The sequence below is a fragment of the Miscanthus floridulus genome, chromosome 19, assembly GCF_019320115.1.
Source record: "Miscanthus floridulus cultivar M001 chromosome 19, ASM1932011v1, whole genome shotgun sequence".
Lineage (NCBI taxonomy): Eukaryota > Viridiplantae > Streptophyta > Magnoliopsida > Poales > Poaceae > Miscanthus > Miscanthus floridulus.
In genome coordinates this window covers 16,857,082-16,928,033 of record NC_089598.1, presented here as the reverse complement: position 1 = coordinate 16,928,033, position 70,952 = coordinate 16,857,082, and the positions used below count along the sequence as shown (strand labels likewise).

Sequence of the window (70,952 nt, the reverse complement as noted above, 5' to 3'; positions counted from 1 at the left end):
GCGAGGAACCTGGCGAGAGCCGTGGGTTGAGTAAGAGGGTGAAAGGCCAGTACACGATGTTAGCGCGGAGCATGCAGGCGAGCATGACCCATTTTGTTAAGTAGGTCGTGCGTGTGCTCCTGTTTAGTTTTTCTGGTCTTCATGGTGTCTCGTCTTGCTCGTGTGCATGCATGAGCCTCAAGTGTCGTTGTCACCCTAGCCTCTGCTCCCCATAGCTCCACTGTGCCCCTATGGCCAGTCTTTGCCCACGTCGCATCTCTCTAGGGGCCTCGTTGCACGCCACCGCCCTACACGCAACCCACCGCCACCGCTCCATGCTATGCCCCTAGTGCCACCGCTTGTCACTAGCTGTGTGCCATCACAGCTGCCCCACATCCATCTCAGTGCACTGTCTATCCATCCACCGAGGCACCGCCTCTTTGTCCTGCATGCTTGCGACGTAGCCGCCTATCCTACTCCTCACTCTATATGCCGCATAACCACCTACCAATTCAGCCTAGCCGAAGGCCTATTGGTTAGGCCCATGGAGGCATGGACAAAGGTGAGCGCCTTGAATGTGGTGGTGTGTGTGGTGGTGGGGGAGAGAGGGAGGGGCAAGAGGCTAGCGATGGTATCATACCTGGTGGCATCGATGGTAGAGATGGTATTGTACCTGGTGGCATCGATGTTAGCGATGGTATCATATCTGGTGGCATCGATGTTGATGGCAAATAGGATGGGGATGATGATGTGGGAGTGGAGGGGTGGGGAACAGAGGCACAACACTGTATCTGTCCCCAGTTGGCCACCAGCTGACCTGCCCTATTGGCTAGGAGGCCAAGCTAGCCACACGGAGGACAACAATGACCAATGTGGGGTGAGGGGGTGAGGGAGGCATGGAGGCCTAGCGAATGTGGTGGCAATGGGGCTGAGCGCAAAGACATAGTGGAAGGTAGCATATATAGGAGGAGACGACGACACTATGGAGCTTGGAGAGGAAGGGGAGGGGGATGAATGAGGAGGTCGAAGAGGCATCGATGAAGAGGTCTTGGAGGCGATTAACAACGAGGGCCTAGAGGACGTTGAGTGTGAGGAGCTCTTCGCCCTAGGAGGTCTCGAAGGAGGCGACGATAGTAACAATGTAGCAGAACTGGAGCATGCTAAAGCAGCCCATCGTGTGGAAGACAGAGAAACACATAAGGATTCCTTCAAGACCCACACCGCGCATATACCTGTACCCTGCCCGCGCCTGTACCTCAACCCAACCTGCCCGCATCTATACCCTGACCCTGACACGCCTGTGCCTGCATGTGTGCCTTATCAGCCATCGCTCCTCTCTCATGCCTCCACTGCTACTCCGTCCCCCCCCCTCTCTCTACGGTGCGAGCGAGCATCTCGGCACAACGGCGCAGCGGCCTCGGGGTGAGTGGACCACGACGAGGAGGCCCGAGCGGCCCTCGACACGGCGACGCAACGGCGCTGGCGGCCCCGGTCATGGGCGGACCAGCGCGGCAGGGCTAGCACGAGTGGCTCCTCGACGGATCTGGCTCCCTCTCCTAGTCGTGCGGGCGCTACCTCCTTGACGTGTCGTGCAGCCACCATTGGGCCGCTGCCTCCGGTGAACTCCACACGCCAATGAGCCTCCATTCTCCCAAGTAGCATGGAGATGTTGTGTTGCGCTGAAAGCGCGTGTTGCAATGTATGTTTTATGTGTTTCAGATGTTTCAGAGGTACGTTGCAAGTACTTCATATGGTGTTGCAAAAGTAGATCAGGATGTTGCACATGTTGCATATGTTGCAAGTGTTTCACATGATGCAAGAGTTTGTTCAAAATATTTTATTTGTTTCAGACGTATGTTTATAAGCATTTTGATCTAGATGTTGCATATGTTTCACACATATGTTGCAAGGGTATGTTCTAAATGTTTCGGTCTTATTTTGCAGCAAGTGTTTTTATGTTGCAAGTTGTAAGTGTTTATCTGGAATTGCATAAGTTGCAATAACTATACACGTATATTGCAAGTGTATGTTTCAAATATTTCAGCTGTTCTCATAAGTATGCTGCAAGTGTTTTATCTGGATGTTGTATATGTTACAGTGGCTATACACATGTTGCAAACGTATGTTTACAAATATTTTATCTGTTTCAGACGTATGTTGCAGCAAATACTTCATGTCGCAAGTGTTTTCATTAGGCAACAAGTGCAAGCAGAGGCGGTCCCCGTGTGCATGCCCAGCACATGGCGTGCATGCACGCGGAGCATGCAGACGCAGGTAGCAGCAGCATGCGCAGCAGGCAAGGTGACATATGAAGGCACGTAGCAGCAGTAGGCACATGCGGGCGCGTGCAGCAGGCGGGGCAGGCAGCGCTGCATGCACATTAGGCAGACAGGCGCGTGCATCCGGACGGGGCTAGCCTCCAGACGCCTTGACGCTAGCCACACTATTTTATTTATTATTGCAAACAAAAAAAAATAAAGTAAACCTGTTGTAAGTAGCAGGAAACTGAGGTAGCATTTGCCCTGTTTGGTTGGCTGAAAAAACGGCTAATACTAATTTATTGTGAGAAAAAATACTGTTATTTTGCTAAAACGGTACGGCTGATTAGTTCAAGCAAATAGGACCATTGGTTCTAGGTTTTTTTTGTTCAAAGAGGAAGTGCATTTTACTGCAACCTCAAGCTACCGTATAAATAATGTCGTGTTATGTAGTTGCGGTGAAACTCTCAACTTTGAATATCAGGTCTTAATAAGTATTACTACGTACTTGCTGTAAACTCGTGGTCCGTGGTAACAGTTGATGTTGATTAGAGATATTTAACTATTATTTTTAAAATATATATATAGATTGATACCATAAGATTTATATTTTTAAATTTACTATAATAAATACTTTTATACCATATAGTTCACATTTGAAGCTGTCTTGTTTTTTGAAATTGATTGATGGTCAAAGTTAAGAATGCTGGACTTAGGAAAAAATCTAATACAACAAGTAGAAAAATGGAGAGAGCATATAGTTATAGACTTATAGTCCTGCTGTCCAATAATATGAATATTGGAAATATCTTGCTCTAAAATAATGAAACATTGAAATGCTACAGTAACCTGAATCATTGTCACAAGACATATAACATTTAGTATGGATATTGACTGGGGTTACAAAGAGCAAAGTGGGGTTTTTTCCTTAACGAACATTTTTTTGGGCAGACGAGCAAAGCGTTTATTTTACATCAAATCTGAAATACATAGTATATTTATGAGTAAATTGCACTCTGGGTACTTAAACTATTGGGGTATTACCATCTAGGTACTCGAACTGAAAAAACTATCACCTGGGTACTTAAACTATGGAGGCATTATCATCTGGGTACTCGAACTAAAAAACCTTCCACTTGGGTACTTAAACTATTGGGCCATATCATCTGGGTACCGTCGCCGCCGCTGCAGAGTGAACAGGAGTACGGGAAAATGAATTTTGAATCTTTTTCTTTTTCTGAAAATGGATGAATAGTGCTGGAATTTGTTATTTTTGTAAAAAAATAATTAGAGCTCCAAACATTCTAAAAATTTTTGTGTAGCCTCTATATGATGTACTCTACCTAGAAAAAATATGAAACTTGAAAAATGAATAGTTTTTGTATGTTTAAAAATTACATCTTTTAATTAATAAATAAACTTCCATAAATTTTATAATTAAAATAAATAAATGTCAAAAAGAGGCGGCCTAACTGTGTGCGAGCGAGCAGGCGAGCAGGCGAGCACAGGTAGGCCGCCTCTTTTTGGACATTTATTTATTTTAATTATAAAATTTATGGAAGTTCATTTATTAATTAAAAGAGATAATTTTTAAACATACAAAAACTATTTATTTTCCAAGTTTCATATTTTTCCTATGTAGAGTACATCATATAGAGGCTACACAAAAAATTTTAGAATGTTTGGAGCTCTAATTATTTTTTTACAAAAATAACAAATTCTAGCACTATTCATCCATTTTCAGAAAAAGAAAAAAATTCAAAATTCATTTTCCCGCGCTCCTGTTCACTCTGCAGCGGCGGCGACGGTACCCAGATGATATGGCACAATAGTTTAAGTACCCAAGTGGGAGGTTTTTTAGTTCGAGTACCCAGATGGTAATGCCCCATAGTTTAAGTACCCAGGTGATAGTTTTTTCAGTTCGAGTACCTAGATGGTAATGCCCTAATAGTTTAAGTACCTAGAGTGCAATTTACTCTTTATTTATGGACAAACATGTCCAAAAAGTACATTTTATGTTTTTATACGGAGGGAGTAAACAGGAGTTGTACCCTTACAGAGCAACTCCAAGAGTAAACCGTAATGTGAGACAAACAATTCTTTGTTACGTAGTCGGGAATGAGAGACATCAAACCTCGTTTATATCTTCACACACTCGATGAATCTAGTTCCTTTACAAAAATGTTCATAGAACCCAGCCAGGTACTCCTTGGCCTTCACTGTCCTGTACCGTGCCGGTTGCTTCTCATTTAACAGAGCAGCTGCCGGCTCAATCTCTTTATCAGGATCCAGGCCATGGAACATGGCCAATGAGATCCTCTCTTTCTCTGTGTTGGTGACCGCCCTGTGCACTGGGCTCTTGAAGATCCCATTGCTCATTATCTGTGTCCACGAAGGTCAGATCAGAGAATCAACAACCCGAATATGCATCATGACAGATATCATAGTGTAGATAATTTGGAACTGTCAGTACCTCCACGTAGTCTCCTATGTTAATCAGCAACCTGTAAGGACTAGTTGGAACGTTGTGCCACACACCATCCCTAAGAACTTGCAGTCCACCAACATCTTTGTCCATGAGAAGAATCGTAAGAACACCAGTGTCTGAGTGAGGCTTGACACCAAAGACAAGATCCGGTCTCGGACACGGTGGGTAGTAGTTAAATCTGGCGAAACTGGGAGCCTTGTTGCTAAATTGTGCCACAAAGTAATCTTCGTTAAGTCCTAAAGTCTTGGCTGTTGTCCGAAGGATACAATCTTTGATTCTCTTGCAGTTCAATGTGTACTCATGTAAAAGAGCCCTGTAAATAGCGGTAAATTAGTTGACCAAATTATTTCGTGTTACTAATGCCATGGTTTTTTTTACTTGAGCAACATTGTCCATGCTATTATAAGAAAGCAAATGCTACCTATTCTTGCAAAATTGACAACACACCTGAAAGTTTTGGGATGTTCAGGCCAATGGACGAGATTCCTCTCATCTTCCGGTTCTACCCTGAGATGCAGCCGATCCAACCAGTCAAGGCTTTGATCCTTGGATCTCACTGGGTCATTTCCATATCCTTCCACCTGGAAATGCTTGCCGTCTATCAAGTTGCTGCACTTTTGCTTCTCTTCAAGCGGCAGATGGAAAAACTCTCTTGACGCATCGATTAAATCATCCATCAAATTGGTTTCTATGCCATGGTTAGCAACCTGGAATTACATCCACTTGGTTGTTACATCTCACAAAGCAGCAGATATTTGATGAAGAAAAGTAACACTAGCAAGCAAGAAGGGCAAGAACAGGAGCTGAGATGCTCACTCACCAGGAAGAGCCCCCAGCTCTGCAGGGCTTGCCGGAGCTTGCCGCTCTCATCATCGGCATCAGCAGCCGACAGCCGGCTGAGGTCGATTACAGGGATGGGCTCCGGCGTCTCGGCACCAACATCTACGCTGACAGGATGATACTGCTCCGGCTGCACGTACCTGCTTGGTGGTTGCTGCACCTTGGCCGCTAGTTCTTGCACTAACATAGGAATCCTCCATGATTCATCTGCCATATAAGTGCTCTCTTGGAATTATTTTTTCCCCAGAGTTTATTGCTGGATTTCACTGGCTAGCAAGAGGCTTCGGGTCGTCGCTCGGCAAACTGGACCCCTAAAACACAATTATTAGTTTAGAGTTGTTGTGTTAACAAAATACATTAAATCCATATGGTCACTGTCAAAGAATAGGGCGACAACCACATATAGTCATCCCTGTCATTATCAAATTCATAAAATAGGACAAATAAAATATTTACTACTAACTAATCTGATTCATAACTTAAGAAATTTCTCTAGTCAACAAGAGGGTTCATCAAATGAGGATAGCTATCAGCCTGATATAGAGGTACGTACTTAAATATTTCTCCTTTGCAGAAAGGTACTCACACACACAAAAAAAAAAACATTAGTGATGTTGATGTCCTCAAGACCTCAACAACACCTTATCTGAATCTCTGACGCACACAACAAGCGGTAGGCCTAACCGAAATCAACCACAAGCGGAGACAATTTGTGCCGTTCTGGGAGATGGTGGAGGCAGGAAGGCAGCGTAGACAGGTAGCCGGTCGCCGGTCGCCGGTCTTGGCGGCGGAAGGCGATGCCCGAAGAGAACAGGTATGAGCACGCGACGGCCTGCCTCTTATCGCGGTGATTATTTAGGTATTAATAAGATGGCTTTAAACAAAAATATTATAAACTAAAAGATTAAAGACCACTTCGGTATCTACAAGTTTACAAATGTTATCCCTATATGAGGTTATATAAAAAAGTTATGATTTTTCTAAAATATGTTGCGCTAGCAAATGATAAATCGAGACAATTTTTATTCACGCCCTTACAAAGCATATCTACAAAAAAACTATAACTTTTCATATAGTCACATACTCCCTCTGTACAGAAATGATAATCATTATAGAAAAAAAATCAAACTTTATAAATTTTGACCAAAAGTTAGTCAAATTATATGAAACTTTATAGCACAAAAGGGTTAAAGTCTACTTTGTATGATTTTTCCTCTAGTCAAATATGATATCATGTCTGGATGGAGGGAGTATAAAGATAAAATTTATATAAGAATTGTATTTATCGTTGAGATCTAAACCCTTTTAGTTCACAACATTTTTGTTTGAACCATCTTGGTACCAAAACAATCAATATAATGTTTAGATCTAAAAATACAAATCTGAACATTATATCAATTATGTAGGTATCAAAAGAATTTTAAATTAATAAGCCATGAACTAAAAAATTATGGGTCTCCTCGTAATAAAATCTACAATTTTTATATAAATTTTATCTTCATTCGAGCTATACTTTGGTGTTAAAGCATTGAGTTGAACTCTTTCTTTGATGTTAAGGGAGTAGATGAATAGCGATCGACTATTCAGAAAGGGTAGAAGAGTGGGACCCATTCTAGGATATATAATGCATTACAGACGTTTGATCATTACCATTCAATCCGTTTATTCTATTCTACATTCCACTTTTAGACAGAGAAACGAACTAAGACCTTGTTTGGATGCGCGTGTATTTATCTCAATTCACATGCGTTGAAGTGGATTGAAGTGGAATTAAACTAAGTTCTATTTCAATCCACTCTAACATATATGGATTGAAGTAGATACACATGCATCCAAAATAGGCCTAAAGGAGAATATTTAATAATACAACGAAACATTTATACAAAATACCACGTACGTATATGTATAAACACACGTCGTAGATCAGTAACAGATGCACACAGCTGTTCCATAGAACCGTCTCCATAGATTTTTTTCTTATAAGAATTATTGCTGAAAAGCAGCTCTTATATTATCCTTGGGTCTCTGTACCTCCTGTCACAGTTTAAACATTTTTTTAAACAAAGATGCAATAACTTAGATCTTCAGAGTCTCGACAATTCTCATTCCCTTGGCGAAATGTTCTTGGAGCGCAGCCACGAAGTCCTTGACCTTAATTCGTCGGTACCTCGCCGAACGACGATTCTTGTCCACTAATCCAGCCGCCCGCTCAAGCATTTTCTCACCATCAACGGCATAGAAGACGGCTAATGACATCCTCTCTTTCTCTGCGTTGGTCACGACCCTGTGCACCGGGCTCTCAAAGATCCTGTTGTTCAATATCTGCGTCAAAATTTCACATAGAAATTCAGAGACATACATCACTATTTTCGGAATTGATTCGCAGACGCCTTACTTCCATGGCATCTCCCAAGTTGAACAGCAAGGAGTGTTGGACGGATGGGACAACTGGGAAAAGTTTTTTTTCCCTTACCTCTATATGCATGCACTATTGGATGTACATAGGGATATCTCTCCTACTGCACACATGTATCCTCGTATGTATCCAACGGTGCATGCACAAGGGGGCATATGCCCTTACGCACAAACTTTCTGTAACTACCTGGGCCGTTCCAATTTTAGCCCTTGACCAACGACCCTCTGAAAATGTTCTAATTTAATTTCTCAAGGACCTCAAGTGATGTTCCATTGGAGCATGGCCTTATCTATCAGAGCTAGTGCTTCAATTCGTGGCTCAATCTAGCTACGTTTGTCAAGTCAACTCGTGGTCAATGTCCATCAACCGGGAACTTATATCAAGGAGTCCACTCTCGAAGGATGTAATCAAGATTCCTTATCCTTCTCTAGGCAATGTTGTGTCCCTTGGATCACAAGATTGGCCCCAATGCCAATTTGCCCAATCTTTAACTCAGTCTCTCCAAGACAGTAGATTGACGGAGGATCCAACCACTCCAGCAAACCATCTGACCAAAATTCAGAGACAACAGATTAATAAGTGGAGAGTGAGCTGTTTTCCACTCAAGTGCTGTGGCCCACATGTCAGCACGAGATAGAGATGTTTATCACCAGCTGAGCCTCAACTCCACTCCTCTCCCCTCTCATTTCACTCACTCCCTCTCTCTCTCTAGAATGAAGAATAAGAGAAAATAAAAGACGAACTAGAGTGAGAAAGTGGAAAAAGAGAAGAAGAGAAGAGAGATCGAGCATGGAAAGGGCAGCAAGATCAGCCCTAGATCAAGGACTTGGGCTTCACCAAATCCTCATCTCATGGTGTCGGTGTTTTGTAGACCGACTAGTGAATTTATACGAATGTCGCGCTGCTCTAGGAAGACGATAGTAGCATCCAAAAGACACGAGGAGTTATACTGGTTCAGGCCGGAGCCCTACGTCTAGTCTCATAGATGATCGAGTGCGTGTTCCTTGCTTGAATGCTCTGAAGTTCTTACAATAGGGGGTGCAGGAATGGTGGAAGAGGTAGGGGAGCTAGAGCTAGAAGATGGGCTACCCGAATGAGAGGTTCGGGAGTCCTGTGTCCATGGAAGGGTGCCATGGCTGCCCTTATATAGAGTCCAGGGCCAGATCACATACAAAGAAGAAGGTTCTCCCGACCGACAGGTCATGAGCCTGAGGGAGGGAACCTAGCTAACTTGGCTTGCAAGTAACGTCGTCTTGTGGTGTACGTCCGGCATGGTTGTTGTCATGGTCTTGTGCCCACGTCACAGCATGGTGTGGCGTGGTGCTACAGTGCCGGTCATGGCAGCACTATGGGCACGGTGGTGTTTTGCCAGCCGTCATGCGTGACGTGGTCTCGTTGTGGCCTTCGTCATCGCCTCCTGATCTCCCGGGGGTGTCATACAGGAGTTGGTAGCCGTCCCCAGGTCGTTGGTTGTCTTGTTGCTTGTGGAGCCGGTGGCCAGGATCTCGAGCTCCCGTGTCGTGGCCTTCGTTGGCTTAGATGGTCTCCAAAGTCAAGGCCATCATTGTGGCCCCCATCCTGTAGTGGGTGGAGTCGTACATCAGTCTTGTTGGGCCATATTTGGACGGTGGGTCGCCATACTGGCTGCCACCGCTCGATGGTGTTGTTTTGTCTATGCTGCGTGGTGTAGGGATGATGTTTGACCGGGCTGAGGGGGCTGCTGTAACAGAACCGACCAATTATACGAAATTAAGTAAGAAAATCATCCGCCAGAGCAGACGATTTAGCAAACTTAAGCCCGTATAACCCGGTAGTCCGTGAAATCACGAAGAATTTCAAACCAACTTCCATTCCAGCCAAGATCGTAATAAGTTTAGCGGTCACCATCACATATTACATAAAAGTTTGTAATCTCAGATACATCAGAGTTAAAACATAGTTATTACAAAACCAGTTCGAATAAAAGTAGCGGAAGTCATTTGTTCAAACCACACACCCACTCACGCGGAGTTCAAATATAGTGCCAGCGAATGATCATCTCCAATAAAAGCATCAGACGAGACGTAAGGAATGACCATGCCCATGGTCCTAAGCATCACCCATTGCAGGATAAAGTCAGTTGATACAGTAGCCGTAATACATCTGCCCATCTACAATAAGTGGGAATAAAACCCTGAGTACGAGAAGGTACTCAGCTAGACTTTCCCGACATAACCGAAAATAAGTGACACCAAGGATTATGAAGAGCTTTATAGTAGGGTAGCTGACTCATTTGCAAAAAGAAGCATTTTTAGCATTTCATGACCCTTTTTAAAGCATTATTGTCAAGTTAATTGTTATTAACCTGTCGACTAGATTTGCACCTATACTAGAGCAAACATGTGATTAAGCAGATAATAATAACCAATGATCATTAAACAACTTCCATACTGTCATATTCACTATAACTGTCCAAGTGTTCCATAAAATTTACTACGATGAAGTAACTCAAGTCAAGTGCTCACTGTCCAGGAGCGATGGCGATTCGAATCGATTCCTAACCAGCTGGTGATTTATTCCTTACACAAACCTCACTCACCCGCTAAAGTGAGATATTGATCACCGAGTCAACTATCCAGGAATCTCGAGTTTGCCAGAAACCACATGTACCCGGGGGCCGACCGACTGCACTTTGGTCTTATCATCTCGCCCCCATGTCCTACCACACCTGCTCCGGCACAGTGCGTTGCGGGCAATCTACTCGGCCCGAATAATCTCCCAGCTTCGTGGTCGGAAGGTACTTTATCCGGCCAGCTAAATGTAAGGCATGCGTTCAACATGACTCGAGGCCCAACAACGGTCGGTCCTTAATCGACACAGACGGAAAGCACTACAGTCTAAAACTCTGCAAGTCTCCGTCTGGTCTCAACTTCATTTAACACTTAGTTATACCATGACTTCATAGTCATCCAAGTAGATTCAGGTAACCACCTATAGCTCGTAGGTGACAGGAAATCACCCGACTTCTACCGGTCTAAGCCAGCTAAGCATTGACTCGACTGCGGATACCAGGGTAACAAGGATATAGTATAACAAAGGTAGACAAGGTATAATGCGGCAATGGTTGCAAACAACTCCTGAACGTAATGCATCAATTAAAGTAAAGCATTGAATTAATAATCGCAAACCGGGAGAAAATGCTCCGGGGCTTGCCTCTCTCGAAGGAGCTCGGGCGGTGATCGGGGCACTCCGGAAGTTCCTCAACGTCCTCCTCGTCGGCTTCGGGCACTTCCTGTGGCTGCACCTCGAGCTGCTCCTCGGACTTCTCGGGTATGACGACTGGGTTCTTGGTTTGCGATCCTATATGATGCAATGTGCGTAAGTGCTTATGCAATCGGTGCATCGAATGAGATGAATACAATGGATATGTTTGAATGCAAGGTAGTCAACATCATCCAAGAAAATATACTACAAGCACATGTCATCTACTGCATTCTCTTCTACTACTAATATGTTAAGTCAACACATCTTATTAAATGCTTCAAAGATACACCAAAGCTTTACTAATTTCTTAATCCCACAAAAAGCAACACTTAATTAAACCCTAATTAATATCGGTTTGAATAGCAACCCCTATTTTTCTTGCTTAGAAAAATGTTAAAAATTTACTACAGCATAGTACTACCCTAAGTAGTCTATTATCAGATTTTCATGGTATTTGAATGAGTGGATTAGCCTACACAAAAATAACAAGCTATGGCATGATTATGAACATAAAAATACTTTGAACTGTGAAAAGTGTCAAACAATAGAGTTAGTATTTTTCCTAGGTTCTTCATAGCATACAATGACTGTATAAAAATTATCACATGCATGTTTTATACAAAGTTTGCTCCCTAGCTAAAATAACAAAAATCAGCCATTAAAGGTACTTGAACTACACCTAAAAATGTTCCCACAGCACATGCATGAAACATATTTTTCCTAGGAAGTACATTACATAAGAAGATTAACAAACTTGGAATCATATTTTTCTGAAGCCTATAGATTTTTCTACATATTTTTCAAGTTATCAGCAATATACATGATTAAATAAAATTCTACAGAAAAGTATCTCAAAAATGACATGCAATAATTTTCCTAAGTAGATCTGATGATAAGGAACCTAGAAAAATTTATTTCAACAGTTTTGGAGCAAATTTGAGTACCCAAATATTTTCCAAACCATTTCTATTTTCAAATAATAAAGAAAAATTGAAAACAATTCATCCTATCGCTACTGGGCCAGCCCGCGAGAATCAATCGGCCCACTGCCACATTTGGCCTGCGCGGCCCGAGCGAAGGGAAGGGTGAGGCGGCCCGGCAGGGCGTCGGCCCATGGCCTCATTAGCCCAGCTTCGGCTGAGGCGGAGGCCACGCCGGCGCTGTGACGCCACGGCGGCGCGGCTCGGCTACAAGGCCGGCGGCCATTTCCGGCCATGACAGGGCGAGCTAGCGGGCGCATGCGGTTCGTGAGAAGATGGCGAAGGTGGGAAGGTAGCTAGGCAGGGTGGAGAAGAGGAGGAAGGTGCCTTCCATGGCGGCCGAGCACGGCGGCGCCATGGCCGACGGTGGCGAGGCGCGAGACGGCGCTACCTGGGCTCAGCAGTCGGCACAGGCATGAGCACGATGTGCCGGAGAGCGAGGCAGAACTGCGAGCGCACGATCGCTGGCTGAGGTGGAGGAGACGCGGTGGATTTTGCCGGCGGGTGCGGTGGCGCGGCGAAGGGGAGAGTGAGAGCGCTCGGTGCTTGCGGAGAGGAGAGGCAGCGCGGGATAGAGCAAGTGAGCGCACCGGCTCCAGCAGAAGTAGGCGTGCGTGTGGGCGCGGGTGCAGGCCAGCTGCGACACGCGGCGGCATCGATGGCGCATGGCCGCCAGGCGGCGGGCGAGCTCTGCCGTGGTCGGGACACGACGCGGCGCGTCAGCGGGCGGGCGAGCGTGGAGGCAGGCCAGGCGCGGCGCTGGGCTGGGCTAGGCTGGCGAGGCACGCGGCGCTGGCGCGGGAGGCTTACGGCTACAGGCCAGGCCGGCTTTGGCTGTGGGCCGGAAACGAGACGGCGGCCCACGAATAAGAAAAGCCCTTTTTCCATTTATATTTTCAAGAAAATTTTAAATGCCAGCTTTCAAATATCATTTTGAGCAAGAAAATGGCATCTTTTGAAAATGTACCAAAAATGAAAGTTGATTAGAATTTAATTCTCTACAACTTTGCTTTTATGACCAAAGCCAAATTCTTTCTAGATTTTGAATTATAAAATCAAAGTCGATGTTTAACTCAAAACCCTAATTTTTGGGAAATTATTTTTGAAGCAAAATTTTGAATTAATTTGAATACAAACCTTTCTCCAAAAATTGAACTAAACATTTCTAGATGATTTACCATGATACCCAAACATGTTTTACTAGCCTAGCAACATAATCAGGGAAAAATAACTCTTAAACAGGTGTATGTAACATTCAGGTTTCACACATGTTTCAAATGTTTCGAAGCAGTGTTTCAATTGTTATTTACATGATTAGGCATGTATGATTAGGATGCTTGATGATGCATGATATGTATGATTTGCAGTGCCTAAATACAGGCATAACATCGGGGTGTTACAGCCCTCCCTCCTTATAAAAATCTCGTCCTGAGATTTGGGTTACGAACCATTTGTTATAAAAATCTTCATAAGCTTTTTGTAGATACTCTCCCGTTTCCCAAGTTGCATCTCCCTCATCATGATGATCCCACTGTATCTTGTATGTTTTCACCACACTATTCCAAGTAGCACGTTCCTTAGTGTCTAACACCCAGACTGGTTGCTCACAATACACCAAATCTGATTTGAGTTGGATACCTCGAGGTTCTATTCTTTCCTCCGGAACACGCAAACATTTCTTGAGATGTGATACATGGAAAACTAGGAAAATGGTACTCATTGTCTCAGGTAACTCTAACTTGTAGGCTACCGGACCTCTTCGTTCCAGAATCTTGTATGGTCCTACGAATCTCACGGCAAGCTTTCTTCGGACTCCAAACCTTTTTCTTCTTCATTAGCGTGACTTTCAGATAAACATAGTCACCAACTTCAAACACAAGGGGTCTCCTTCTTCTGTCTGCATAACTTTTCTGACGTGATTGGGCCGCTTCCATATTATGCTGAATAATATGAACTTTCTTCTTGGCTTCTTCTACAAAGTTAATGCCATAATACCTTCTATCACCAGGCTCGACCCAATTCAATGGTGTTCTACATTTTCTGCCATACAAAGCTTCGAATGGGGCCATCTTGATGCTTTCTTGATAACTATTATTATAAGAAAACTCAGCTAATGGTAACCATGACTCCCATGATCCCTTAGAAGACAATACATAGGCTCTTAACATATCCTCCAAAACAGCATTCACTTGTTCAGTCTGACCATCTGTCTGAGGATGATAAGCGGTACTGCGAATTAAACTAGTTCCTAAGCCTTTGTGTAAATGTTCCCAAAAGTGAGCCGTGAACTGTGAGCCTCTATCAGATACTATGGTCTTAGGTATACCATGCAACCTCACAATTTCTGCGATATACTTCTCGGCATATTGAGGTGGTCGATATTCTGTTTTGACAGGCAAGAAATGAGCGGTCTTGGTAAGACAGTCCACAATTACCCAAATTGAATCATGTCCTTTTTGAGTAGTGGGCAAACCCGTGATAAAATCCATACTTATATCGTCCCACTTCCAACTAGGGACTGATAAGGGTTGCAACATACCGGCAGGTTTCATATGAATAGCTTTCACTCGACAACATGTGTCACATCTGGCAACGTATGCTGTAATTTCTTTCTTCATTTTGGTCCACCAATAACGAGATCTTAGTTCTTGATACATCTTACTACTTTCGGGATGGATAGATAGCTTAGAAAGGTGAGCTTCATCCATGAGTTTATTCCTAAGCTCTCAATCCTTGGGAACCACAAGACGGTCGTCAAACCACAACATGCCCTGTTCATTTACTTTAAAGTGTTGAGACGACTTTTCTTTTATTTTCTCTTTGATGTGGAATATTCCCTTGTCGGTTTTCTGGCCTTCAATTATCTTACTCTCCAAAGAGCAACTAATCTGAATACTATGTAACACAGCAGGATGCATTAGATCGAACCCATCTTCAAGTAATGGCTGCACATTCAAGTAATGTGACTTTCTGCTCAAAGCATCTGCCACTACATTGGCTTTTCCAGGATGATATTGCACATTCAAGTTGTAATCCTTGATCAATTCCAACCATCTGCGCTGTCTCATGTTCAGCTCTGGTTGTGTAAAGATGTACTTAAGACTCTTGTGATCCGTGAAAATATTGCACACATTACCAAGTAGATAATGTCTCCAAATTTTTAGGGCGTGCACAACTACAGCAAGTTCAAGATCATGTGTCGGATAGTTGACCTCGTGCTTCCTCAATTGACGTGAGGCATAGGCAATGACTCTCCTTTCTTGCATAAGAACACAGCCTAATCTAGTTTTTGATGCGTCGCAAAACACATCAAATGGTTTCTCGATATCTGGTTGTGCTAGAACAGGAGCAGTGGTCAATAGTTTCCGCAAAGTGTGGAAAGCTGCTTCACACTCCTCTGTCCACACAAACTTGTGATCCTTCTATAGGAGACTTGTCATCGGTTTGGCAATCTTCAAAAAGTCTGGTATAAAGCGACGGTAATAACCTGCTAGTCCTAAGAAACTTCTAATCTCAGGAACTGTGGTCGGTGCTTTCCAATTCATAACTTCTTGCACCTTACTTGGATCGACTGAAACTCCATTCTCTGATAGAATGTGACCAAGGAAAGGAACTTCCTTCAACCAGAATTCACATTTGCTAAACTTAGCATACAGTTGATGATCCCTAAGTCTGGTCAAGATAGTTCTCAGATGCTCTTCATGATCTTTCTCGTTCTCGGAGTACACCAGAATGTCATCGATGAACACCACCACAAACTTATCCAATTCTGGCATGAAAACTATATTCATAAAAAACATAAAGTATGCAGGAGCATTTGTCAAGCCAAAGGACATGACAAGATACTCATACAACCCGTATCTGGTGGAAAATGCAGTTTTCGGTATATCCTGTGGCCTAATCTTGATCTGATGATAACCGGATCTCAAATCTATTTTTGAGAACACCTTGGCCTTGGCTAACTGGTCAAACAGAACATCAATATGAGGCAAGGGATACTTATTCTTTATGGTTACAGCGTTGAGTGGCCTATAATCTACGCACATTCTCAACGTGCCCTCTTTCTTCTTCTTCACAAACAAGGCGGGACATCCCCATTCAGACTTGCTCGGCCGAATAAACCCCCTTTTTGATAAATCTTCTAATTGCTTCTTCAGCTCAGCTAACTCATCTGGAGGCATCCGATAGGGTCTCCTTGAAATCGGAGCTGTTCCAGGGACTAACTCAATTCCAAACTTAATTTCCCTATCCGGCGGAAGACCAGGTGAAGCGTCGAGATGGCGGACTAGAGGGGGGGTGAATAGTCTTTTCTAAAACTTAATCGCGTCGGCTAATCGATACAAATGCGGAATTAAAATAATCGGTCTAGCCAAGACTATACCCCTCTATATATGTTCACTAGCACCTTGCAAAGATACTAATTATGCAACTAAGGTGCCGGGCTAGCTAGAGCTTTCCTAAACAATTCTAGGTGCAAGGTCACACAAACCTATGCCACTAGTACTTTGAGCAACAAGGGAGCTCCTACACATGCTAGTAAGCAAAAGCACAAAGCTAACTAAGCTCACTAGCAATGCTCAATAACAAGGCAACTAATGCCTAATTAGAGAGCGCAAATACTTAGCTACACAAACTAAGCAATGTGACTAACAAGGTTACTAAAACCAAATTAGCCACACAATGGAGCTACTTCTATGCTACACAAGCAAGAAGGTAATTAGCAAGCTACACAAGCTATCTAATTACAAGAGCAACTACACAAGCTTAATATGTATAAAAGTAATTGCAAGCTTGTGTAATGGGGATGCAAACCAACGGGAAGAATAAGGTTGACACGATGATTTTTCTCCCGAGGTTCACGTGTTTGCCAACACGCTAGTCCCCGTTGTGTCGACAGCTCACTTGGTGGTTCGGCGGCTAATTAGCATCACTCGCTAAGCCCGCACGTCGGGCACCGCAAGAACCTACCCCTTGAGTGAGGGTAGCTCAATGACACGCTTTACTAGAGTTGCTCTTCGTGGCTCCCGCGGGGTGAGCACAATGCCCCTCACAAGCACTTCTCTAGAGCGCCACACAAGCTTCTTGCGTGCTTCGATGGAGACCACCACCAAGCCATCTAGGAGGTGGCAACCTCCAAGAGTAACAAGCACCACCGGCTTGCAACTCGATTACCTAGTGCCACTCGATGCAACCTCATGATGCAATCGCACTAGAATCGCTCACTCACACAATCGAATGATCACTATCAAGTATATGTGTGATGGAGGGCTCCCAAGCACTCACAAGCATGGACACTAAGTCCCTTGAGGTGCTCCACCCCAGCCATGGCCGAAGGCCACTTCTATTTATAGCCCCAAGGGCTAAACTAGCCGTTACCCCTTCACTGGGCAACGGTCGGGTCGACCGGACGCTCCGGTCGTGTTAACCGGACGCTGGACCTCAGCGTCCGGTCGCCCACAGACGACCACGTGTCCTGGTTCCAACGGTCACTTGACTTGACCAGACGCAGCAGCTCTCAACTGACCGAACGCTGAACCCCCAGCGTCCGGTCGTTTCTAGTAAGCTCCCGAGCATGACTGGACGCGTCCGATCGAACGCGATCGGACGCAGCTAGCGTCCGGTCACATTCCAGCTACTGCGTCACCGTACGTCAGCCTGACCGGACACAGCCTTCCAGCGTCCGGTGCATTTAGATCCAGCATCCGGTCAGTTGACCGATGCCAGCATCTCCTCCATTCTCTTCACCCTTGCTCAAGTGCGCTAACCACAAGAATTTGCATCCGGTGCAATAGAAAATAGACATTCCATTTTCCCGAAAGCGCCGAATCCCGCCGAGCTTACGAGGTGGGAGGGAGAGAGGGACCCAAACCCATCTCACCCTTGCAAACACCACCTCCTTTGTAAATGTGCCAACACCACCAAGTGTACACCACCATGTGTAAGTGTGTTAGCATTTTCACAATCATTTCCCAAAGGATGTTAGCCACTCAACTTGCCACGCCACTCGATCCAAGCGACAATGCAAAGTTAGATCACTCGAGTGGCACTAGATGACCGATATGCAAACAAGTTTGCCCCTCTTGATAGTACGGCCATCTATCCTAAACCCGGTCATAAACTTCTCTACACACCTATGACCGGTGAAATGAAATGCCCTAGGTTATATCTTTGCCTTGCGCATTCCATTCCATCTCCTTCAATGTCGATGCAACACATGCACCAACACGATCAACAATGATATGATCCACTTCATATCATCACATGATCATATTAGTTCATCGATCTTGACTCTACTTGCTCTTCACCGTTGCCATCGTCCATCGGCGCCAAGTCTTGCTCAAGCTTCACCGCCACGCGGTCCATCACTCCAAAGCCTTCGACTTGCCCTTCACGCTTGCAACCGGTCCATCAAGCCAAGTCTTGTCTTGATCTTCTCCACCTTGATCACATGACTCAATGTCATGTCTCATGTGCATGTAAGCTCCTTCATCATCACATGTGTGAGCTTTGCAACATCTCCAAGCCATTTTCACCTTCATGGCATATGTTGCTCACACACATGTACCTGTGGACTAATCACCTGTGTATCTTACATAAACAAAATTAGTCCACCTAAGTTGTCACTCAATTACCAAAACCAAACAAGGACCTTTCACCAGGTAGCTCATCCGGGAATACATCCGGAAATTCACACACTACCGGAATCTGATGAATAGGAATGACTGCCGTAGCACATGTAACACTTATAAGGTCTGTTCTTCGAGGCAATGGTACTTGGAAAGTACCCTCACCCAGGGGATCCTTAAGGGTAAGTACTCGACTTCCAGTATCTATGACTGCTCCCCAATCCTTCATCCAATTCATCCCTATAATGACATCCAAAACTAATCTAGGCATAACTATTAAGTTCACTCGGAACTTCCTGCTACCCAATTCAAGGGTTGCCCCTCGAACCATCCGGTTGGTCAAAACATCAGCCCCTGCTAAACTTATACGGTAACCATAACCCAATTCTATGCATAGTTGTTCATGTTTCTGTGCAAATGCTTGACTCATAAAAGAATGCGATGATCCAGAATCAAATAGAATAACTGCAGGGTTTTCGTTGACAGGAAACTTACCAGCAGTGACGGGCTCTCCCTCAGGAATTTCATCCACAGTCGTACTATGCACTCTAGCATTATAAGTCTGCTGCTTCTTCTTGGGCGGGTACGGACAAAACCTCGAGAAATGGCCGGGTTGATCACAGTTATAGCAGGGTCCCCTCACTGTCCTGGCAGATCCCACAGTTCCCTTGGAACTACCTTGTACCGTAGTTGCGGCTGCTTTGTTGGGCTGTACTGCCATCTTGTAAGGCTTCTGGGGTCCACGGAAATTCTGACTTCTTTGCTGAGGGGGCCTGAACCTAGCGCCAGGTGCCAATGGGCGATATGGAGGACGACCTCCCATAGGTGCTCTAGCTTGGGACGGACCACCTTCAAGGGCTCTCTTGTGTGTCTTGGCTGCGGTGCTGGCGTTGTTATTCTTCTCCTGCTTCAGACAGTCGCTGATGAAGTCATTGAATCTGACACGGTTGTTGGTACCAACATGCTTCATCATTTTTGGATTGAGTCCCCTCTTGAAACTGGCTATCCTCTTAGCATCTGTGTCAACCATGTCGGGAGCATAGCGACACAAGTTGTTGAAGGCATGCAGATATTACGTCACTATCTTGGTGCCCTGATTTAACGCCAAGAATTCTCCCAACTTCATCTCGGTCAGCCCGGGTGGAATATAAACTCCATGGAAGGCCTCAACAAACTCTCTCCATGAAATCTGAGCATTTGGAGGGAAGGTGGTGCGATGGTGCTTCCACCACATTCCCGCTGGTCCTTGCAACTGAAGTGCAGCATACTCCGTTTTTAACACCTCAGTCATCCTCAACACACGGAATTTATCTTCCATCGTGTTGATCCATTCCTTAGCATCGAGTGGCTCTGTTGCTTCCTTGAATACTGGTGGCCTGGTGTCCATGAAATCTTTGAAGCTGCTATATTGGTTCACTCCCATGCCACCACCTTGATTGTTACCACGTTGAACGTTGTTGGTGATGGTGCGCAGAAAATCCTCCATGTTCTTCTAGGATTGTTCCACGTTGCGCTGACTCCCGAGCAACTGTGCGAGGAACATCTCGGGGGTAAACGGGGGAGGAGGTGGCAAATGCGGTTCATGGGGAGGCTCATTGTTGTTGTCGTGGTTTCCACCACCACCACCACCACCGGTCCCCGCACCGTTAGCACCGGTCTCAGCGGCCTCATACGTGGTTCGGCGAGTGTTTGTCATCTATATATTTCAGCAACAAGTAATGATTGAGTGAAGCTGTAATAATTGCGAGTGAAGAAAAAATTATGCCGTACTGAATTTACTAGAGAGAATAAATTCATACAATAAAACAGAGGCACAACAATCGCATCCCAATTAAAACAACATCACTTAATCAAATTACTTCAACGGCAAATATCGCAACCATACAACCAAATTGCCAGCATACATACACTGGACTTTTATGCGTTCAGATATCGCATTCGAAACCAAGTTCCAACCACATGCCAAGTCTCATACGTTCGAAGCAACATACAATAGGTTACATGCCAACAAAAGAAAGGTCATCGCGACAGGACCTAGATACTAGCGCAAGGCAACTAGCCTACTCCTCGGGGCCATCGTCAGGATCGGAGACGTCACCATCGCCCCCAGGTGAAACTACGGGCTCGTCCTCGTTGTCGTCGTCGATGTCCATGCCAGCGACGTCTGGTGGAGCATATGGGCCAACCCCATTATAGAGCGCGTGAAACTCCTCATGCAGGTTGCCGTTGTATTCCTCTAGCTCATCGACCCTCTGCAGCAGAAGGTCCTTCTCGTCCCAGGCTTCATTCCTTTCCTGAACCAACTGTCCTATCATACGGTCTGCATTGTTGTTGGCTTGAGTCAACGTATGCACCTGCTGCATAGCTCTATCACCTCTCTCAACCGCCTGGTCCCGCTGTAAGTTCATATCAGCCAACTGCTCCTACAAGCTAGCTATAGCACATGCCTGTCTCTTCTTCTGCTTTCTCCCCTTGAGCTTATCCTGACCACGCAAGCCAGTCAAAGTCTAGTAGGTACTCTCGAGACCCTCATACGCTCTGATGGCGGTGAACATAGCACTCATTGCCTGGTTGTCGCTAGCCTATCCCTCAGCTGGACCTCTGACCAATGCACTTCCCTGAGGCTGAACCCAAATGGCATCACGAGGATCATCCCTAGGAAAAGTGCCAGCTAGAGCTGCTGCAAGCTCACTGGGAAATCTGCTCATAATATCCCTGATGACACGGAAGGCTGCTCCCTCTGCACCCTTAGCTGGAGTGCGACCCTCAAACTCTAAGTGCCAACCATCCCAATCTGGAGCATCACCGAGAGCAGGAACCGTGATCTCCACCACTGCAAGTCCATCCTCTGCTAACTGGCTCTCATTCCAAGAGTACACCGGTTCTTGACCCTCTAGGTACCCCACATCATGGAGCACTCTCCAAAGCAAAGTCGGCATGCCAAACTCGCTCAAGAAGGTGTCCGTGGTGCGGTGCTCCCTTAGGGCCAATGGACGTCGAGGTGCTCTACCTCCGGTGGACTTACGGGCGGTCTGCTTCGTGCGGGCCATCTATAGCAAAAATTCTTTTATTACCCCAGGGAAAACATATTTTTGGTGATACAACTTTTATCAAAAGGAGATAATCAATTTATAAGGGGCGGAATGCATGACATGGATGAAATGCACAAGTAATATGATGTATGTACGTGCCGTACGTTCTCACAAACTTATGAAATGAATAATTTCTAACGACGAATTCGGTGGCATACTAACGATCTCTCAAATACATAACTAATACGTTCTATACGATAGCGTTGTTACATACCTACAGAAGATTCATTTCAGCCCAATTCCCAATGAATGCATAAAAGCAGTAAATTTTATCTACACGTTCTACACGAATCCCTAGATACGTGTACAACGGTAGTAACTACCCGAACCATCGTCCTATTGACGGCATCGCCTCAACAGACGGAAGACCCATACATGAGATACCTTTGTAAAACATGCGTAGAACATGTAATTACTCCAGCATCATATAAGAATTCACCCTAGATCGGCGGTGTATCCGATCATGCTCTCACAACTCACACTTACCGAGGCGTAGAGGCAATTGATCCATACACTACCACTCAAACAAGTGGCACTCATACAATAGCACGCCGTATGAGCGACAAAAGAGAAATATGATGCAAGAACCCCAAGTCAGTAATTAATTAAGCCACCTAAAGTCCTTAACTAGGCATAAAGGATATGACCACTGGCACACTTTATAGTTTGGAAATCACGTTTTTCAAATGCCTTTTTGTTTTAAATACACTTGTGAACAGTAACACGCTAAACCATGCTCTGATACCAGCTGTAACAGAACCGACCAATTATATGAAATTAAGTAAGAAAATCATCCGCTAGAGCAGACGATTTAGCAAACTTAAGCCCGTATAACCCGGTAGTCCGTGAAATCACGAAGAATTTCAAACCAACATCCATTCCAGCCAAGATCGTAATAAGTTTAGCGGTCACCATCATATATTACATAAAAGTTTGCAATCTCAGATACATCAGAGTTAAAACATAGTTATTACAAAACCAGTTCGAATAAAAGTAGCGGAAGTCATTTGTTCAAACCACACACCCACTCACGCGGAGTTCAAATATAGTGCCAGCGAATGATCATCTCCAACAAAAGCATCAGACGAGACGTAAGGAATGACCATGCCCATGGTCCTAAGCATCACCATCGCAGGATAAAGGCAGTTGATACAGTAGCCGTAATACATATGCCCATCTGCAACAAGTGGGAATAAAACCCTGAGTACGAGAAGGTACTCAGCTAGACTTACTCGACATAACCGAAAATAAGTGACACCAAGGATTATGAAGGGCTTTATAGTAGGGTAGCTGACTCATTTGCAAAAAGAAGCATTTTTAGCATTTCATGACCCTTTTTAAAGCATTATTGTCAAGTTAATTGTTATTAACCTGTCGACTAGATTTGCACCTATACTAGAGCAAACATGTGATTAAGCAGATAATAATAACCAATGATCATTAAACAACTTCCATACTGTCATATTCACTATAACTGTCCAAGTGTTCCATAAAATTTACTACGATGAAGTAACTCAAGTCAAGTGCTCACTGTCCAGGAGCGATGGTGATTCGAATCGATTCCTAACCAGCTGGTGATTTATTCCTTACACAAACCTCACTCACCCGCTAAAGTAAGATATTGATCACCGAATCAACTATCCAGGAATCTCGAGTTTGCCAGGAACCACATGTACCCAGGGGCCGACCGACTGCACTTTGGTCTTATCATCTCGCCCCTGTGTCCTACCACACCTGCTCCAGCACAGTGCGTTGCGGGCAATCTACTCGGCCCGAATAATCTCCTAGCTTCGCGGTCGGAAGGTACTTTATCCGGCCAGCTAAATGTAAGGCATGCGTTCAACATGACTCGAGGCCCAACAACGGTCGGTCCTTAATCGACACAGACGGAAAGCACTACAGTCTAAAACTCTGCAAGTCTCTATCCGGTCTCAACTTCATTTAACACTTAGTTATACCATGACTTCATAGTCATCCAAGTAGATTCAGGTAACCACCTATAGCTCGTAGGTGACAGGAAATCACCCGACTTCTACCGGTCTAAGCCAGCTAAGCATTGACTCGACTGCGGATACCAGGGTAACAAGGATATAGTATAACAAAGGTAGACAAGGTATAATGCGGCAATGGTTGCAAACAACTCCTGAACGTAATGCATCAATTAAAGTAAAGCATTGAATTAATAATCGCAAACCGGGAGAAAATGCTCCGGGGCTTGCCTCTCTCGAAGGAGCTCGGGCGGTGATCGGGGCACTCCGGAAGTTCCTCAACGTCCTCCTCGTCGGCTTCGGGCACTTCCTGCGGCTGCACCTCGAGCTGCTCCTCGGACTCCTCGGGTATGACGACTAGGTTCTTGGTTTGCGATCCTGTATGATGCAATGTGCGTAAGTGCTTATGCAATCGGTGCATCGAATGAGATGAATACAATGGATATGTTTGAATGCAAGGTAGTCAACATCATCCAAGAAAATATACTACAAGCACATGTCATCTACTGCATTCTCTTCTACTACTAATATGTTAAGTCAACACATCTTATTAAATGCTTCAAAGATACACCAAAGCTTTACTAATTTCTTAATCCCACAAAAAGCAACACTTAATTAAACCCTAATTAATATCGGTTTGAATAGCAACCCCTATTTTCCTTGCTTAGAAAAATCTTAAAAATTTACTACAGCATAGTACTACCCTAAGTAGTCTATTATCAGATTTTCATGGTATTTGAATGAGTGGATTAGCCTACACAAAAATAACAAGCTATGGCATGATTATGAACATAAAAATACTTTGAACTGTGAAAAGTGTCAAACAATAGAGTTAGTATTTTTCCTAGGTTCTTCATAGCATACAATGACTGTATAAAAATTATCACATGCATGTTTTATACAAAGTTTGCTCCCTAGCTAAAATAACAAAAATCAGCCATTAAAGGTACTTGAACTACACCTAAAAATGTTCCCACAGCACATGCATGAAACATATTTTTCCTAGGAAGTACATTACATAAGAAGATTAACAAACTTGGAATCATATTTTTCTGAAGCCTATAGATTTTTCTACATATTTTCAAGTTATCAGCAATATACATGATTAAATAAAATTCTACAGAAAAGTAACTCAAAAATGACATGCAATAATTTTCCCAGGTAGATCTGATGATAAGGAACCTAGAAAAATTTATTTCAACAGTTTTGGAGCAAATTTGAGTACCCAAATATTTTCCAAACCATTTCTATTTTCAAATAATAAAGAAAAATTGAAAACAATTCATCCTATCGCTACTGGGCCAGCCCGCGGGAATCAATCGGCCCACTGCCACATTTGGCCTGCGCGGCCCGAGCGAAGGGAAGGGTGAGGCGGCCCGGCATGGCGTCGGCCCATGGCCTCATTGGCCCAGCTTCGGTTGAGGCGGAGGCCACGCCGGCGCTGTGACGCCACGGCGGCGCGGCTCGGCTACGAGGCCGGCGGCCATTTTCGGCCGTGACAGGGCGAGCTAGCGGGCGCATGCGGTTCGCGAGAAGATGGCGAAGGTGGGAAGGTAGCTAGGCAGGGTGGAGAAGAGGAGGAAGGTGCCTTCCATGGCGGCCGAGCACGGCGGCGCCATGGCCGACGGTGGCGAGGCGCGAGACGGCGCTACCTGGGCTCAGCAGTCGGCACAGGCGCGAGCATGATGTGGCGGAGAGCGAGGCGGAACTGCGAGCGCACGATCGCTGGCCAAGGTGGAGGAGACGCGGCGGATTTTGCCGGCGGGTGCGGTGGCGCGGCGAAGGGGAGAGTGAGAGCGCTCGGTGCTTGTGGAGAGGAGAGGCAGCGCAGGATAGAGCAAGTGAGCGCACCGGCTCTAGTAGAAGTAGGCGGGCGCGTGGGCGCGGGCGCAGGCCGGCTGCGACGCGCGGCGGCGTCGACGGCACATGGCCGCCACGCGGCGGGCGAGCTCTGCCACGGTCGGGACGCGACGCGGCGCGTCAGCGGGCGGGCGAGTGTGGAGGCAGGCCAGGCGCGGCGCTGGGCTGGGCTGGGCTAGCGAGGCGCACGACGCTGGCGCGGGAGGCTTGCGGCTGCAGGCCAGGCCGGCTTCAGCCGTGGGCCGGAAACGAGGCGGCGGCCCGCGAATAAGAAAAGCCCTTTTTCCATTTATATTTTCAAGAAAATTTTAAATGCCAGCTTTCAAATATCATTTTGAGCAAGAAAATGACAACTTTTGAAAATGTACCAAAAATGAAAGTTGATTAGAATTTAATTCTCTACAACTTTGCTTTTATGACCAAAGCCAAATTCTTTCTAGATTTTGAATTATAAAATCAAAGTCGATGTTTAACTCAAAACTCTAATTTTTGGGAAATTATTTTTGAAGCAAAATTTTGAATTAATTTGAATACAAACCTTGCTCCAAAAATTGAACTAAACATTTCTAGATGATTTACCATGATAACCAAACATGTTTTACTAGCCTAGCAACATAATCAGGGCAAAATAACTCTTAAATAGGTGTATGTAACATTCAGGTTTCACAAATGTTTTAAATGTTTCGAAGCAGTGTTTCAATTGTTATTTACATGATTAGGCATGTATGATTAGGATGCTTGATGATGCATGATATGTATGATTTGCAGTGCCTAAATGCAGGCATAACACCGGGGTGTTACAGCTGCTGTCCCCTCGGTCCTTGCGGGGTCAGTATGGCGTGCCTGCTCTTGTTAGAGTAGGCGTGCTTGGCATGGCTCGATCTCTCCCCGTTCCTCCTAGAGGTCGAGACGGAGGAGAGCTCGTGAGGAGTTGTGCAACGCGCGGCGAAGGCCAAGGGGAGAGGTCGTGGTCAACCCCGGCCTTAGTGTTTGGCCCATGTCCGCATAGCTTGGTTGGGCCTCTGTCGTTTGGGCTTATACTAGCTGGCATACCGTGAGCCGCCTTAGTGGCTGACTAATCAGTGTCTTGAGATACCCGAGGTATCATAACCCCGACAGTAGCCCCTGAGCGTTTTTGTGATCATGAAGTGATCGTGAAATCACTGATATTCACGTGTGTTGAGTGTGGGTTCGTAGTCGTGGTTGTCCAAGCTTCGTCGCTTGACCCCTTGCGGGCTAGCGCGTTCAATGCGGTAGGTGGCAGTTACGTCTCGTCCTGCCAGGTCGCCCTGATGGTGCGGTACGTGACTGCTGAGCCCGGCCGTGTCAGTGTGCTGCGTATTGGGGCACGTGATCCAGGCGAGGCCGTGTGGTCTCATCGATGCTGTACCGGCTCTACCTTTGGGAGGATCTTGATTTCCCTGAACTCACGCGGGCATCTGACATTGGCTGTGACCTCCCGTGGTTTGCCACGTGGCGTGGGGGTCTTCGGCTGCTTAGTCCGCGCTTAGGCCTATAAATAGGGGGGGCTTCCCTTCGTTTGAACCACTCGTAGCTACTTCTACAAACTTGGTCTTAGACCTTTTTGAAAGGCTAAGCGAGGGAGAGGGAGAGAGATAGACCTCCAATGGGGACAATGAGGTTTCTAGCATGCGTCCCTCTAGGGGTGGCCTGCGGTGGCCGAAAGCCGGCGCTACCCCTTCCAACAGCTGGTGCTAGAAGGAGTCTTGCGAGCGGGGAAGGACATGATGGCCTGGCTACCGTGTAGGGGGCCGTGCAGCCTTTGTGACATGGCTGCACTTTGGCCTCCCTTTTGTTCCTTCTTAGCACCGAAGTGGTTGCCAAGGTGCTTGTTGGAGCTAGGCAGTTCTGCCACTTTCTTCCTCCCCGCGCTCTGTTCCTCGGGGATTGCGACGCTACAGGAAGGCTTGCGAGTCGTTAGTTGCTTCGTCTTGCTTTTCCCTGCAGCGTGCTCCCCGGAGGCTTTTCAGTGATACCACCACTGGGGTGGTATCAGTTTTTTATTCCTTGTGTGCGGACTTCGCTTTATAATCATGAATCATGAATAAAAGCTCAAGGAATTCTCCTTTTGGAGTTTTTGCGGCCTCTTGCGAAACCGTGATGAGCCCCCGGGTCGTTTGGCCGAGTTTGGGTTCATTAGTCCAAAATCAAGGTCTCTTGAGCGGGTCATCGACCTCTCGTTACACGGGGTGATGAGGTCGTCTGACGACCTTGGGCCTTTCCGCTTGAGCACCTTGGTCGTGGTTGGTTGGGTACTTGGACTTTCCTTGTACGCAGCTTGACTGCATTTGCTTTGTAATCGTGATATTCGAATGAAAGCTTTAAGGAATTCTCTTTTCAGGGTCTCGCAACCTCTCACGAGGTTTTGTTGAGTCCCGAACCGTTTGGTCGAGATTGGGTTTGTGGGCCCAAGGGTGTAGGTTTCGAGCGAGTCATTGACCTCTCTTCGCGCGGGGCAACGAGGTCGTCTTGCTACCTTGGGCCTCTCCTCTCGAGTGTTTTGGTCTGACAACTTTCGTCGGGTCATGATCGTGATCTCGGGTCTGTCCAGGTGGTCTTCATTATGCTGGGCACCGACCTTTTCGGGCCTGAGTGGCCTTGACCACGCGTGGTCAGATTGCTATCGCGTTTTGCGAGATCCAGCGCTGCTTCGTGAGGAAGGTGCTGTTGCGTGACCTTAGCCGCCGGCTCTATCGATCTCCCTTGAAGGGATCGCTGATCCTCGTCAGTATGCGAGGCCCGGGAGCTAGCCTTAGGTCGTGGTTTTGGGACGTGGGGAGGAGCTGGTCGTGGCTTGGCCCTGGCCATTGAATGATATTTTTGCCTTTGACAAGAGGAAAAACCAGAATTCTCAAGGACTCATGAAGAGGAATAGAGGGAAGTTGCTGGTTAGGACGGCAACCATAGCCACTCAAGTTAATCTTTTTGTGACATTTTTGCGGATTTAGACTATTTCCCCTAATGAGATAAAAATGCTAGGGCCTGCATGTTTTCCAAGCATAGTTTCATTATGGAAATTTGACAAGTACTCCATATAACTCATGTAACACAATATATAGGTTTATTGCAACAGGGGCGATAGCTAACGCCAAAGTTTGTGGTCAGAAGTACAAAAGTACAAAGAACGAAGTTTTTTATTCTCCGCAGAGGCACGCACTCACTGATCACGAACATTGTTTAAAGCAAACATATAAGGTTTAGATCTTCAAAGTCTCAATCAGTCTCATTCCTTTAGAAAAGTGTTCTTTGGCCTCCTCCAAGAAGCCCGCCTCTGTAATCCTCTTGTACCTTGCCGGTCGCTTCTCATCCAGTAAACCGGCCGCCGGCTCAAGCACATTGTCACGTTCCACAGCATAGAGCATGGCCAGTGAGATCCTTTCCTTCTCTGCATTCGTCACAACCCTGTGCACTGGGCTTTTGAATATCCCATTGTTCATTATCTGTAACAAAATTTTGTAGTCAAGTTTAGCATGAAGGATTCAGGAAGTTGGATATACATCAGTTCCAATTATTCATTTATTTTTGGAAATTTAATAACCACAGAGATTCAGGACACACAATGCAATAGCTTGGATTGCCAGTTGCCTACCTCTAAGGAGTCTCCCAAGTTAATCACCAGAGTGTGAGGAATGGATGGAACATTGAACCACTTGTTCTCTCTCTGAACCTGCAGTCCACCGACCTCACGATCGACCAGAAGAACCGCGAGAAGAGGGCCGTCTGAATGAGCCTTGATACCCAAGACGAGCTCTGGCCTTGGACAAGGAGGATAGTAGTTGAATCTGGCATAAGCTTGAGGACGACCACCAATCTGGTTGATGAAATCTTCTTCATCAAGCTCCAAGATCTTGGCCATAGCTCACAAGATTTTTTCCATAACAGTCTTGGTTTTTGTTGCGTACTCTTGTAGAAGATCCCTGCAAAAAGGTCCTAGAACAGTTCAGGCAAAGGCCATTTTGGCTTGCTAATGTCAGTAGTAGCAAGCTGACAAGTACAATTTTTTATTTCTTGGAGTATACTATACAAGACACATAGGTGCATTTTTTCATTTATTTTTCTTTGAAAACTTGTACAAAAAAGGCTGAAAAGTGAGGAGGAATTGTTTTGAGTGCAGGAATTTCACAATAAACTGTTTGGTATATTAAATGATTCAGGAAAAAATATGCGCAAAAAATGATTTAGGAAAAAATATTTCCATTATTCCAGTTCCAGAAAGGCTAAAACTGAAAAGGAGAGTAGGTGACCTGAAGGATTCAGGATGTTTGGGCCATTGGGCAAGGTTTCTTTCGTCTTCAGGCTCCACCTTTAGCTGCAGACGATCGCTCCAGTCAAGGATATGATCCTGCGCTATCACTGGATCACTGCCGTACCCTTCGAGCTGGAAGCGCGTGCCTTCCCTCAGGTTGCTGTATTTCTGCCTCTCCTCGAGCGGCTGGTTGAAAAACTCTCGTGACGCCTTCATCAGATCCTCCACTAGAGAAGCATCTATGCCATGGTTGGTAACCTGCATGGCATGTCACAGAGATAGCCATTGCATGCATGAGGACTAGGAGGCAGCGATGGAGCAAGGTTCGTACGATGATGCATGGGAACTGACTACTGAGAGAAGAAGAAGAAGAAGAAGAGGAAGAAGCAGGGAATCGATCTCACCAGGAAAAGCCCCCAGGTCTGTAGCACTGAGCGGAGCTTGGCGGTCTCGTCGGCGGTCGACAACTTGTTGAGGTCGACGATAGGGAGGGGATCCGGCATGTCAGCCGCGATCATCAGGCTGCCAGGGCGGTCCTCCTCCTGCTGCACGAACCGGCTCGGTGGCTCTTCCACGAGGGCGGCCAGGTCTTTCACTGGAGTCGGCACCTTCCATGATTCACCAGCCATCGGTTCTTGTTTATTGCTGCTACCGCACACGAAGATGAGGATTGAGGAGCAGCTCTCTGAGCATATTTGTAGTGTTTCTGGCCAACGTACTTTCAGTAGGAAAAGTGATTAGGCTACAGACATACTTTGTTACATAGAGATAGAGATCGAGTTTCCAAAGCCATAAATCCTAGAAACGCTAGTGATAAACCACAAGCTATCTGTTGCTGACACTATCTAGTTTGTTAGGCTAGAAACAAAGTTTGTTACCTAGAGATGTGCTTCAATTTCTCCTTTGCTAATAAAGATAGACTTTGTTAGAAAGAAATGCACCTTGTATATTTTACTTTGTATATTTTATTATTTTTGCAAAAGAGTTTCTATTTTTCTAGTAAAGTGATTAGGCTACGGACAGACTTTGTTATATAGAGATAGAATCGACTTCTCAAAGCCATAAATCCTAGAAATGCTAGTGATAAACCACAAGCTATCTGTTGTTGACACTATCTAGTTTGTTAGGCTAGAAACAAAGTTTGTTACCCAGAGATATGCTTAAGTTTCTCCTTTGCTAATAAAGATAAACTTTGTTAGCAAGAAAGACACTCTTATATATTTTTATCATTTTTGCAGAAGACTTTGTATTTTTCAGTTGTTAACAGATAGTTTGCTCCAAAATCTATCTATCTATTTCTTGGCACTAAAAGTTGCTTTTTTTTGTGTGCTTTGTTTGATTGAGCCGTCTTTAATATATATCTGTGTGCATATCAGGTTTTATCAGTGTGCACAACCCCTTGGGGAATCTGTTATCCAAAATGTTTCATACCGAGTTTCGGTTCAATTTGTTTAGTACCAGTATGGGAAAATAGTTTAATAGTGATGGGTAATAATAACATGCAATAGTTATGGGCGTTTTGTCTGTCATCCTGGACGTGTTACTAATGATTTATCAAAGGTTGTCTGTCACATTTTGTACTCAATAGTGATTCATGGAAATTGACGTCCATCACTTTTACTAAAAGGATCCCATGGGAGTGCCCAAGAGAGGGAAGGAGGGTTGAATTGGCTATGTTGTATGATGACTTAAATCCTACTTACACTAGCGCTCATGTGTTGACAACAGAAAATATAAATATATGTCAATTAATATTTTTGCAATATTGATGTAATTCCTGTAAAAAAAATAAGTTTTAGGCTATGTTTATACTAGACTTGTTGGCATCCTAAGTTTTTTCCTTGTTGCAACACACGTGCATATTTGCTAGTATTGATAAATTTCTATCTGCAGCTAACGAATTTTATCTCTAAATAATAATGAAGTTTATCTTTGGCTAGCTTTTGTGATAACAATAAAAGGACAAGTTCTCTTCTTGCTAACAAATCTATCTTCAGCACATAAAGCATCTTTAGATGACGAAGTTTATTTCTAGCGTAACAAACTAGATGGCTTGTTCTATGAAACTATCTGCCCATTTCCACAGTTTATGGCTTGGAAAGTCGATCTTTAGGCAATAATAAAGTCTGCCTCTAGGTAGCAAAGTTTGTTTCTAGCCTAACAAACTAGATAGATTCTTTTATGAATGATCAATCCATTTCTTAACAAACTAGATAGCTTGTTATATGAGACTATCAATCCATTTCCATGCTTTATGCATGCCGTAGAAAGTAATTTTTTATAGGCATAAAGTTTATCCCTAGATAACAAGATTTGTTTCTATTTTAACACACTAGATAGCTCATTGTATTAGACTATTAGCCCATTTTCAGAGTTTATGGCTTTAAAAGTCAAACTTTAGGTAATATAAAGCTTGCCTCGCCTTACCAGCTAGATTGGTAATATAAAGCTGGCCTCGCCTTACCAACAAATTCTACCTTAACATACTAGATAATGGCAAAGGGTTCGATCTAGTATATATTTCAAGCGAATAATAACAAGAAAACTACCTATAACAATATTCTTCCAATGACAAATTAAGATGACGTACTGCAGTGAGCATATTCCCTACTCTCTCCGTTCTAAATTATAAGTCATTCTAACTTTCTCGACGAGTCCAAACATCTTAAGTTTGACCAAAATTATAGAGAGAATTACAAAGATTTATGACATTAAATAGGTATTACTACAAAAATATAATTAATGAAGAATCTAACTATACTTATTTGGTATCATAAATGTTATTATTTTATTATATAAATTTGGTCAAATTTAAGATGCTTTGACTCTCTAAGAAAGTTGGAATGACATATAATTTGGGATGGAGGAAGTACTAGACAGGCGTGTGGTGAAGAAGGGAGATGGTTGCTAGGAGATCACCGAGCCAACAACGAGAACGCAACATTGAACAACGGCATGAATACTGCTATCTTGACTTGGATGTAAAGCAATATTTTCCTATACCTCATACTTACGTAACTTTGTTATATTGGTTCGAATTTTTTTTCAAACTGGCCGATGGATACTCCGGTGGGGGTCACCAGAGTTTTTCGATGGGTTTGGAACCTAATGTGTACCTCTCTGGAACGCACCGGAGACTCTAGTGCTAGCACTAGAGAGTTCATCAGAGAGTGGTTCAGTGAGGGTGTTTTCTTTGAAAATCTCGGTGCTGAGGGCACCAAAAATGTCCCACACTGCTGGATGAAGAGCACCAGACAATAGGCTACACCAATGACTATTTGAGTGTTTAAATCTAGTCGTTGAACTAGCCTTTGGGAAACCTCTAGTGGTCTTCTCCGGTGGTCACCAAAGTTTTTCGGTGAGCATGAAATCTATTTTGAAAGTGAGTAATGGCTAGTTTTGTGTGTGCGGTTATAGATAGGTGATTTGTTAGTCATTTCACCTCTCTTGGACTCCACTCACATTTGCTTAGTTGAGATTGCATTTTGGTGAGATCGAAGAGGATCTAGTGCATTTACATTGAGAGTTTGCATCAAATGGCACTAGTTCATCGTCATGGCTACAGGGTTTTTGTTACTTTTGGTGGTTGCCGCCGCCTAAACGCTTGGAGGAAATATGACTCCATGGAGCACTCGATTGGAGACTGTGAGGTTCTCCAAAGGTGATTTATGAGGCATTCTTGTGCTCGTCCCTACGGGAGATCGCGAAGAGCAGCTTTAGTGGATTCATGGTTGTTGTGTACCTTGTAATATAGTCTCATACACTAGCGCTCACGTCGGAGCCTAGCTTGAGGGCTTGTTGAGTTAGTAGAGGAGTGGTGATCCTTAGACACACCACAACGGGGACATAGGTTGCCGACAAGCAACCGTCAGGAGAAAAAAAAATCTTGTGTTATCTTTTCTCCCTTATGGTTTGGAACTCTACGCTTGCTCTTTGCTTGTGTAGTTGTTAGAGTAATCGAGTAGCTGCTTAATTCAAGTTTTTGCATTTTCTAGTGATAACTTGTAGTTTATCTTCCTCACTAGATCCGTGTTAGAGTGTAAAGTGTGCTTGAGCTTAGCCTTTGTTGGTTGTTCTAGTTGCTTGCTAGTTGTAGTCTGGCTACTAGACTTGTGTAGGGCTTGCTCTTGTTGGCTTGCTTAGAAGGTGCAAGTAGTGCTTAATAGGGCTCACTTTTGTTGCTAACTATTGTGTCTAGTTGTGATTGTGCCTTGTCGATTTTTTTAATAGACTATTTATTGTTCTCTAGTCATCAACTGATCCTTTCATTGACATAGGTACATGCCTAATATTAATAACTCACTGGCGGCAGTGATGTTTGTACAGTTTGTTTAAAAGACTTGAGGCACCAAAAAATATTGGCATTAGGATAGGACTGACCAGTGGTTGCTTGAGACAGTAAGGGCATCAATAACATTGTGGTGAATATGGCGATATTTTAGGGAGAAAATATAATACATATACGTAAGAGGACATACTAGATAATCTAAGATTTAAATAAATAAAAGGATAATGAAACTAAATAATTGTGAAAAACTTGGACAATGGTTTAATTAAGGAATATTAGAGGTCACCAAAAGGAAACCAAAGACTACCTTGATTTAGTCTGCACAACCATGAGATATGAGAGTTCGTTTAAAATGCAGGAACTTCACATGATTTGGCAAGCCAAATATGAGAGTTTTGCATGTTTTGGTAGCAAACCAAATACTAGTTAAAATCATGACTTACCAAATCTTGACATGACGAAATTTGGAAGCGAACCAATCAGGCCCTTTATATGAATCTGTATGATGATCATGTCCATAAATGTACAGCCTGGAGGAGCATAGTCAAACTTTTTTTTTTACTGAAAGTGACTCTATGCTAGTTCTATAAAATGAATATTTGAAATGAACTAGGGCCTGGAGCTGAAAAAGTAGGTTCTCCTTGTTCACTCTAACGTATAATCCCTGTTGTCAGAGTGTTTAGCTTAGAGAATCACAGAGAAACATTTTTAATTAGAAAATCAGCTTTCATAGATAATCTAAAGCAAAAGATGGAATAACCCATAATAGGCCATAGAAAAATGAGAGAGAAAAAAAAGGGCTAACTACCTTGCTAGTTATCCAAACGCCACTATCCCTCTGCCACAGCGAGGGCCGCCTCGTATCGAGCCGCTGAAGCCATGGCGACAACGCCGACCACCGCATTCCTCCGCCTCACTCCAGCCCCTTCTCCCCGCACCGCGCGCCCTCCTCGCTCTGCTACCTTCCTGCAACCCACGCTCTCAGTTTCCCACTCCCTTCCCGACTGCCGCAACCACCGCCTTGCCGCCGCCTCCAAGGACACTGCTAGCAGCAAGGGGCAGGAACAAGATCAAGAGCCCGCACCGTCCGCGCTGGAGGAAGGAGGAGCGGAGAAGGGAACGGAGGTGGGGGGAGCATCGCCCGGGGAGAAGAGCCCGGAGTTGGTGGCGGCGGAGCTGAAGGAGGTGCTAAGGGCGCGGAAGGAGGCGGAGGCCGCCTCGGGGGGCGGGGGGTGGTGGGCCGGCGTGGCGCAGGAGATGACCGAGATCGAGTGGCCGGCGCCCGGGAAGGTGGTGGGCACCACCGGCGTGGTGATTGGGGTCATCGCGGGCTCCACTGTCGCGCTGCTGTCCGTCAACGCGCTCCTCGCCGAGCTCTCCGACACCGTCTTCGCCGGACGCGGACTTCAGGACTTATTCTCCGACTGACGACGCCGCGTGCTTCGTGTACTCTGTAACTATTGTTTTCTTGCACTCAGGGCTAGGGTGATAGATCAAGTGTCGAAGTTTGGAATTATGTCCATTTTTCAATTGTCAAAGGGAAAGACGATGAGTCTCTTGCGAAATTGGTAGTGTTACTAATATGTGAATGACATCTTGTTGGTAAATGGTGACTCAAAAAAAGAAACCTAACTTGAGTTTCTATATAGTGGTGAGAATATAGGCTCCCAGATTACTACTAGTTAATACTCAACTCTTATAAAATAAGGGCTCAATTTTCACTTATGTTCAAGCAATTGGCTGAAAAGAATTTCTGCAGATTAAAAAGCATATGGTTAATGCTATGCTGTTCTGATTCGCTAGCACAGTAATAGTTCGGACTAACTGAATTATGCTCACTGTCTGATCCCCTAGTGGCTTCATTTCACCCTGATGAAGTAACTGATAGATAGGGGAATTGATACTTATATACAATCAAAAGGGACGGGCACTTCCTGCTATCTAGGTTATGTGGAGTCCCTCTTAATAAATTGTACAATCTAAAGTATAGGGGTTTCCAAGAGGATTCTAACTCAACCTTGATCGAACTGGTGAGTTACGGATGGGATTATCAGCTTATGACATTAGCCTAATGCTTTGTTTTGTTGGGTTTGACAAATGTTCGCTGTTTCTGTATTAATTCTCTCCCCACCATTTAAGTAGCCTACTCTATTAGTCTTGCATTTGTTTTTCCTTGGATGATTGTATAGTCACGGAGGAAACAAGAATCTATATTAGGACCTTTTTGTGTTGCTTTGGTTATGAGGTTATGGGGTTAAATTTAATTATTTGCTTGAATGATATATATGTATACAATTGTAGATGCACTTCTACCAGGAAGAAATTTATAGCCATTGTTGTGAGGTGGCTGGATGCAGCAGCATGTAATGTTGCAACTTGATATCTCTAGTTTTCATGAAAATGGCCCTTGACAGTTCCAGTTAAGAATGCTAATTGAAAATTCATGGTTCTAATTTCAGTTAGGAAGATTTATGTTACGAGAGATTTTGGAACAGTTCTATAACGTCATAAATATAAAGGGATGTGTGATGCGGTCTACAGGTGGACTGGAAGGGCATGACATCCCAACCAGCATTTGTTAAGTCTTTCTCAGCATATGAACGAGCCACTGATAACCTCTCTTTCTCAGATTTATGTTACCCGCTGGATGGATTTCTCTTTCAGGATCTATAAAATAAAACATAACCACTGAACACTGATAACTTCTCTTTCTCAGCATTTGTTACAACCTGATGCACTGGTCTCTAGAAGATCCCATTGTTCATTATCTGTGTAAAAAAGAAATGCACAATTCAAAAAGAGGTTACAATTGTCTGTCTTGCACTCATAATAAGCACCTACGATTGATCATTCATTACCTCTATTTGGTCTCCTAGATTGATGAGCAAGGTGTGAGGCCTGGTCAGCACGTCATACCAGACTCTATCTCGGAAAACTTGAAGTTTACTAACGCTGTTGTCTACCATGAGAAGCGAAGCGAATGTGCCATTGAAGTGAGGCTTCAGACCGAAGACAAGATCCAGCCTTGAGCATGGAGGGTAGAGTTGAACCTGGCGTAGGTGTTAGCCTTGTTGCCGAATGGTTAATGAAGTAGTCGTCGTCAAGCTCCAGCAGCTTCGCCATTTCTGGAAGCAGACAGTCCTGTACTCTCGTGCATTTTGTGGTGAACTCGTGCAGAACATCCCTACATAGGGATGAAGCAATCTGGGGCATTTGCCATGGCGGTTGTTTCAGGAGCCGTCCAGATCCATGGGCTGTGCACTCTGGATGGATGGCACCTGGCGAAGAGAGAGGATGCTGGGGACAGGAGCTGGCAGAGCTACAGTAGCCTAGAGGAGAGGGATGAAGGATAAATCAGGGGGGAATTTATTCAAAGGCCACAAGTCCAGACGTGAACAATCATGAAGACGGTACCTGGGTCTATTATGGCGCCGCTGCCGGATCCGGTGCCTTGGTATTGCAATGCCGGAGGGGACCAAGGTGTCCCCATACCCGGATAGCTGCCGCATCTTGCTTCCTCCCTTCCATGGCTGCAGGTCCATTCCAGCAACCCTAGAGGGGATTTGTTTCAGGTATAGGTCAGTCGTCGGGGTAGTGAAGCGGTTCTTCGGCGACGACTCTGCCGCCAGTCCTCATCACAAGCAGCTAATCTGTGTCCGTAGGAATGGGCTACACTCCCAGCAGCGTGTGGATGGTCTGAGAGTTGATAATGGAGATACAGAACAGCTAGCAGCATCGTTGCCAAGGAGGCGAGGCCATAAGTGGTAAGGCTTTGCATCGTATTTGATCTGCGCATTTCATCTCCATATCTTTTGCTAGTATAGTTTTTAATTCTTTTCCTAGATTTATAATGCTAATAGCACCTCTAGTTTACAGGTTAGGGTACCATACCATCAATCAATCTGATGAGTCCGTTGTAGATTTAGATTCCCCTGTGTTTAACAAAATTTAGCATCTTTGCTATACACGGCTGGGTATAAAAGATGATTATAGTGATTGAATAGGGAAGCATTTTTCTGCTCAATTGTTCCATTAATGGTGGAAACAAAGTTTCTACTGGAACAAGTTAAAATAACTGCACTGTGGGAATGTGATGGTTCTTTTGGAATTGTTTCTTGCTGGGTTATTCAATACAGTAGCAAGGTGACATCCAGTATCAGGTGCTTGCATAGAAGTGCAATCTGGGATCTCCATACCTTCTGTGGATGGATATATGATTCTGTGTAACAAAAAATTGACGATATCAAGGAGAAAATGGCTACACCTGGTGGGGCTGAGGGTGAGTGCCCACTGGGCATGATCTCCGCTTGTACTTGAGTGGATTAAGAGTCTCAAGTACACAGTAATTCAATTTATTTATATTGTTTCTGTGTGTAGGCCTGAACACTATAGAGGTTGTGGCCGATCAGCCCCTGCTTGTGCTGAAGGGGCAGCAACCAGTGTTCCAGCTGCAATGATCTGCGCATGTTTTCTTACAGTATCAGCGCTGAAAAAAAAAACAGTTGGTTGATAACCATCTTATTTGCTTCTGTTATCTCAGGTATTGTTGATTTGTTGTTCCATCAAGGCCTGATCTCAGTGGGATTGCCATGCCTAAAAAGACTGAAGGTGAGAGCCCTTCAAACTAGGGTGCACTTGCAGTGAAGTGCAAATGATCAATTTTTGGGACATCACACAAAGTTGGGAATTTAAAATTTTCCTTGCTTAGGCATCAGCTGTGGAGAGAGGAATTGTAAATCACTTGGTTCCTGTAACCATGGTGTGGCAACCCGTGCTGCAGGTGAGATGTTTTTGCAATCTATACATTTGTTTTCCATTGAACTGAAAGTTTGGTAGTAAAGTTAGTGTTCAGATAGTCTATTTTGGCGCCTAGTTGTAGATAAATACAGTTTTGTTTAACCGTAAATACAGCAAGCGAAGCCCCCACTGTAAGATTTTATTAAGAAAGAACCACTATACAAGCAACTGTACAACAAACAGAAGAGGGAGAAGAGAACATAAAGAAACTGAACAACAACCAAGCAAGAGAGAGCACGAGCTTAAGCAGAAAGAGCAGGGCCTGTTTGGATCACGGCCTCCCAGGCACTGCCTGGCCAGGCAAACAATCCTGACCCCAGGCCTCCGAAATTGAACGCCCCTCCTATAATTTTATATAGAGTTAACTAATGTGTTCTCTTGGCTAGTTAAACTTTACTCCCTCTGTTTTAAAAAGAAGAGAGAGTTTGTCCTAATAATAAGTTAAAGTTTCTAAATTTGACAAAATTTATAGAACAAAATCACATAGTACAATACCTATGTTCTATCTAGTTCTCATGTACTTTAGCTTTTTTCTTTTAGACAGACATTTAGACCCATTTGGAGTGGAGCTAGCAGAAGGTGTCTAGACTATACACACTTTATTTTCTTTAAAAATAAATTTAATATTTGGGATTGCAAGGTTTCAATCAGGTCCCTTATTCATTACATAGAATCACATCTATATCTTTGCAGTCTCGATGACCATTTCCCCTCGAGCGACGTGTTCATAGAGCCCAGCAATATATTCTTTGATTTTCACCTTCTTGTAGAGTGCTGGATGGTTCTCATCTATCAGTTTATCCGCGGGCCAGATTTCTCTTTCAGGATCTATAGAATAAAACAGAGCCACTGATAACCGCTCTTTTTCAGCATTTGTTACAACCCGATGCACTGGGCCCTTGAAGATCCCATTGCTCATTATCTGTGTCAAAAGAAATGCACAATTCAGAAGAAAAAAAAAAGATAACAATTGTCAGTCTTGCATTTGTAGTAAGCATAACCAGATTAGCCAAGCTTTTAATTTCCCATTTGCAATCATAAAACTAAAGATTCTAATGATAGTTCATTACCTCTATTTGGTCTCCTAGATTGATGAGCAGGGTGTGAGGTCTGGTCGGCACGTCATACCAGACTCCATCTTGGAGAACCTGAAGTCCACCAACGCTGTTGTCTACCATGAGAAGCGTGACGAATGAACAATCAGAGTGAGGCTTCAGACCGAGGGCGAGATCCGGTCTCGTGCATGGAGGATAGTAGCTGAACCTGGCATAGGCGTCAGCCTTGCCGCCGAACTGGTCAATGAAATAGTCGTCGTCAAGCTCCAGCAGCTTCGCCATTTCTGGAAGCAGGCAGTCCTTCACTCTCGTGCATTTTGTGGTGAAATCGTTTAGAACATCCCTGCATATATAGAAAAGGCGACCACGGCATGGCGTTAGGCTCTCTGCTACAAGCTTATCTGGTTCGCCATTATTTAGTAAATAAGTAGAGGAGGTATGATGTTAATTTTGTAATCAAAGCGCCCAATGCAAAGAAGTTTGACGACCTCAACATGATCGGAAGATTACCTGAGACATGTGGGCCATAGGTCGGTCCAGTGCAGAACCTGCTTCTCCGACGGCACCCAGTCGTTCCGGTACCCTTCGAGCTGGAAGTGCTTGCCGTCGATCATGTTGCTGTGCTTCTGTTTCTCCTGCAGCGGTTGCCTGAAAAACTCCCTCGACGCGTCCATCATGGCGTCCATCAGAGAGGCCTCCATGCCGTGGTTGGTGACCTGGACACCGATCTCGATACGTACGTGCTTCTCCAGATCGAATGGTACAGTATATACTCTATAGCAAGATAGACTCTGTGCGTGTGCGTGTGCTGCGTACCAGGAAGAGACCCCAGGACTGGAGCGTGTCAGCACTCTGCCATCTCTAGAATATCACAAGGAAGGAGCTGATGGGCCGCACAGGAGCGTCCGCGAGCGACGGCCCAACAAGAAGGTCCTGGGTGGCGAATGGGCTTGAGGTGCCTGCGTGCACGAGAATTGGGCAAGGCCTTCGTATATCAAGATACAGTGAGAAGAGATCGGCATCCAGTTTGTAAAACCAAAACCTACTCTCTAATCATTCCTCGCCGCGCCACCTTGTTCCCCACGCTGCTGTTCGTCTTCTTCGATTCCCCAATTTCTCCATTCCATCCCCGATTGCTCCCTTTCCAAACTTCCATTGCTGCTAACAATTGTGAAGTGGACCGTGACGCCTAAGAGGGGGGAGGTGAATTAGGCAACTTAAAAATTCTACTTCAAAACTATGGCATCTTTTTCTAACCCTAGCAAAACCTATGTAATAAATAAACTATCTAGATGTGCAACTATGGTTTTGCTAGTGTGTTGCTATCTCTATCGCTAACATAGTAAAGTAATCAATGTAAATGCGAAAGCTAAAAAGCAAGATAGAGATATGCAAACGCCCGTCGACGACTCCGGTATTTTTACCGAGGTATCAAGAAGCGCGCAAGCTTCTCCCTAGTCCTCGTTGGAGACCCACGCAAAGAATCCCTCGCAAGGGCCAAGCTCCCGGTCGGGTAACTCCGTGGATAGCCTCGGGCCTTCCCCATGCGCAAGTGGGTCTCCGACGTGCCTTCCGGCAAGCCTCTCCCGGATGCTCCCCGCCGTCTTCACTATCAAGCTTCCGGCCAAAACACCGCGGGCCTTGTTCCCTCCAGTACACGGTGGCGACCACACCACAAACGTGGTTGGTGTGATCTCGCAAGACTTTAAGCCCCTTCGATGTACAACAATGGTGCTCGCAAGCATCGAGTGGTAAGAATTATGCAAACCTCACTAAACACTAGACCTAAACCTAGAGCAAGCGCATGAGCGGTGGTCTAATCAACCTAAGCACTTCGCAGAGCACCTACGCTAATCACCTAATGAATCACTAAGCTCTATGCAAGTGGAGATCACTAAAATAGTGTATCACCACCCTTGGTATGTTTCCTCAGCTCCACACTATTCAAAGGGCCGGTTGAGGGTTATATTTATAAGCCCCACTGAGAAAGTAGCCGTTGGGGTCGAATTCTCGCGAAACTGCTACTGACCGGACGCTGAATCGTCCTGACCGGACGCGTCCGGTCATCTCGACCGTTGAGTCGTCAATACACTGATCGAACGCTAGCCAGCGTCCGGTCGCAGATTTGCTGCTCTGGAACCTTACTGTACTCGATCGGACGCTGTTGTCCAGCGTCCGGTCAGTGTCCGTTCGCCTGTCTGCCGAGTCCTCTGCCCAGCGTCCGGTCACCTCCGTGAGCTCGTTTCTTCATGATCTTACGTACGGCTTGGTTCCAATCTTCATGCTTGGACTTTGCTTGATATCTTGGGTCTTCTCTTATGCTTCTAAGATCTTTCTTAAGGTGTTGATCATCGGATCACCATGTCGCCTTCGTCCAAGTCACGTCTTGCACCCTATTGAACTACAAAATAAACACTTGCAAATTCATTAGTCCAATTTGGTTGTGTTGGTCATCAAACACCAAAATCCAAAGTAAATGGGCCAAGGGTCCATTTTTCTTAAAATCTCCCCCTTTTTGGTGATTGATGACAACACGACCAAAGCAAGCAAATGATAAGAATTTGGAGATTAAAAACTACCTACTTGCTAGGATGCAATGCAAAGGGCAAGGTTATATGATACTAATTGACAGATACCAATTAAAACTTTACTTAAAAGCTTGTCTTGCCCTTGCAAATGTCCCCATGTGATATTATGGATTAAAGCCTAGCTTTCTAAAAAAAATTCTCCCATTACTTAGACTAATCCATAATTCACTTTCCTCCCTTTCTCGGACCATTACTACTTATAACTAAATGCTTGTCTTTGGTCCTTCAAATTCTCCCCCTTTGGCATCAAACACCAAAAAAAAGAAAACATTAGTAGCACAAGGGAGAGTCAAACTTTGTGAACCAAATGAAGGATTTGATTAGCATGGAATAGGTCACAAAACTTGACTATCACATTATATAGACTAAGCTCCCCCTAAATTTATGCATACATATGATAAAAAGCAAAGCATATGCATAATTAGCAATTTATTGCACAAGAGGGGTTAATCTATATAATGCATGGAGAAAGAGCAAATAAATATCAAAGTGAGATCAACATGGTGATATCGGTTTAGAAATACCACATGTGAAAATCAATTTGATTTCTACCAATTGAAGTATAATGCTTTTCTCCGGGGACTCCATTTTTCATGCAATGAGACTACTACAAGATAAGCTTGAAAAGGTGTTAGTCTCAAAGCATCCAACTTGTAGATTAAGCTCTCCCTAAATTTGTGCACACAAGTGTTGAATACTTGTAAAATTTGTGCACATTGATTTAAGTATCAAAATACCACTTGAAAGATGATATTTGGGAGAGATTATCTATAATTTAGACTTTGGCACATATTAGATAAATAATTGTAAAACAAGCTATGTGTCGTGCTCCTAAACAAATTTAAACCATGTAGGTTTGCTCCAAGGGTTGATAATGAAACCGAGCAAGCCTACCATATGATATACCTATTGAATGCATGACAAAAGATTTAAGCATATAAATGCAAATATAGGCATGAAAGATAACTAGATGCTTTAAGAGTATATCAATTGAAAAACAATATCAATTGAAATAAATACTAATTGAAAGTGATGACATCTAGTTACCTAACATGGAAAGGAGAATTTGGGTCTATAGTATTCACTAACCTACTTGGCAATGACTTTGTCCATCATGATGCACCCCATGAAATGCACCCAAACTTTGCCAAGTCTCCAAATTCCCCGTTGTCCGACGGACTTCTCACTTCCCTTTCAGGATCCAAACCTTCTTGGTGCTCTTCATGTTTGAAACGATTTCCTTTGGCACCCAAAAGCATTTGACCCCATTGTTGGCTTGCTTGTTCACCTTGATGGCCACCACCTTGTCATTTTTCTTCTTCTTCAAGAGATAAGATGTTGAGGCCTTCTTGTCCACCTTGTTGGTGTAGGTGTTGGAGAGCTTGCTTGTTTGCTTTTTCTCCTTCTCCTTTGCTCCTCCCCCATTCTTCACCTTGCACTCATGGGACTTGTGACCTTCCTTGTGGCACACGTAACAAACCATGGTTTGTCCTTCATCAAGCTTCTTCACTCCCTTGACGGTGTTATCTTGATGAAGTTGGGTTTGCTTCGCCTTGCCTTTCACTTGAGTCAAGTCCTTGGTGAGGCGAGCTACTTCTTGCTTGAGTTGCTCATTCTCCTTTGCAACCTCTTGTGTGCATGTATCTACAACAACTTTCTCAACACAAACTTGGTTGCACAAAGGTGAGTCTAAATATAAATCATTACAAGAAGTAGAGGCATCCTTTTTAGACATGTTAATGATAGAACTTTTCTTTTTAGATGCCTTGGTGGGGGTTGTGCTAACGGCTTCAAGATTAGCAACTTTATTAGTTAGCTCATCACAATGTTTGCACATGGTTTCCATTTTAGCAAGCAAACTATTATATGCTTCTTGTGAGCTAGCTAACTTTTCTTTTAATTTTTCATTTTTCTTTAAGAGTTGCTCATCATTGATTGTGCATGCATTTGTTGTTGCACTAGTCTCAAGTTTCTCAATTTTAGTAGATAATTCAACATTGAGATTAGCAAAGTTCTCATATTATTCAAGCAAGGTTTTGTATACTTTTTGTGAACTATCTAGCTTTTCTTTTAAACTTTTGAGCTTCTTTTGTTGACTAGTGCAAGCTTTAGCATAATTAAGATTTTCTTGCACAAGTTCATGATAAGAAGGCATAGCATCATCACTATCACTCTCACTAGAGGAAGAGCTTTTGTTACCTCGTGCCATAAGGCACACACGAGAAGAGCTTGATGATGAGTGCTTGTGGCCTCGCCTCTTGTGATGGGGTTCTTCTTCACTTGAAGAATCATCCTATGATCTTATTGATGTGAGGGCTTGGTTCTTGCATGCCTTCTTCTTTGTCTTGGGTGTGGGCTTGTTTAGACAAACTTCCACAAAGTGCCCTAACTCGCCACATCCATAGCATCCTCTCTTTCTTTGCTCCTTTCTTTGATTTGTGAAAATGAAATCTTGAATTTGGATGGGCACACCCTTGACATTGAGCCTTTGGATCATCTTCTCCACCTTGTTGATCACTTTGATTGATTCTTCATCAAGATCGGAGGTGGAGGAGGAAGATTGATCATCACTTGAATCATCATCATCATCATCGTCGTCCTCATCTTCTTCTTCATCTTCACTTGAGGAACTTGAGCTTGAGCTTGTCTCAACTTGCTTGCCCTTTATCTTCTTTTTCTCGCTACAAGCGAGAGCTTTGCCTTTGCTTGATGAAGAAGCTTCTTCTTGACCCATCTTACGTGACATTTCCAATGCCACTAACTTGACAATGACTATGCTCGGGGTTATGTTGCTCAAGTCCTCCATGTTGTGAAGGATGGTGATGATGCTTGCATATTTCTTTTGTGGTAGCACAGAGATGATCTTCCTCACTATGTCCGCATCATCTAGCTTTAATAATCCTATAGAATGGAGCTCATTGATAATTAGATTCAAACAAGAATACATATCACGAACAAGCTCATCATCATTCATAGTAAAGGAATCATAGTTTTGCTTTGCTAGACAATGTTTTTGCTCATGGACATTGCTTGTGCCGTCATGGAGCTCTTTGAGTTTTAACCAAATTTCATGTGCCGTATTTAAATTGAATACTTGGTTAAAAACATCCATATTAAGTGATTCAAACAAGCAATTTTTAGCTCTCGCATTGAAGTGCATCTCTTTTTCATCACTCTTTGTGGGTTTTTCAGGATTCTTGATGGGTTTCATCCTGTCACGAGTGACTCTCTATACACCCAAATCAACCGTCTCAAGGTGGCAAGCCATTCTAGCTTTATAGTATGGGAAGTTAATGCCGTCAAAGTGCGGAGGCCTAGCGGTATCCATCCCAACCACTCTAAATAGTGTCGGCTCAGCGGCGGTTAAGCCAAAGGTCCAAAATGAGCCAACCGGCTCTGATACCAATTGAAGTGGACCGTGATGCCTAAGAGGGGGGGTGAATTAGGCAACTTAAAAATTCTACTTCAAAACTATGGCCTCTATTTCTAACCCTAGCAAAACCTATGCAATAGATAAACTATCTAGATGTGCAACTATGGTTTTGCTAGTGTGTTGCTATCTCTACCGCTAACATAGTAAAGTAATCAATGTAAATGCTGAAGCTACAGAGCAAGGTAGAGATATGCAAACGACCGTCGACGACTCTGGTATTTTTACCGAGGTATCGAGAAGCGTGCAAGCTTCTCCCTAGTCCTCGTTGGAGCCCCTCGCAAAGAATCTCTCGCAAGAGCCAAGCTCCCGGTCGGGTAACTCCATAGATAGCCTTGGGCCTTCCCCATGCGCAAGTGGGTCTCCGACGTGCCTTCCGGCAAGCCTCTCCCAGATGCTCCCCACCATCTTCACTATCAAGCTTCCGGCCAAAACACCGCGGGCCTTGTTCCCTCCGGTACACGGTGGCGGCCACACCACAAACGTGGTTGGTGTGATCTCACAAGACTTCAAGCCCCTTCGATGTACAACAATGGTGCTCACAAGCACTGAGTGGTAAGAGGTTTACAAACCTCACTAAACACTAGGCCTAAACCTAGAGCAAGCGCATGAGCGGTGGTCTAATCAACCTAAGCACTTCGTAAAGCACCTACGATAATCACCTAATGAATCACTAAGCTCTATGCAAGTGGAGATCACTAAAATGGTGTATCACCACTCTTGGTATGTTTCCTCAGCTCCACACTATTCAAAGGGCCAGTTGAGGGTTATATTTATAAGCCCCACTGAGAAAGTAGTCGTTGGGGTCGAATTCCCGTAAAACTGCTACTGACCGGACGCTGAATCATCCTGACTGGACGCGTCCGGTCGTCTCGACCGTTGAGTCGGCAATACACTGATCGGACGCTGGCCAGCGTCCGGTCGTAGATTTGCTGCTCTAGAACCTTACTGTACTCGATCGAACGCTGTTGTCCAATGTTCGGTCAGTTGCCGCCAGCATCCGGTCCAATGTCCGTTCGCCTGTCTGTCGAGTCCTCTGCCCAGCGTCCGATCGCTTGTCCAGCGTCCGGTCCAGCGTTCGGTCACCTCCGTGAGCTCGTTTCTTCGCGATCTTACGTACGGCTTGGTTCCAATCTTCGTGCTTAGACTTTACTTGATATCTTGGGTCTTCTCTTGTGCTTCTAAGGTCTTTCTTAAGGTGTTGATCATCAGATCACCATGTCGCCTTCGTCCAAGTCACGTCTTGCACCCTATTGAACTACAAAATAAACACTTGCAAATTCATTAGTCCAATTTGGTTGTGTTGGTCATCAAACACCAAAATCCAAAGTAAATGGGCCAAGGGTCCATTTTCCTTACAATCTCCCCATTTTTGGTGATTGATGACAACACGACCAAAGCAAGCAAATGATAAGAATTTGGAGATTAAAAACTACCTACTTGCTAGGATGCAATGCAAAGGGCAAGGTTATATGATACTAATTGACAGATACCAATTAAAACTTTACTTAAAAGCTTGTCTTGCCCTTGCAAATGTCCCCATGTGATATTATGGATTAAAGCCTAGCTTTCTAAAAAAAATTCTCCCATTACTTAGACTAATCCATAATTCACTTTCCTCCCTTTCTCGAACCATTACTACTTGTAACTAAATGCTTGTCTTTGGTCCTTCAAATTCTCCCCCTTTGGCATCAAACACCAAAAAAAAGAAAACATTAGTAGCACAAGGGAGAGTCAAACTTTGTGAACCAAATGAAGGATTTGATTAGCATGGAATAGGTCACAAAACTTGACTATCACATTATATAGACTAAGCTCCCCCTAAATTTATGCATACATATGATAAAAAGCAAAGCATATGCATAATTAGCAATTTATTGCACAAGAGGGGTTAATCTATATAATGCATGGAGAAAGAGCAAATAAATATCAAAGTGAGATCAACATGGTGATATCGGTTTAGAAATACCACATGTGAAAATCAATTTGATTTCTACCAATTGAAGTATAATGCTTTCCTCCGGGGACTCCATTTTTCATGCAATGAGACTACTACAAGATAAGCTTGAAAAGGTGTTAGTCTCAAAGCATCCAACTTGTAGATTAAGCTCCCCCTAAATTTGTGCACACAAGTGTTGAATACTTGTAAAATTTGTGCACATTGATTTAAGTATCAAAATACCACTTGAAAGATGATATTTGGGAGAGATTATCTACAATTTGGACTTTGGCACATATTAGATAAATAATTGTAAAACATGCTATGTGCCGTGCTCCTAAACAAATTTAAACCATGTAGGTTTGCTCCAAGGGTTGATAATGAAACCAAGCAAGCCTACCATATGATATACCTATTGAATGCATGACAAAAGATTTAAGCATGTAAATGCAAATATAGGCATGAAAGATAACTAGATGCTTTAAGAGTATATCAATTGAAAAACAATACCAATTGAAATGAATACTAATTGAAAGTGATGACATCTAGTTACCTAACATGGGAAGGGGAATTTGGGTCCATAGTATTCACTAACCTACTTGGCAATGACTTTGTCCATCATGATGCACCTCATGAAATGCACCCAAACTTTGCCAAGTCTCCAAATTCCCCGTTGTCCGACGGACTTCTCACTTCCCTTTCAGGATCCAAACCTTCTTGGTGCTCTTCATGTTTGAAATGATTTCCTTTGGCACCCAAAAGCATTTGACCCCATTGTTGGCTTGCTTGTTCACCTTGATGGCCACCACCTTGTCATTTTTCTTCTTCTTCAAGAGATAAGGTGTTGAGGCCTTCTTGTCCACCTTGTCAGTGTAGGTGTTGGAGAGCTTGCTTGTTTGCTTTTTCTCCTTCTTCTTTGCTCCTCCCCCATTCTTCACCTTGCACTCATGGGACTTGTGACCTTCCTTGTGGCACACGTAACAAACCACGGTTTGTCCTTCATCAAGCTTCTTCACTCCCTTGACGGTGTTATCTTGATGAAGTTGGGTTTGCTTCGCCTTGCCTTTCACTTGAGTCAAGTCCTTGGTGAGGCGAGCTACTTCTTGCTTGAGTTGCTCATTCTCCTTTGCAACCTCTTGTGTGCATGTATCTACAACAACTTTCTCAACACAAACTTGGTTGCACAAAGGTGAGTCTAAACATAAATCATTACAAGAAGTAGAGGCATCCTTTTTAGACATGTTAATAATAGACCTTTTCTTTTGAGATGCCTTGGTGGGGGTTGTGCTAACAGCTTCAAGATTAGCAACTTTATTAGTTAGCTCATCACAATGTTTGCACATGGTTTCCATTTTAGCAAGCAAACTATTATATGCTTCTTGTGAGCTAGCTAACTTTTCTTTTAATTTTTCATTTTTCTTTAAGAGTTGCTCATCATTGATTGTGCATGCATTTGTTGTTGCACTAGTCTCAAGTTTCTCAATTTTAGTAGATAATTCAACATTGAGATTAGCAAAGTTCTCATATTATTCAAGCAAGGTTTTGTATGCTTTTTGTGAACTATCTAGCTTTTCTTTTAAACTTTTAAGCTTCTTTTGTTGACTAGTGCAAGCTTTAGCATAATTAAGATTTTCTTGCACAAGTTCATGATAAGAAGACATAGCATCATCACTATCACTCTCACTAGAGGAAGAGCTTTCGTTACCTCATGCCATAAGGCACACACGAGAAGAGCTTGATGATGAGTGCTTGCGGCCTCACCTCTTGTGATGGAGTTCTTCTTCACTTGAAGAATCATCCCATGATCTTATTAATGTGAGGGCTTGGTTCTTGCATGCCTTCTTCTTTGTCTTGGGTGTGGGCTTGTTTGGACAAACTTCCACAAAGTGCTCCAACTCGCCACATCCATAGCATCCTCTCTTTCTTTGCTCCTTTCTTTGATTTGTGAAAATGAAATCTTGAATTTGGATGGGCACACCGTTGACATTGAGCCTTTGGATCATCTTCTCCACCTTGTTGATCACTTTGATTGATTCTTCATCAAGATCGGAGGTGGAGGAGGAAGATTGATCATCACTTGAATCTTCATCATCATCATCATCATCGTCATCATCTTCTTCTTCATCTTCACTTGAGGAACTTGAGGTTGAGCTTGTCTCAACTTGCTTGCCCTTCATCTTCTTTTTCTCGCTACAAGCGAGAGCTTTGCCTTTGGTTGATGAAGAAGCTTCTTCTTGACCCATCTTACGTGACATTTCAAATGCCACTAACTTACCAATGACTATGCCCGGGGTCATGTTGCTCAAGTCCTCCATGTTGTGAAGGATGGTGATGATGCTTGCATATTTCTTTTGTGGTAGCACGGAGATGATCTTCCTCATGATGTCCGCATCATCTAGCTTTAATAATCCTATAGAATGGAGCTCATTGATAATTAGATTCAAATGAGAATACATATCACGAACAAGCTCATCATCATTCATAGTAGAGGAATCATAGTTTTGCTTTGCTAGACAATGTTTTTGCTCACGGACATTGCTTGTGCCGTCATGGAGCTCTTAGAGTTTTAACCAAATTTCATGTACCGTATTTAAAGTGAATACTTGGTTAAAAACATCCATACTAAGTGATTCAAACAAGCAATTTTTAGCTCTAGCATTAAAGTGCATTTCTTTTTCATCACTCTTTGTGGGTTTTTCGGGATTCTTGATGGGTTTCATCCCGTCACGAGTGACTCTCCATACACCCAAATCAACCGCCTCAAGGTGGCAAGCCATTCTAGCTTTATAGTATGGGAAGTTAGTGCCGTTAAAGTGCGGAGGCCTAGCGGTATCCATCCCAACCACTCTAAATAGTGTTGGCTCAACGGCGGTTAAGCCAAAGGTCCAAAATGAGCCAACCAGCTTTGATACCAATTGAAGTGGTCCGTGACGCCTAAGAGGGGGGGGGGGGGTGAATTAGGCAACTTAAAAATTCTACTTCAAAACTATGGCCTTTTTTTCTAACCCTAGCAAAACCTATACAATAGATAAACTATCTAGATGTGCAATTATGGTTTTGCTAGTGTGTTGCTATCTCTACCGCTAACGTAGTAAAGTAGTCAATGTAAATGCAGAAGCTAAAGAGCAAGGTAGAGAAATGCAAACTCCTGTCGATGACTCCGGTATTTTTACCGAGGTATCGAGAAGCGCGCAAGCTTCTCCCTAGTCCTCGTTGGAGCCCCTCGCAAAGAATCCCTCGCAAGGGCCAAGCTCCCGGTCGGGTAACTCCGTGGATAGCCTCGGGCCTTCCCCATGCACAAGTGGGTCTCCGACGTGCCTTCCGGCAAGCCTCTCCCGGATGCTCCCCGCCGTCTTCACTATTAAGCTTCCGGCCAAAACGCCGTGGGCCTTATTCCCTCCGGTACACGGTGGCGGCCACACCACAAATGTGGTTGGTGTGATCTTGCAAGACTTCAAGCCCCTCCGATGTACAACAATGGTGCTCGCAAGCACCGAGTGATAAGAGGTATGCAAACCTCACTAAACACTAGGCCTAAACCTAAAGCTAGCGCATGAGCGGTGGTCTAATCAACCTAAGCACTTCACAAAGCACCTACGCTAATCACCTAATGAATCACTAAGCTCTATGCAAGTGGAGATCACTAAAATGGTGTATCAACACCCTTGGTATGTTTCCTCAGCTCCACACTATTCAAAGGGCCGGTTGAGGGTTGTATTTATAAGCCCCACTGAGAAAGTAGCCGTTGGGGTCAAATTCCCATGAAACTGCTACTGACCGGACGCTGAATCGTCCTGACCGGACGCGTCCGGTCGTCCCAACCGTTGAGCCAGGAATACACTGATCGAACGCTGGCTAGCGTCCGGTCGCCTGCCACCGGACGCGTCCGGTCGTAGATTTGCCGTTCTGGAACCTTACTGTACTCGATCGGACGCTGCTGTCCTACGTTCGGTCGGTTGCTGCCAGCGTCCGGTCCAGTGTCCATTCACCTATATGCTGAGTCCTCTGCCCAGTGTCCGGTTCGGCGTCCGGTCACCTCCGTGAGCTCGTTTCTTCGCGATCTTACGTACGGCTTGGTTCCAATCTTCGTGCTTAGTCTTTGCTTGATATCTTGGGTCTTCTCTTGTGCTTCTAAGGTCTTTCTTAAGGTGTTGATCATCGGATCACCATGTCACTTTCGTCCAAGTCACGTCTTGCACCCTATTGAACTACAAAATAAACACTTGCAAATTCATTAGTCCAATTTGGTTGTGTTGGTCATCAAATACCAAAATCCAAAGTAATGGCCAAGGGTTTATTTTCCTTACAAATTGGTATCAGAGACACCGATTCCTCGGCTACCGCTCTGTTTCTTTCACATTCCATCGGTTGTTCGAGCAAACGGATCCGGTTGGCTTGATCTGAATTCGAGCAGTGAGCTACTGGTCGAATTTGGGTCGCTGTAATTCCCTTCCACGCTTGAACAATTTGTGGCGAGTTGACAGACTGGACTGTCCCGATCCCCTTCCACACAACCATTTCACCCGTCGCCAGCATCGATTGGGCGTGATGAATCCTGAGACCAAACTGATCCTCGATGAACTCCACAAATGCTTCACCGACCATGATCTCAAGTGGGATCAATGATTCGTCGACCAGGAAGCGCGCCTGGGTCGCCAGATCTAGGATCTGGAGCTGGCGCAGGACAAGCGTGTTTCCGCCTTGGAGAAGATGGCTATCTCCTTCGATGAGTGGAGGCCAAGCATCAAGGGCACCGTCGACGACATCCGCCTCCAAGTGAAGAAGCTTTCTCTCGGATGGGAGCGCGCTTGCGTCGAGAGTCCGGGCGACAAGTCCGGCGTCTTCGCGCCTTCTCCCTCCGTGGTTCAGCGCCTCGCCGCTGACTCCCAACCGCCCGTGATAGGGCCCGTGTCGAGCATCAGAACCGAGAGAGTTGATTTGGGGTTGTCTCAACCCTGATTCATTCCCCGGTCAAGGGTGAGCATCCGATTTCCCAACCCCATTTACCGGTTTCCAATGTTCAGTCACCTGAGGCGCATGTTTTGAATTCTTCCCATGTTCCTCATGAGTCCCATGGGAATCCTAATTCCAAAATCCCTAAGGTCAATTTCCCTAAATTAGATGGCGATCAACCTAAGCTATGGCTAAGTGATTGTCTCGACTATTTCAGTCTGTATCATGTTGAGTCCAGCTCATGGGTCCTCATTGCGCGTCTGCACTTTGTTGCCGCTGCTAAGCATTGGTATAATGCTGTTGAGTCACAAATCCAAGGGTGTAGTTGGGAGACCTTTTCTACCTTGGTCATGGCCCGATTCGGGAAAGACCACCATGAGCTGCTTTTGCGTCAGTTGTTTCAGATTCGTCAGTCCGGTACAGTAGCTGAGTACATAGAACAGTTTTCATCCATAGTTGATCAGCTGGGAACATATCATCGCACCACTGATCCATTATTCTTTACCATGTGCTTCATTGATGGTTTGAAAGATCATATCCGTGCCCCTGTTTCTCTCCACCGTCCTCCAAATTGGGATACTGCTTGTGTGCTTGCTCAGTTGTAGGAGGACTTATCGGTGCCACGCAAACTGGAGGTGCGGAAGTGGGATGTCTCCATGGGGACCAAGCCGTTCGCCAGGGGCGGCACTGCCCTTGCATTCCCCATCGCCACGCAGTGATAAGCCGGTGGTGAACGGGGAGTTCAAGAACGGGATTGAAGCTGGGCGTTCACTCACCGCTGATGAGTGCTGGGCGGCTCTCCGTTCATCCAGATGTTCTCAAGGTTTGTGCATTCGTTGTGGCCTGAAGTGGTCTCGTGATCACTGTTGTGCCCAACTTGCTGCTATGGATGAGCTCTTGGCATTGTTTACTCCGGATGATGATGTTGAGGAACTTGAACCTGATACTCAGCCTGAGCTAGTTGAGCTGCAGATGACGCTGTCTGTTGCAGCTGTGTCTGGTGCTTCTGCACCCCGCACGATGAGTTTTGACGGCTAGTTGGGAGGTACACCCATTCGGATATTGTTGGATTCTGGCAGTACTCACACCTTTATCAGTACTGTGGTGGCTGCAAACTGTCCTGCGCTGTTACCTCTTAACCCACCGGTCCAGGTGAAAGTGGCTAATGGTGAAGTCCTAACTTGCTCTCAGTATGCTCCTGCAGCTCTTTGGTCTATTGAAGGATTGGAATTCCAGTCAGATTTGAAAGTGCTTCCACTTCCTTCTTATGACATGATCCTGGGGGTTGACTGGTTGGAAAGTCACAGTCCGATGAAGATCCACTGGGCTCACCAATGGTTGCAACTTCCTTACCGACTGGGCACTGTTCAGTTGCAAGGTATTCTGCCCTCCTTACCACCGGGTTCACTCCTCTAGCTGCTTTCTGCGGAGTCACCGCCTACAGATCAGTCTTCAGAGTGGCCACCCAGAAATTCAAAAGTTGTTGCAACATTATGCTTCCCTGTTTGAGCAACCTTCTCAGCTGCCTCCGTCCCGGAGCTGCGACCATGCTATTCCATTGATACCAGGTGCTGGTCCCATATTTTCCAGGCCCTACCGTTTTGCTCCAGCTATGAAGGACGAAATCGAGAAACAGGTTCACGAGATGCTTGCTACTGGCTTGATTCAGAAAAGCTCCAGTTCATTTTCTTCTCCCGTGTTGCTGGTGAAAAAGAAGGACAAGACATGACGTTTTTGTGTCGACTACCGACAGCTTAATGCCATTACATTGAAGAGTAAATACCCTGTGCCTCTCATAGATCAACTCTTGGATGAATTAGGTCAAGCCTCTTGGTTCTCTAAGCTCGACCTTCGCTCCGGGTTCCATCAAATCCTGCTTCAGCCCGGGAAGGATTTAAAATAGCTTTTTAGACACATTTTAGACAGTTTGAGTTTGTGGTCATGCCGTTTGGGTTGACTGGCGCTCCAAGAACCTTTCAAGAGGCTATGAATTCAACACTTGCCCCGTTGCTTCGCAAGTGTTTGTTGGTCTTCTTTGATGATATCTTGATATACAGCCACTCCTACGAGGAACATCTAGACCATCTTATACAAGTGTTGAAGTTGCTTCAAGCACATTAGTGGAAGTTAAAGCTATCTAGGTGTTTTTCGCTCAGAGGAGCATCAGTTACCTGGGGCATGTTATCACAGAATCCGGCGTTGCTACTGATCCTGATAAGATTACTGCAGTAACTACATGGCCAACACTACTGCAGTAACTACATGGCCAACACATGTTTCTGTTCGGGATGTCCGCAATTTTCTTGGTCTCGCTGGGTACTATCGAAAGTTCGTCAGAAATTTTGGTGTCATTGCTAAGCCGTTGACTGAGCTCCTCCGGAAGAATACAATATTTCACTGGACCAGTACTCATGAGCAGTCGTTCCAAGCTTTGAAGCAGGCATTGGCTTCGGCTCTAGTCCTTGCGCTGCCTAACTTTACACGGCCATTCAGCGTTGAGACTGATACCAGCGCCGGTGGTATTGGGGCAGTCCTCACTCAGGATGGTCACCCGCTCGCTTACATTAGTCGAGCGCTGGGTCCGAAATCCAGGGGCCTCAGTACATATGAGAAGGAGTACATGGCAGTCCTTTTAGCAGTTCATCGGTGGCGTAAGTACTTGCAATTCGCTGAATTCACCATATTCACTGATCAGCAGAGTTTGGTGCAGCTATCCGATCAACGCCTTCATACTCCCTGGCAACAGAAGTTGTTTACCAAGCTTTTGGGCCTTCACTACCGCATCGTGTACAGGCCTAGGAGCTCCAACAGGGCAGCTGATGCATTAACTCGCAATTCCAACCCAGTGGTGTCCTGTGCAGCTATATCGGCGGTCACACCACAATGGATCCAGGAAGTTCTCGACAGCTATACCACTAACGAGGCTGCCCAAACTATGATAGCTAAGTTATTGATCGATTCCCAGTCGGTTCCTGACTTCTCTCTACGCCACGGCGTTCTACGGTATAACGGCCGTATTTTGATTGGGGCCAATGTGGCACTGCAACAGAAATTACTGCATGCCTGTCATTCTAGTGCTCTCGGCGGCCATTCAGGGTTTCCAGCAACGTATACAAGAATGAAACAATTGTTTGCTTGGAAAGGCATGAAATCTACTGTGCGAGACTTTGTCAGTTGGTGCATTACCTGTCAACGTGCCAAGCCAGACCATGCCCATCTGCCCAGCTTGCTGCAGCCGCTTCCTATGCCTGAGGCGGCGTGGCAAGTTATTTCTCTGGACTTCGTCGAAGGTTTGCCGCTTTCCCAGCACACTAACTGTATTCTTGTGGTGATTGATTCCTTCACAAAGTATGGTCATTTTGTGGCGTTATCTCACCCATTCACTGCTGAAAGTGTGGCTAAGGTGTTCCTGAATCAAGTTTACCGCCTCCATGGCATGCCGACAGCTATAGTTTCAGACCGCGACCGCATTTTCACAAGTTCTGGTGTGAACTATTTCGATTGGCTGATGTGTAAACTGCAGATGAGTTCCAGCTATCATCCGCAGTCAGATGGGCAAACCCAGCGCCTCAACCAATCCATGGAAACGTTCCTTCGTTGTTTTGTGAATGCCTGCCCTTCCAAGTGGTCCAACTGGCTTCCCCTGGCGGAATTTTGGTATAACTGTACTCACCACTCCGCCTTGGGTCGTTCTCCATTTGAAGCTTTGTATGGCTACACCCCGAGGCACTTTGGCATCTCAGCTTTGGATTTTGTGGATATGCTTGAACTGTCTGATTGTCTCCGGGATCGTCAAGTTATGGCTGACCTCATTCATCAACATTTGTCCCGTGCTAAAGAACGTATGAAGCGTCATGCTGATAAGAAGCGTTCAGAAAGACAATTCCAGGTTGGGGATTTGGTGTTTGTGAAGCTGCAACCGTATGTTCAAACTACTCTTGCTCATCGGGCCAACCAGAAATTGGCCTTTAAGTATTTTGGTCCATTCAAAGTTATTGCTCGTGTGGGATCTGTCGCTTATACCCTGCAGTTGCCAGCCTCTTCAGTAGTTCATCCCACCTTCCATGTCTCTCAGCTCAAGAAGGCAGTTCTTCCTGGTACTGATGTTTCTTCCTTGTTTCCTTCTGACATTGAATTGCCCAGATTTTCCCTTGCCATACTGCAGCGTCATCTACCACCTGAGGGCGCCAGTTATGAAGAACAAGTGCTGGTTCAGTGGTCTGGTTGGCCGAAGTCCATGGCTACATGGGAGTCGCTGGAAGCTCTAAGTCAAGCATTTCCACGGGCACCTGCTTGGGGTCAAGCAGGTACTCAGCCTCGGGAACTGTCAGCACAATGCCATATCCAGAATATCAGAAGGAAGGAGCTGATGGGCCGCGCAAGAGCGTCCACGAGCGACGGCCCAACAAGAAGGCCCTTGCATGGTGGCGAATGGGCTTGAGATGCCTGCGTGTACGAGAATTAGGCAAGGCCCTGTAAGAGCAAACTAGTATATCAGGATACAGCGAGAAGAGATCGGCATCCGGTTTATAAAACCAAAACCTAATATTCTCTAATCATTCCTCGCCGCGTCACTTGTTCCCCACGCTGCTGTTCGTCTTCTTCGATTCCCCAATTTCTCCATTCCTTCCCCGATTGCTCCCTGCCCAAACTCCATTGCTGCTAACAGAGCGCCAGCCGGAGCTTCCGAGGCCTCGCCGTCGCCGCCCGGCTGGCACAGGCGGGCGAGGTCGATGGTGGGGACCGGCGCGGTTACCGTGGCCTTGCGGTCGTCGTTGCCTGCGCCTGTGCGCGCGATGTACCGAGCTGGCACATCGTCCGCGGCGCCCAGCTGGCCGGCGAGCTCTTGCACCGGCGGCAGCATCACCGGCCGAGCTTCCCCTCCTGCACTTTCCATGAGAGTGCTGATGTTGCGAACAGAGAGGGCTGGCTTCTCGCTTCTGTACGACTAATATCTTCGCTGCGACCCGATCAGTGGTGCTGTTGGCTACGTCTGCTCCTCTCCGATCCGTCAAGCTGCTAGTGTGGCTAGACCAGCGATTATTTGACGCGCGGGCCCCGGGGTACCGCCGTGTTCGTCGCATATGCATTGGTTGGTTGCTCATAGACATGTGAATCCATGAGGCAGGTGTCCATGGGATCCGTCCTCCGTGAATCCCGCTAAAAAAACAAACATAGGTAGTCTCGTGCATTGCCATATAATTATGAGATAACTTAAGAGGTAACAAGTAGAATGGATTATCATTTAAGTTGTCTTGAAGTAATCGACTACTTAACTTGTGGATACAACAATGGAATGTCTGTGAGTTGCATGACAACAATGATCACTTGTACAATGGTTTGTAAATTGTCTCGTAGTCCTAAATTTTAGCTCATGAGGCGGTTGTTTCGCGAAACAACAAGCTCTGTCTTGTATTGAAATATCGGGGAAGACTTGCGGTTTGCACATCAAGACCATTCTTTATTTCATCAATCACATCCAACCAGATCCAGTGATCATCTTAGATTACTGTATGAAGAACTGCGCCAGATCTCTTATTACACTACATTGTATACTGCTGGACTTGCGAAACGACAATAAGTGCATAAACATGGATCGACAGATACGGTGTCCATGGCTGATGACACTGACACGGGCTCATCCGCTCATGGGGTACAGTACAATACACTACAAACACAGTGCGTGAACAATCATGGCCGATCGTTCGTTCACATGGCGTCAAGCAAGCTTGCGCTAGGCTGAGAGGTGATTAAGCCGCCGCCGCCTCCGGCATGCTCCCAGCTGACTCCCTGTCGTCGACCTTGATGTTGAGGAAGTCGATGGTGCGCTCGCCGAGCGCGAAGGCGTCCCAGAAGCCGTCGCCGAAGACCTTGGCCTTGAGCTTCCTGTACATGGCCGGGCGGTCCTCGCGCACCAGCTCCTCCGCGGGCTGCAGGTCCTTGTGCGGCTCCGGCTGGTAGAAGAGCACGAGCGTCATCCTCTCCCTTCCGCTCGTCACCACGCGGTGCGTGGGCGCCCTGAACACCGCGTTGCTCATGATCTCCATCTCCTCCCCGACGACCACCAGCAGCTCGTCGCGGGCGAGCACGGGCACGTCCACCCACCGCCCGCCGTCGCCGCCGGCGCCGTCCCTGAGCAGCACCTGGAGGCCGCCGACATCGCGGTCGAGGAGGAGCACGGTGACGACAGAGTTGTCGGTGTGGGGCTTGAGCCCGTACACGAGCTCCGGGCGCGGGCAGGGCGGGTAGTAGGTGAACCGCGCGTACGTGCCGCCCTTCTCGCCCACGTGGTCCAGGAAGAACTCCTCGCCGAACCCCAGCAGCCGTCCCATGGCCATGAGCACGCGCTTTGCCACCTGCTCGCTGCCTAGGGCGTACTCGTGCAGGAGCCTCCCGAGCGACGGCGGCCGCGCCGGCCAGAACTGCGTCCGCCGCTCCTCCTCCGGCTGCACCGTGAGGTACAGGCGGTCGCACCAGTCCAGCACCTGCTCGTCCGTGTCCACGCGGTCGATGCCGTACCCCTCGGGCTGGAACTCGCCGGCGTCGTCCCGGTTCGCGTGCCTCAGCTTCTCCTCCAAGGGCAGGTGGAAGAACTCCACCCCGGCGTCCCGGACGCCGTCCAGCAGCGTCACCGGCATGCCGTGGCCGGTCACCTACTAGCAAATTTCAGATTTTATATTCGATTCATAGTGAACTTGGCACGTAAAACTAAAGCCTTTGTCCACTAAACCAACATGAACCTGCAGTGCGTTGCGTACCTTGAAGAGACCCCAGGACTGGAGTGCCGACCGGAGCTTGTCGGCCTCCTCAACGTCGCCGGGGTCGGCAAGACGCTGCACGTCCACGGTGGGGAAGGCCAGCTCGGGCGCCGCGACGCCACCGGCTGGGCTTGGGCGGTCCTTCTCCCTCAGCACGTACCGGGTCGGCAGCGTGGGGAGGCCGCCGGCGGCGGTGGCCACCTCCTGCACCATCTGTCCCTGAGCTTGATGCACCATCGTCGAATTGTCGACCGTGCTGCTTCTACAACACTTGGGCTAGTAAAGAATTTGTTTGGTTGATTGGCCTGCTTCAGTATTTGCGAGCCAATTCATATAGGACTGCTTCCTAAATTTATAGAGCGGCGGTCGAGCTCCGCGCCGTCTACACGTGACGTGGAGCTGACAAAGAAGTGAGTCCAAAACTGTCAGTGTGATGATCTGGATCACGACGGCATCTTCCCCCAATCGAGATCGAGGGGAGATCTCTCATGCCTATCCATAGTTTAATCTAAGATCTGCACGAGCATGGTGTGAAAATGGGTGTTGTTTTTAACGGGGTGTTTTCCAACTTTTAGCCTATCCACAGGACCACAGGTCCGAGCAAGCGTTCTTCGATCAGAGCGTCAACGAACGTCACTGGAGGCAAGAGCACCACTGTTCTTAGACGGATGCCCGTGTAACCATCGCAATCTATGAGTGTTGAGATGAGTTGGTGTGGAATAATTTACACACCAAACCACCACAACACTTATGGATTAAGGTCTTATTTTGACGTAGTCGGATTCGCAACGATCCACATATGTTGGAGTGGATTGAAGTTGAACTTAAACTAATTTCTCTCAAATCCATCTCAACGCATGTGAATTGAGGTGAATCCGACAACATCAAACAATGTCTAACGTGGATACCAGACATCCAAACAAGCCTAAGTCTGGATCCAGCGCCAATCCATTCGAGAACATACACCACTGGTGGAAGCGACTGAGAGCATCGGCGTCGTCGTGGTATTGACAGCCTATTCGCACTCCTGTCGTGGCTAGGTGCAAAGAAAGGAACGTCCGTTGCTTGAGAGAGGAGCACAATAAACTACGGTCAGAGCGGGAGCTCACGGACGGACTTGGCTGTTAGCATCAGGTCTTGTCTGCTTTTGTACAAAAGCAACGTTAACGTAAATGGGGGTGGTTCCACGGCAGCAACGAAAAGGAAATCGTTGAGCGTGACAATGGGAAGCGTGATGAGCGGTTACTGTCAATGACCGGGTGTAATCGGCACGCTGAACGCCCGGAATTATTGCCGTGCCATCCGATTACATCGTACGTCCAAGAAACAATAACTAACGTCATCGGTTGGCGGTGTGATCAGATTACGCAACAAAATAAGCCAACCAAACAGTAATAGACGACTACTCTGCTTTGTAATCGTTGCCAAATGCATAGTTTAAAAGTCGTTTTTCTACCTTAATACAACGATATATAATTCTCTTGTGTATTCGTAAAAAAAAATTGGCTTATTTTTATATACAGCACAAATTTTCTCATATTTTATCAGAGGTTGGTAACGACATAGTATGACATCTGGGTGACAATTTTTTCAAAAAGAAAAATTGAGCACTTCACACGATTTTGACGGAGTTTTCAAGATTCTAACTTTTGGTCAATTTTTACTGGATATGTGCTCCTTTTATCTTCGCCATCCATCGTAGTAAATCCGCAAAACAACAGAAAGGATAAACTATCCCCGCTTAACTATAATTGGTTGGATCGATTGACATTTTCACACCGGTCGGGGCGTCCAATCGTCTAGATGCTCCACCGCTGCCTCCACCTGCACTCTGTGCGCCGCCGCCCAGCTCCGTGTTACCGGCGAGTTCCGCGCCGCCGGCGAGCACACCGGTGACCTCCACACGCCACAACCACCCGCCCTCTGTGCCACCGCTGCCCGCGCCATCCCGACCCCACCCTCTATGAACCGCCACCCAGCTCTATGTTGCCAGTGAGCTCCGTGCCGTCGGCGAGCACACCGGTGACCTCCACGCGCCGATGAGCCACCATTTGTCGAAGCAGCAACGAGATGTTTGTGTTGAGAAAACATGTTGCAAACGTATGTTTCAATTGTTTCAGGTATTTCAGAGGTATGTTGTAAGTGTTTTATATCGATATTGCAAAGGTAGATTGGGATATTGCAAAGTAGATCGAGATGTTGCACATGTTGCAATGGCTATACACTTATGTTTCAAGTGTACGTTCCTAATGTTTCTTCTGTATCAGACGTATGTTGCAAGTGTTTTCGTCTGGATGTTGTATATACACGCATGCTGCAAGCGTATATTTCAAATGTTTCAGGTGTTCCATATATCTGTTACAAGTGTTTCATCTAGACGTTTCATATGTTTGCAATGGTTTTCAAGTGTTTCCCAAATGTTTTGCAAGTGTTTCAGACATATGTTGTAATTGTTTCAGCTGTTTTCGGATATATGTTGCAAGTGTTTCATCTTTGTGTTGCAAAAGTAAATCTAGTGTTTTACATATTGCAATGGGACCCACCTATCGCAGCCATCTGCTACAGCTGCTGGGTGACGTCTTGGTGGCACGGGTCCACTGCTGGGGCACCGCCAAGCAGACGTAGATGGGCGCGTGAGAAACCGAGTGCAGACGTGGAGGCCCACATGGTTGGGTGCACAAAAAACAAGCGGCGTGAACTCCATTTCTTTTGCACAAGCGGCATCGTCCGACGTTAGCACCCTAGATTGGACATCCGGAGCTAGCAAGTCCGTATGTGTCGGTGCGAAATGTGGCCAACAAGTAAATATTTGTAATTTTGCCATGCGTTGTGATCGGATGTGGCCTAGCACTCAATGACATAGGATTTATACTAGTTCAGCAGACAGGCCCTACGTCCAGTTGAGGTCGGTCGGTGACTTTATTCCTGAGCCTAGGTGCTCGAAGTTTGCTGTGGGGTTACAAACGAGTAATGAATGAGAAGGGGGTGTTAGAGGCCCGGTCAGACTCTGAGCCGAGTGGAAGAGAGTGACAGATGCTCAAACGTGCGCTAAGTATCGAAGAGTATGCTCTGTATGTCCGAGCTTATCAGCTGTTGAGAGCATGTAGACTGTGTAGCTATCGAGCTCTAGAACCGTTGTGCTGTTGTCCTCGAGTCCTCGAGTCTTTGGAGCTTCAGGGGGTTCGAAGCTTCTGTCCTTCTAGTAGGAGAGAGCGCATCCCCTTTTTATAGTTGAAGGGGATGGCCTTACAAGTTAGAGAGAAAGAAAGAGTTCATACGGGCGCTGCCTAGTTTTGTTGTCCACGTCATCGGGCATGGGATGGCCATCGGCGTTCATAATACTGTTTATGTTTTGACACGTCTGATAGGCTCTACCATGTTCGTCTGGTACGGCAAATGATGACGCCCACAATCCTGTTTATGCTCTGACGCGTCTGGCAGGCTCTACCACGTTCGCCTGACATGCCCCGATGGCACCGTCCTACAGGTGCGTAGAGCATGGCAGGGTACGGTCCTCGGTATTGCGGTTGACTTGAGCGCCTTACCTTATTTGCTCCGCCTGCTCCCCAGGCCCATATCGAGCGGGTGTCCCCGGTCAATCGCTCCCAGTCGTCCCCGACCGTTTCGGTCGAAAAAGAGCAGCGAGCAGAGGTCTTGCCATATTCTCGATCGGAGAAAGGGGGTCGGAGTTGGACTGCGGTCTCACCATGGCTAGGCCTTCCGGTCACACCTCCGATTAGATCTCCTGGCTGGAGGTGCTAGTCGGGGACCGGATCGTGGTCTTGACCTGTCATTGTGTATCTGGACCGGCCCAGGCACGTGCTGTCATTGCGCCACCTGTTGAGCCGAATTTTGCAGGAAAGTGGATCGGGACCCCGGATTTACGAACCCGAAGCTGTTGTCAGCTAGTATACGGTAGGACCCATCTCTTTGATTGCCTCAAGCATAGAGTACTAATATATTCTGGGGAATCTTCACCTGTGGCTCTCGAGCAAAGACTTGTGACGTTTACGGGGAGGTCTTCATTATTGTTGGAGATATGGTGATTGTGATTGATTTAGAAGTTAATAATATAAGTGTGGCTTAGTAACAGAAGTCCATCAACGTTCCAATGAAAAAGCCGGCACGTGCTCGGATATTTTTTTCGGTTACGCAGTTTCACATATGCTTTTATATGTTTATTAGGGTTATTGTGGTTTTTTTTATCGGGTACAATTTAGACGCATACAACTCACACACTTCACGCTCACACCACACGTACGCGTCTATACACATGCAAAGAAGAGAATAAGAGGCTCTCTTCAGTCTCCAGTGCACAGGAAACATACAGTACCACCGCGTGCGTGTACCCACCTATACTATGCTTTTATATATTTATTAGGATTTTTTTATTCTTTTTTTATCGGATACAACTTGAACGCACACAGCCTACACACTCACACCACACGCACACATGCGTACGCGTGTGTACACATAAAGAAGAGAATGGGATGCTCTCTTTAGCCTCCAGCTTGGACGCAAACAACCCACACACTCACACCACACGCACACACGCGTACGCGTCTGTACACACAAAGAAGAGAATGAGAGTCTCTCTTCAGCCTCCAGTGCACGGGAAACGCATAGTACCACCGAACGTACACGCGTGCGTGTACCCTCACGCATACATACCCTAAGTTGAAATGTGCAGTACCACCGAACGCACAAGCATACGTGTACCCTAAGTTTTGTGAAAAAATTCTAGAAAAAAGGTGCAAACACCATGTTTTGAACCCTGGTGGGTAGTGTCTCACTGAACCGTCCTGCAACTAGACCGCATGCCCATTTCCTTTTTTCATTCTTCTTACTTTCAATTAACCCCTCGAGTCCATAATTTGTCATTTTGGATAATGGTTAGTTTTCGTTTCTAATGTATACATAAATCAACATATATACATAATTTTATTAAACCACTTTTTAAGACTAATCTCTATACATGTTTTTTGTAAACTAATAAATATTTTAAAGGTTATTGCTATTCGAAGTTTCAAAAGTTGGAATTATTTTTTTCCCAAACAACAAGAACTATAGGACTAGACTAGAGGGCCGAGGGGCGTATATGTGTCATCCTCTAGGACCACATGACAGCTCGGACCACAGAAACATCTATCTATGGCACGATGAATGGGACGTAGCAAAATCTTCAAGTGCACATTCAGTGGCAAAAGGAAACGAATGCTACAATACAAAAACATAATCAAGGCAACTTGTTTCGTCCACTTGAACTGCTACCGGTACAGCAACAGCAACAATAGTAGTTCTTTCTACCAAAAAGTATTTTTCCTTTTTTTATTTATGAAAAACTATTAAATTTACGTAACAACAAAACAAAATAAAACTGATTAGAATAAATAACTCCCAAAAGTTCCTTGTTTATGCCCCGGTAAGGATTGACCACTTCAGAGACTCAAAAATACCATTTGAAGAATTTGGTATTTTTGTTTCATATTCATGAATATATCATGAAAAAGAAATAAATTAGGTGACACTGATCTTTCAAAATTCAGAAATGACGTAAGAATGCCGAAAGCCTAACAAGTACTCCATCCTTCTTAAAATAAATCAACTTTTAAAAACTTTACAAACCAACCATACAAAATATAGTTCCACTGTCAGTTTTTATACCCTTAGAATATAATGATGACTTTTAAATTTCAACAAATTATGTTGGGAACTTAACATGGCAATTAAGGAAAAATCGATTGTGACTGACTGTACACGCCGGTCGTGTAGTGCATGTAATTCAATAGAGCCTCTTTACCATATTTTATTTGAAAAGGTACCATGGAACACAGGTAATGATGCGTTTTTCAATCACCAAGCCCAAGTTGTGGATTTTGTACATCTTAATGGTACATCTCCAAACGGCCGTACAAACCTCAAAATAGTTCTTTATAAAAAAAACTCAAATTAGTTTGGACTCATTCGCTGGTCTGAAACTCGGCTGAAACTGGCTGAAAATACTGTTCCGGCTAAAAAAAGAAGCCAAACAAACTAAATATAGGATAAGCCGAACATAGCCTTCATATACTTGTACTGTATGTTGCAACTTGTGCATTCACTGGAGATTGTCTAGAGAGAGATTGGGAGAAAGGGTCCACGAGGGACACCGGCCCATGTGAAATGGAGATATGGAGCTGGTAGATGGCAGCTGCAGAGCTGCTGGATTCTGCCATACAAATATTCTGAATTCATGATAAAAAAAAATTTCTGAATTCTGATGCAAGATTCGGAACGGTAGGCGGGCATTTTTATTCTTGTGGATACGAATAGACCACTAGCCACGATCGGGAGTGACTGTGATCGGTACCGGAGATCCTGGAGATCATGGAGGATAAAAAATTCTTCATACTACTCGCCAAAAAAAAAAGATCGTCCATTGCCTGAAAGGCAACATTGTGCTTGGATATTTTTATGGTGTTTGACTATTTTCTATCTTTGTTGGCAGACCAATATGTGGCTTATAGGTACATGGACGCCTATTCATTCAATTTCTTGGTTGAAAAAAGGCAAATGAAGATTCTTCAATACAAGAGCAAACTGACACTGCCTTCATGCATTTAAAATTAGTTAGTAGGCCGTATTTTATTTCATTACCATAACTCTTGGACCAATAGTTTCTTAACTAATACATATATACATATATTTATAATATAAATTTGGTGTCCCCTATTGAAAACACCTACTTATATATGGTTGTGATTTTGTATCACAATCGCAAATGACAAATTAATAGAGTGTTTATTGGTCAAAGTTCTGTTCTAACAAAACCAAATACTAGACCTGACTCATGGAGGTCCTAAATATCAATATTATGGGGTTCATGGAAATTTTGTTCCGTACTGAAAAGGTGAAAAGGAACACCAATAGTAGCATCGGGAGGCACTGCCGGTGCCTATCTGGTTCCCAACTCCCAAGATCCGTTAGAGAAATAATAATAATAAACCCATGTAACTTCCAAGCCCTGCTAATGGTTCGGTGTCAAATGGTTTTAATGGGTTGGTGTTACTCTGGTTTGGTGAAGAATGGTGTCGGTGTTTTGGACCGGGGGTCCTCAACCGACTAGTGAATTTGTTCTGCGTGCTCCCGATTTCAGATGGTGATGCAAAGAGACACAAGATTTATACTGGTTCGGACAATCGGTGCCCTACGTCCAGTCTGAGAGATCGAACTTGTATTCCTTGCACCGAAGTGCTCGTAGTAGGGGGTTACAAGCTAAGGGAGAGAAGGAACTAGTCCCAGGTCTCAGCCGGGTGTCGTGTGGGCCGTCTGAGACATTGCTCTCAAGCGGCTGGAATGTGTGTGTGTGTTACCCAGTGTTCTCCCCCTCCCTAAGTGGCCCAGGTCCTCTCCTTTTATAGTTGAAGGGAGGACAAGGACAGTACATGTATTACTATGCGGCGTCGTGCCAATAGGGGTGGCACGTCCGAGCCCTGTGGCCTGTTCCTGTGGCAGCGTGGTCGTAGGAGTGGTCCGTCCTTGGAGTACTGGGGCGACGTGGTTGTCCCATCAGATCCTGTGCGTCGTGGGAGCCCCGGGAATGTCTCAGAGCGGACGTGGCGGCGAACGTGCAAGCCACTGTGGACAGACTGTGCGCGAGGCCGAGACTTGGTCGGTGCCGAGGCTTGCACTGTGGTGGGGGGGTCTCGGCAGGCACGAACCCCAAGATCGCTGAGGCCCTAGTGTATAGTGCCGAGGCCTTGAGCGGGCGGCTGATCATGGGTACAGCGTTAGGACACAGTGGCCGGTAATCCCCGTCGTACCCTGTCCCAGCCGGTATGGCGCTGATCGTGGACACAGTGTTAGGACACAGTGGCCGGTAATCCCCGCCGTGCCTTGTCCCGGCCGGTATGGCGCTGATGCGACCTCGGGTCGCGTCGGCCATTCTGTGGTGTTGAGCCACTGTCCGGCTGAGATTGTGGGAGTGGTTGAAAGTATTAATGAGACGTGACGCGCTGTCGGGGGGGTCGACCGAGGCGGGGGGCGATGGGCTACGGACGAGCCGGCCTCGAGCGGCATGGAGAATGAGGCCTCGCACGAGACGGAGATCAGGTTCCTTGCCGAGGCCTCGCGCGAGAGGCCTCGCGCGATACGGAGAATGCACCTCCTGCCGAGGCCTTATGTGGAGAGCCTCGGGTGAGGCGGAGACGGCGTTCCCTACCGAGGCCTTCTCCGGAGAGCCTCAGGCGAAGCGGAGTTTGCGTCAGGATGCCGAGACCTCCTGCTCGAGGCTCGAGGCGAGGAGGAGGAGGACCCAGTGGGCTCGGTCGTGGCGGGTGAGGGGCCCATGACTTACCTTCTAGTTTTTATTTATTAGATGGGACTCTAGCGACCCTTTTGATGTTTGCTTGGGGTACCCCGTTCTAAGGTATCCGACAGTAGCCCCCGAGCCTCGGGGGGGAGTGCGTGCACTCCCCCTGAGGGTTTGCCGAGGCTTATTTTATACCTGCCCCGTAGGAATTGGGGTTTGTTTTTTTTGAGGTTCCGGTGGGTGCGCGTGAGCGCACCCACCGGGTGTAGGCCCCGAGCCCCTGGAGGAGTGGAGTTACTCCTCCAGGGGCTTTCTTCATCTGTGCGTCTGAACGAGTAGTTCTTATTGCACGTTCGGGTTGCGGGGGTCTCGGCGAGGCTGCAGGAAAAAGCCCTCTAGCCTCCGCACGGAGCGAGAGGTTCGTCAGGGGTCCCCTGACTTTGGGTATGATCCTCACACTTCCTTTCGCTCGGAAGGAGGGGTGGAATGTGCCAAGCTACCCTCGATGGGCATGAGCGTGGACACTTCCGGTGAGCTGTTAGCAGGTAGTCCGAGTGGAGGCCCGAGCCCCGTTCATTAGGGGACGACTAGTGGTCCAGAGACGCACTCTAAGAGTACCAGGGGGTTTCTCTAATGGGTGCCGAGGCCGTTCGCTGGCCTCGGTGGCTCGGTGCCTCCCTACGGTGGGATCCCATTCGGATACTTCCCCGCCGGTCTCGGACACGACTTAGGACGCCCCGAGCGACCGTTTGCTCGGGCCTGGGCCATTTGTAGGCTCGCCCCGATGTTGTCCCTGACTCTGTTGCCCTAGGGTGGCTATCGAAACCTCTTGGAGGCCCAGCCTTCAAACCCCTGGACCGTAACGGGCTTGGTGCCCTTTATCGTGTTTGTAGCGAAACCTCTAGCACAGTTTTAGACCCGTTTGTCTTTGTCTTGGGTATCCTGGCCCTTTCATCTGATCTTCACATGTCCTTTTCGTTCGGACGGAGGGTTAGTTTGCCGAGCCCATTCTGGTCTCGGTAAGGTTGCAGGAAGAGCCCCTAGCCTCTACGTGAGAGGGCCGTCGGGAGTTTCCCTGGCTTTTTATATGCCCCTCGCGTGTGAGGGTTTGTTTGCCGAGGCCCCTTTGGGCGCAAGCCCGGGTCGTGGGGTCTTGGCATATTTGTAGGAGGAGCCCCCTAGCCTCTGCATAGGGCGAGAAGGCCGTCGGGGGTTCCCCTGACTTTTTATGTGACCCTCGCGCTTCCTTTTCACTCGGAAGGAGGGGTGGAATGTGCCTCGCTACCCTCGATGGGCACGAGTGGTGGCACTTCCGGTGAGCTGTTATCGGGTAGTCCGAGTGGAGGCCCGAACCCCGTTCATTAGGGGATGGCTAGCGGTCCAGAGACACACTCCAAGAGTACCAGAGGATTTCTCTAGTGGGTGCCGAGGCCGTTTGTTGGGCCTCGGTGGCTCGGTGCCTCCCTACGGTGGGATCCCATTCGGATACTTTCCTGCCGGTCTCGGACACGACTTTGGGCATCCCAAGCGTTTCGCTCGCTTGGGCCTTAGCCCCGTATAGGCTCGCCTGCAGTCGCCCCTGACTCTGTTATCCTGGGGCGGCTGTCGAAACCCTTTGGGGTCCAGTCTTCGAACCCCTGGATCATAATAGGCTCAGAGCCTGGTTCCTTCCTATGAAAGGAACAGGCCGCGGGGAATATCTTCCCTATTGGCTCAGCAACGGGTGGCGCTCCTTTTGAGGCAGTTTCATGGGGAGGCAAAACGACGCCTGCTGCCGTAGTGGCCGAGCGTGACGTGATGGACGGGACGTAACCGTCCTCGCATTTAATGCGGGAGATGTGGGCGCGTGGGCCACCGAAATCGGCTCGTGGTTAACCGCGTCGGACAGGGGGGAAAACCTCCCCGATTTCGTCGCTCGTTCATTTTGCCTCCTCCCTGCATAAATACCCGAGGAGTCTCGCCCCTCCTCGTCTTACCTTGCCTGCATTAGCACCGCCTCCGTCGAGCCATCGCCAGAGCAGCGGGTGCCGGGAAGAAGAGGAGAGAAGAGCGAGCCTAGGGAGAAAGCGAGAAAAAAGCGAGAGCATGGGAGGGAGAGAGAAAAACTCACCGCCGCACCCGATTCCTCCATCACACCCATGGCCGGCAACATCATCGTTGTTGAGGCGGACCCCTAGGATCCGTCGGATGTCACCGAGGAGATGCTCCAGTCGCTTGTCGATGGTGGACTCCTTCGCCCGGTGACAGACCCTAGTAGGCCAGAGTGGATTGCTCCGTATGGCGAGCCGGAGCCGAGGCCCCGTGACGGCTATGTCATGAGCTTCGTCTCCTTCCACGAGCGCGGCCTCGGTGTCCTAGCGGACTGGTTCATGCGGGCGCTCCCGCACTACTATGGCGTGGAGCTCCACAATTTTAATCCCAACTCCATCGCTCAAGCGGCTATCTTCGTTGCCGTCTACGAGGGGTATTTAGGGATCGCTCCCCATTGGGAGTTGTGGCTCCACCTGTTCCGGGCAGGGCATACTACCAAGCCGACGAGCACGTCGGGTAAGAGGAAGGCGTCGAGGGCCAGAGGCTGCACTCTCCAAGTGCGTCAGGACCGCCTGCACCTCTACATCCCGGCCCAACTCGCGTCCTCCAACCGCCGGTGGTACACATGTTGGTTTTACCTCCACAACGATGACGGAGGACTTCCCCCCTACACTGGGCAGATTGTGGGGAGTTGCCCGGAGAAATGGAAGTGGGGGTGTCCCGAAGGTCGACCAGCCCAAGCTGGAGCCGCTCCTGGAGGGGCTGGCGAGGCTGCGGGGCCATGGC

General features: G+C 46.0%; 4 protein-coding genes and 1 pseudogene across 8 annotated transcripts; 1 reads left to right on the top strand and 4 right to left on the bottom strand.

Annotated features, from left to right (window-relative positions):
• Nucleotides 1-4,165: 4,165 nt before the first annotated feature.
• On the bottom strand, nt 4,166-5,863 carry LOC136528326 (protein LATERAL BRANCHING OXIDOREDUCTASE 1-like). Its single transcript, XM_066521274.1, has 4 exons — nt 5,546-5,863; nt 5,173-5,432; nt 4,711-5,038; nt 4,166-4,619 (listed from the first exon to the last, which is right to left on the bottom strand). Exons 1-4 carry the CDS (start codon nt 5,777-5,779, stop codon nt 4,377-4,379), a joined length of 1,065 nt encoding a protein of 354 aa, XP_066377371.1. The 5' UTR covers nt 5,780-5,863; the 3' UTR covers nt 4,166-4,376.
• Nucleotides 5,864-28,988: 23,125 nt separating this feature from the next.
• Nucleotides 28,989-30,730, bottom strand: LOC136528325 (jasmonate-induced oxygenase 4-like; annotated as a pseudogene).
• A 4,394-nt stretch (nt 30,731-35,124) lies between these two features.
• On the top strand, nt 35,125-40,340 carry LOC136527515 (preprotein translocase subunit SECE1-like). Of its 5 annotated transcripts, none has more exons than XM_066520273.1 (5): nt 35,125-36,688; nt 36,785-38,089; nt 38,866-38,933; nt 39,034-39,105; nt 40,211-40,340. In XM_066520273.1, the coding sequence occupies exon 1, from the start codon at nt 35,205-35,207 to the stop codon at nt 35,751-35,753; it is 549 nt and encodes a 182-aa protein (XP_066376370.1). In that variant the 5' UTR covers nt 35,125-35,204; the 3' UTR covers nt 35,754-36,688; nt 36,785-38,089; nt 38,866-38,933; nt 39,034-39,105; nt 40,211-40,340. The 5 variants fall into 5 exon arrangements, with proteins under 5 accessions (XP_066376370.1, XP_066376369.1, XP_066376371.1 ...); XM_066520272.1 differs by having other exon boundaries at nt 35,125-37,127; nt 37,202-38,089; XM_066520274.1 differs by having other exon boundaries at nt 35,125-37,903; nt 37,988-38,089.
• Nucleotides 39,758-58,155, bottom strand: LOC136527514 (protein SRG1-like). Its single transcript, XM_066520270.1, has 5 exons — nt 57,755-58,155; nt 40,994-41,027; nt 40,688-40,893; nt 40,193-40,520; nt 39,758-40,044 (listed from the first exon to the last, which is right to left on the bottom strand). Exons 1-5 carry the CDS (start codon nt 57,982-57,984, stop codon nt 39,802-39,804), a joined length of 1,041 nt encoding a protein of 346 aa, XP_066376367.1. The 5' UTR covers nt 57,985-58,155; the 3' UTR covers nt 39,758-39,801.
• Nucleotides 58,156-58,527: 372 nt separating this feature from the next.
• On the bottom strand, nt 58,528-60,281 carry LOC136527513 (jasmonate-induced oxygenase 4-like). Its single transcript, XM_066520269.1, has 2 exons — nt 59,846-60,281; nt 58,528-59,740 (listed from the first exon to the last, which is right to left on the bottom strand). Exons 1-2 carry the CDS (start codon nt 60,080-60,082, stop codon nt 58,838-58,840), a joined length of 1,140 nt encoding a protein of 379 aa, XP_066376366.1. The 5' UTR covers nt 60,083-60,281; the 3' UTR covers nt 58,528-58,837.
• Between the last annotated feature and the right edge of the window lie 10,671 nt (nt 60,282-70,952).

Excerpts from the sequence above, each read along its gene's own strand:
- LOC136528326 (XM_066521274.1), bottom strand. The coding sequence starts at position 5,779 with ATGGCAGATGAATCATGGAGGATTCCTATGTTAGTGCAAGAACTAGCG. Across the intron at positions 5,433-5,545 it reads AGAGCTGGGGGCTCTTCCTG|GTTGCTAACCATGGCATAGA; the intron begins GTGAGTGAGCAT and ends ATGTAATTCCAG. Across the intron at positions 5,039-5,172 it reads GAACATCCCAAAACTTTCAG|GGCTCTTTTACATGAGTACA; the intron begins GTGTGTTGTCAA and ends CGCTATTTACAG.
- LOC136527515 (XM_066520273.1), top strand. The coding sequence starts at position 35,205 with ATGGCGACAACGCCGACCACCGCATTCCTCCGCCTCACTCCAGCCCCT.
- LOC136527514 (XM_066520270.1), bottom strand. The coding sequence starts at position 57,984 with ATGGAAAGTGCAGGAGGGGAAGCTCGGCCGGTGATGCTGCCGCCGGTG. Across the intron at positions 41,028-57,754 it reads GAAGCTCCGGCTGGCGCTCT|TGCTGACACGCTCCAGTCCT; the intron begins GTTAGCAGCAAT and ends GAGATGGCAGAG. Across the intron at positions 40,521-40,687 it reads CTATGGCCCACATGTCTCAG|GGATGTTCTAAACGATTTCA; the intron begins GTAATCTTCCGA and ends CTATATATGCAG.
- LOC136527513 (XM_066520269.1), bottom strand. The coding sequence starts at position 60,082 with ATGGTGCATCAAGCTCAGGGACAGATGGTGCAGGAGGTGGCCACCGCC. Across the intron at positions 59,741-59,845 it reads AGTCCTGGGGTCTCTTCAAG|GTGACCGGCCACGGCATGCC; the intron begins GTACGCAACGCA and ends ATTTGCTAGTAG.